Source organism: Arachis hypogaea, chromosome 7 (genome assembly GCF_003086295.3).
Source record: "Arachis hypogaea cultivar Tifrunner chromosome 7, arahy.Tifrunner.gnm2.J5K5, whole genome shotgun sequence".
Lineage (NCBI taxonomy): Eukaryota > Viridiplantae > Streptophyta > Magnoliopsida > Fabales > Fabaceae > Arachis > Arachis hypogaea.
The window spans coordinates 46,300,731-46,372,819 of record NC_092042.1 but is presented as its reverse complement, the minus strand read 5'-3'; the positions used below and the strand labels follow the sequence as shown (position 1 = coordinate 46,372,819).

The 72,089-nt window shown below is 33.3% G+C and overlaps 1 protein-coding gene and 1 non-coding gene across 2 annotated transcripts; one reads left to right on the top strand and one right to left on the bottom strand.

The window, feature by feature from the left end:
• The first annotated feature begins 6,312 nt into the window (after positions 1 to 6,312).
• LOC112704701 (small nucleolar RNA R71) lies at positions 6,313 to 6,416 on the top strand. The gene has a single exon (XR_003155312.1). It is a non-coding gene; the product is annotated as a small nucleolar RNA R71 (small nucleolar RNA).
• A 22,703-nt stretch (positions 6,417 to 29,119) lies between these two features.
• On the bottom strand, positions 29,120 to 33,082 carry LOC112702998 (uncharacterized). The gene is made up of 5 exons (XM_025754270.3): positions 32,107 to 33,082; positions 31,299 to 31,356; positions 31,093 to 31,176; positions 30,396 to 30,531; positions 29,120 to 29,739 (listed from the first exon to the last, which is right to left on the bottom strand). The coding sequence occupies exons 1-5, from the start codon at positions 32,738 to 32,740 to the stop codon at positions 29,455 to 29,457; spliced, it is 1,197 nt and encodes a 398-aa protein (XP_025610055.1). The 5' UTR covers positions 32,741 to 33,082; the 3' UTR covers positions 29,120 to 29,454.
• Between the last annotated feature and the right edge of the window lie 39,007 nt (positions 33,083 to 72,089).

Below are 72,089 nucleotides of genomic sequence, written 5' to 3'. Positions count from 1 at the left end.
TGAACCTTTTCTGATTGTGACTCAGCTTTGCTAGAGTCCCCAGTTAGAGGTGTCCAGAGCTCTTAAGCACACTCTTTTTTTGCTTTGGATCACGACTTTAACCACTCAGTCTCAAGCTTTTCACTTGGACCTTCATGACACAAGCACATGGTTAGGGACAGCTTGATTTAGCCGCTTAGGCCTGGATTTTATTTCCTTGGGCCCTCCTATCCATTGATGCTCAAAGCCTTGGATACTTTTTACCCTTGCCTTTTGGTTTTATGAGCTATTGGCTTTTTCTGCTTGCTTTTTCTTTTTCTTTCTATATATTTTTTTCGCCATTTTCTTTCTTTTTTTTTCACAAGCTTTTTTAACTTTTCACTGCTTTTTCTTGCTTCAAGAATCAATTTCATGATTTTTCAGATCATCAATAACATTTCTCTTTGTTCATCATTCTTTCAAGAGCCAACAATTTTAACATTCATAAACAACAAGATCAAAAATATGCACTGTTCAAGCATTCATTCAGAAAACAAAAAGTATTGTCACCACACCAATATAATTAAACTAAATTCAAGGATAAATTTGAAATTCATGTACTTCTTGTTCTTTTGAATTAAAACATTTTTCATTTAAGAGAGGTGAAGGATTAATGGAATTTATTCATAGCCTTAAGACATAGTTACCAACTACTAATGATCATGAAGTAGAGACACAAAACATAGATAAACACACAACATAAAAACCGAAAAGCAGAAAGAAATAAGAACAAGGAATGAATTCACCTTTAGTTGCGTCTTCTTCTTGAAGCACCAACAATGTCCTTAAGCTCTTCTATGTCCCTTCCTTGCCTTTGTTGCTCCTCCCTCATTGCTCTTTGATCTTCTCTTATTTCATGGAGAATGATGGAGTGCTCATGATGTTCCACCCTTAATTTTTCCACATTGTGGCTCAAATCTTCTAAGGAAGTGTTGAGTTGTTCCCAATAGTTGTTGGGAGGAAAGTGCATCCCTTGAGACATCTCAGGGATTTCTTGATGATGAGCTTCCTCATGCATCTCTTGAGAACCGTGAAGGGTCTCTCTTGCTTGCTCCATCCTCTTCTTGGTGATGGGCTTATCCTCTTCAATGGAGATGTCTCCTTCTATGATAACTGGTGGACGAAATTGTGATAACAGAATTCCAGGCACTGTTAGAGAAGCTCACAACTCCGTTCAACTAACCAGCAAGTGTACTGGGTCGTCCAAGTAATAAACCTTACGCGAGTAAGGGTCGATCCCACAGAGATTGTTGGTATGAAGCAAGCTATGGTCACCTTGTAAATCTCAGTTAGGCAGATTAAATTGGTTTATGGGTTTGCGAAAATTAATGATAATTGGAAAATAAAAGGGATAGAAATACATATGTAAATCAATAGTGAGAATTTCAGATAGGTGTATGGAGATGCTGTGCTCCTCTTGAAACTCTACTTCACTACTCACTCTTCCTTCAATCTTTCTTACTCCTTTCCATGGCAAGCTGTATGTAGGGCATCACCATCATCGGTGGCTACTTTCAATCCTCTCGGGAAAATGATCCTATGCGCTGTCACTGCACGGCTAATCGTCTGGAGGCATCACCCATGGTTGATGGCTACATCCCGTCCTCTCAGTGAAAACGTTCCTATGCTCTGTCACAGCACGGCTAATCATCTGTCGGTTCTCAATCAGTTTGGAATAGAATCCATTGATTCTTTTGCGTCTGTCACTAACGCCCAGCCTTCAGGAGTTTGAAACTCGTCACAGTCATTCAATACCGGAATCCTACTCGGAATACCACAGACAAGGTTAGACCTTCCGGATTCCCAGGATCCTACTTGGAATACCACAGACAAGGTTAGACTTTCCGGATCCTCATGAATGCCGCCATCTATCTAGCTTATACCACGAAGATTCTGTTGGGGAATCTAAGAGATATGCGCCCGGCCTAGAGTAGAACGGAAGTGGTTGTCAATCACGTGCGTTCATAGGTGAGAATGATGATGAGTATCACGGATCATCACATTCATCAAAGTTAAGTGCAACGTATATCTTGGAATAAGAATAAAAGAGAATTGAATAAAAAGTAATAGTGATTGTATTGAAACTTGAGGTACAGCAGAGCTCCACACCCTTAATCTATGGTGTGCAGAAACTCCACTGTTGAAAATACATAAGTGAAAGGTTCAGGCATGGCCGAATGGCCAGCCCCCTTGAGTGTGATCAATAGTCTCCTAAGATGAAGAATGATACAAAACTGAGACCAAAGATGTCTAATACAATAGTAAATTATCCTATTTATACTAGACTAGCTACTAGGGTTTACATGAGTAAGTATTTGATGCATAAATTCACTTCCGGGGCCCACTTGGTGTATGTTTGGACTGAGCTTGATCTATCCACGAGCTGAGGCTTTTCTTGGAGTTGAACTCCAAGTTATAACGTGTTTTGGGCGTTCAACTCCGGATCATGACGTTTTTCTGGGGTTTAACTCCAGACAGCAGCATGTACTTGGAGTTCAACGCCAAGTTACGTCGTCAATTTCCGAATAAAGTATGGACTATTATATATTGCTGGAAAGCTCTGGATGTCTACTTTCCAACGCCGTTGAGAGCGCGCCAATTGAAGTTCTGTAGCTCCAGAAAATCCATTTCGAGTGCAGGGAGGTCAGATTCCAACAGCATCAGCAGTCCTTTTGTCAGCCTTTTTCAGAGTTTTGCTCAAGTCCGTCAATTTCAGCCAGAATTTACCTGAAATTACAGAAAAACACACAAACTCATAGTAAAGTCCAGAAATGTGAATTTAACATAAAAACAAATGAAAACATCCCTAAAAGTAGCTCAAACTTACTAAAAACTACCTAAAAACAATGCCAAAAAGCGTATAAATTATCCGCTCATCAATAACTCCAGCTGAGTAACATAGATGGCAAATAAGGTGAGGAAAAGCTAGCCTTGCCATGGTGGAGGGCTTGTCGGCTATTTTGTAGATTTCATTGGAGATGACCTCATGAACTTCTACTTCCTCTCCAATCATGATGCTATGAATCATGATGGCCCGATCCACAGTAACTTCAGATCGGTTGCTAGTGGGAATGATGGAGCGTTGAATGAACTCCAACCATCCTCTAGCCACAGGCTTGAGGTCTAGTCTTCTTAGTTGAACTGGCTTGCCTTTGGAGTATCTCTTCCATTGAGCTCCTTCCACACATATGTCCATTAGGACTTGGTCCAACCTTTGATTAAAGTTGACCCTTCTAGTGTAGGGGCGTACATCTCCTTGCATCATGGGCAAGTGGAACGCCAACCTCACATTCTTCGGACAAAAATCTAAGTATTTCCCTCGAACCATTGTGAGATAATTCTTTGGATTCGGGTTCATACTTTGATCACGGTTCCTAGTGATCCATGCATTGGCATAGAACTCTTGAACCATTAAGATTCCGACTTGTTGCATGGGATTGGTTAGGACTTCCCAACCTCTTCTTCGGATCTCATGTCGGATCTCCGGATACTCATTTTTCTTGAGCTTGAAAGGGACCTCAGGGATCACCTTCTTCTTTGCCACAACATCATAGAAGTGGTCTTGATGGCTCTTGGAGATGAATCTTTCCATCTCCCATGACTCGGAGGTGGAAGCTTTTGTCTTCCCTTTTTCTTTTCTAGAGGATTCTCCGGCCTTAGGTGCCATTGATGGTAGTGGAAAACAAAAAAGATTGTGCTTTGACCACACCAAACTTAAAATATTGCTCGTCCTCGAGCAAGAGGAGAAAGAAGAGAAGAAGAAGAAGAAGAAATTGGAGGAGAGTGAGGGGAGATGGAGGTTCGGCCAAGGTGAAGAAGAGGGGGTTGTGTTGTGTGAAAATGAAGTAGAAAGGAAGGGTACATGTAGGGAAAGGGGAGAGTGAAGTTTCAGCCATTTAGGGTGGGAATGGGTGGGAAAATGTTTTTGAATTTTTGAAGGTAGGTGGGGTTTATGGAGAAGAGTGGATGGATGTGAGTGGTGAAGGGGGTGATTGGGAAGAGGGATTGAGGTGATTGGTGAAGGATTTTGGGAAGTGTGACATGGGGAAGAGTAAAATAGGATTAGGAGGTAAGGTGGGAATATGTTAGGTGGGGATCCTGTGGGGTCCACAGATCCTGAGGTGTCAAGAAATTCCATTCCTGCACCAAATAGGCATGCAAAATGCCTTTGCACACCATTCTGGCGTTTAAACGCCAAGTGGTGTACATTCTGGGCGTTCAACGCCCACATGTAACATGTTTCTGGCGTTGAACGCCAGCTTCATGCTTGTTACTGGCGTTCAGCGCCAGCTTTTCCTCTAGGCACATTCCTGGCATTCAGCGCCAGAATGTTGCTTGTTTCTGGCGTTCAGCGCCAGATTCATGCTCTGTTCTGGCGTTCACTTACTGGCGTTGAACGCCAGCCTGTGCTTCCTCCAGGGTGTGATTTTTCTTCTGCTATTTTTGATTCTGTTTTTAATTTTTATATTTTTTTCGTGACTCCACATGATCATGTACCTAATAAAACACAAAATAACCATAAAATGAAAATTAGATAAATAAAATTGGGTTGCCTCCTAACAAGCGCTTCTTTAATGTCAATAGCTTGATAGTGGCTTTCATGGAGCCACAAAGGTGATCAGGTCAATGTTGTATAGTCCCAACACCAAACTTAGAGTTTGGATATGGGGTCTTAACACCAAACTTAGAGTTTGGTTGTGGCCTCCCAACACCAAACTTAGAGTTTGACTGTGGGGGCTCTTCTTGACTCTGAACTGAGAGAAGCTCTTCATGCTTACTCTCTTTTGTCACAGAGGGATGGCCATGTGCCTTAAACACAAGGTAGTCCCCATTCAATTGAAGGACTAATTCACCTCTATTGACATCTATCACAGCTTCTGCTGTGGCTAGGAAAGGTCTTCTAAGGATGATACTCTCATCCTCTTCCTTCCTAGTGTCTAGGATTATGAAATCAGTAGGGATGTAAAGGCCTTCAACCTTTACTAACACGTCCTCTACTATTCCATAAGCTTGTCTCAATGACTTGTCTGCCAATTGTAATGAGAACAAGGTAGGTTGTACCTCAATGATTCCCAGCTTCTCCATTACAGAGAGTGGCATAAGATTTATCCCTGACCCCAGATCACACAGAGCTTTTGCAAAGGTCATGGTGCCTATGGTACAAGGTATCAAAAACATGCCAGGATATTGTTTCTTTTGAGGTAAAATTTGCTGAATCCAGGTATCCAGTTCACTAATGAGCAAGGGAGGTTCACTTTCACAAGTCTCATTACCAAACAACTTGGCATTCAGCTTCATGATAGCTCCAGAGCAACTTGCTCTCCAATCACATCTTCATCCTCTTCAGAGGAAGAATAGTCTTCAGAGCTCATGAATGGCAGAAGGAGATTTAATGGAATCTCTATGGTCTCTATATGAGCCTCAGATTCCTGTGGATCCTTAATAGGAAACTCCTTCTTGCTTGAGGGACGTCCCAGGAGGTCTTTCTCACTAGGATTTTCGTCGTCCTCCTCCCTTGTGCATTCGGCCATATTGATTATGTCAATGGCCTTGCACTCTCCTTTTGGATTCTCTTCTGTATTGCTTGGGAGAATACTGGGAGGAGTTTCAATGACTTTCTTACTCAGCTGGCCCACTTGTGCCTCCAGATTTCTAATGGAGGATCTTGTTTCACTCATGAAACTGAAAGTGGCCTTTGATAGATCAGAGACTAGATTGGCTAAATTAGAAGTGTTTTGTTCAGAATTCTCTGTCTGTTGCTGAGAAGATGATGGAAAAGGCTTGCTATTGCTCAGCCTGTCGCGTCCACCATTATTAAAGCCTTGTTGAGGCTTTTTTTTATCCTTCCATGAGAAATTTGGATGATTTCTCCATGATGAGTTATAGGTGTTTCCATAAGGTTCACTCATGTAATTGACCTCTGCCATGGCAGGGTTCTCAGGATCATAAGCTTCTTCAGAAGCTGCCTCTTTAGTACTGTTGGATGCATGTTGCCATCCATTCAGATTTTGAGAGATCATGTTGACTTGCTGAGTCAACACTTTGTTCTGAGCCAATATGGCATTCAGAGCATCAATTTCAAGAACTCCTTTCTTCCGAGGTATCCCATTATTCATGGAATTCCTCTCAGAAGTGTACATGAATTGGTTGTTTGCAACCATGTCAATGAGCTCTTGAGCCTCTTCAGGCGTTTTCTTTAGGTGAATAGATCCACCTGCAGAATGGTCCAATGACATTTTCGAAAATTCAGACAGGCCATAGTAGAATATATCTAATATGGTCCATTTTGAAAACATGTCAGATGGACATCTTTTGGTCAACTGCTTGTATCTTTCCCAAGCTTCATAGAGGGATTCACCATCTTTTTGTTTGAAGGTCTGAACATCCACTCTCAGCTTGCTCAGCTTTTGAGGAGGAAAGAATTTATCCAAGAAGGCAGTGACCAGCTTATCCCAGGAGTCCAGGCTATCCTTGGATTGTGAATCCAACCATATTCTAGCTCTGTCTCTTACAGAAAAAGGGAAAAGCATGAGTCTGTAGACTTCAGGATCAACTCCATTCGTCTTTACAGTCTCACAGATCTGCAAGAACTCAGTTAAAAACTGATAAGGATCTTCAGATGGAAGTCCATAAAACTTGCAGTTTTGTTGCATTAAGGCAACTAGCTGAGGTTTCAGCTCAAAGTTATTGGCTCCAATGGCAGGAATGGAGATGCTTCTTCCATCAAATTTGGACGTTGGCTTTGTGAAGTCACCAAGCATTCTCCTTGCATTATTATTATTTTCGGCTACCATCTCCTTCTCTTGTTCTAATATTTCTGAAAGGTTACCTTTAGATTGTCGTAACTTAGCTTCTCTTAATTTTCTCTTCAGAGTCTTTTCAGGTTCTGGATCAATTTCAACAAGAGTGCCTTTATCCTTGTTCCTGCTCATATGAAAGAGAAGAAAACAAGAAAAGAAAGAGGAATCCTCTATGTCATAGTATAGAGATTCCTTTATGTTAGTAGAAAAAGAAAGGGGAGAAGAATGTAGAAGAGGGGATTCGGATATTTAGATGGAGAGAGGTGAAGAGAAGTGTTAGTAATTAAATAATTAAATAGAATAAGAGAGAAGAGATAAAAAATTCGAAAATAATTTAAGAAAAAAGGGTTAGTAATTTTCGAAAATTAGAAATAAGATAAGATTAAAATTAAAATTTAAAACAAAAAGAATTTTTGAAAAAGAGATGAGATATTTTCGAAAATTAGAAAGGGATGGGTAGTTATTTGGTTTTGAAAAAGATAGGAAACAAACAAAAAGTTAGTTAGTTGATTGAAAAAGATATCAAAATCAAATTTGAAAAAGATAAGAAGATAAGAAGTTAGATAAGATATTTTGAAATCAAATTTTGAAAAAGATAAAATTTTTGAAAAAGATAAGATAAAAGATAAAAATATTTAATTCAAAAATTTGAAATTATTTACTTCACTAACAAGAAACTACAAGATAAGATTCTAGAATTTAAAGATTGAACCTTTCTTAACAAGAAAGTAACAAACTTCAAATTTTTGAATCAATCACATTAATTGTTAGCTAATTTTTGAAAATATGATATAAAGATAAGAAAAAGATTTTGAAAATATTTTGAAAAAGGATTTTGAAATTTTCGAGAAATAGAAAAAAAATGAAAAAGATATAATTTTTGAAAAAGATTTTGAAAAGATAAGATTTTTAAAATTAAAATTTTGACTTGACTTGTAAGAAACAACTAATTTTTAAAAAATTTTGACCAAGTCAACCCAAAATTTCGAAAATTTGGAGGGAAATAAGGAAAAGATATTTTTTGATTTTCGAATTTCGAAAGAAAAACACAAAAATGACCCAAAACATGAAAATTTTGGATCAAAACACAAGATGCATGCAAGAACACTATGAATGTCAAGATGAACACCAAGAACACTTTGAAGATCATGATGAACATCAAGAACATATTTTTGAAAAATTTTTGATGTAAAGAAAACATGCAAGACACCAAACTTATAAATCTTTAATGCATGGACTCTAACAAACGAAAAATGCATATGAAAAACAACATACAACACAAAACAAGAAATTATCAAGATCAAACAAGAAGACTTGTCAAGAACAACTTGAAGATCATGAAGAACACTATGAATGCATGAAATTTTCAAAAAATGCAAGAAAAAAAATTTTTTTTTAAAAAAAAAGCATGCAATTGACACCAAACTTAAAGATTGACTCAAAACTCAAACAAGAAACACAAAATATTTTTGGTTTTTATGATTTTATGATTTTTTTGGATTTTTATTAATTTTTTTTCGAAAATAAAGTTTAGAAAAACGAAAAAGAAAAGAAAAATTTTGAAAAAGATTTTTGAAATATTTTTTGAAAAGATAATTACCTAATATGAGCAACAAGATGAACCGTCAGTTGTCCATACTCGAACAATCCCCGGCAACGGCGCCAAAAACTTGGTGGACGAAATTGTGATAAAAGAGTTCCAGGCACTGTTAGAGAAGCTCACAACTCCGTTCAACTTAACCAGCAAGTGTACTGGGTCATCTAAGTAATACCTTACGTGAGTAAGGGTCGATCCCACAGAGATTGTTGGTATGAAGCAAGCTATGGTCACCTTGTAAATCTCAGTCAGGCGGATTCAAGTATAATTGGATTATTGGTTTAAATTTAATTAATGGAATAAATAGAAAATAAAGATAAATAAACTAAGATAGAAATACTTATGTAAATTAATGGTGGGAATTTCAGATAGGCGTATGGAGATGATGTGCTCCTCTCGAATTTCTACTTTCTTATTGCTCTCATCCAATCCTTCTTACTCCTTTCCATGGCAAGCTGTATGTAGGGCATCACCATCATCAATGGCTACTTTTAATCCTCTCGGGAAAATGGTCCTATGCGCTGTCACTGCACGGCTAATCGTCTGAAGGAATCACCCTTGTTGATAGCTACATCCCATCCTCTCAGTGAAAATGGTCCAAATGCTCTGTCACAGCACGGCTAATCATCTGTCGGTTCTCAATCAGGTTGGAATAGAATCCATTGATTCTTTTGCGTTTGTCATCACGCCCAGCCTTCAGGAGTTTGAAGCTCGTCACAGTCATTCAATACCGGAATCCTACTCGGAATACCACAGACAAGGTTAGACTTTCCGGATTCCCGGGATCCTACTCGGAATACCACAGACAAGGTTAGACTTTCCGGTTCCCCATGAATGCCGCCATCTATCTAGCTTATACCACGAAGATTCTGTTGGGGAATCTAAGAGATATGCGCCCGGCCTAGAGTAGAACGGAAGTGGTTGTCAATCACGCGCGTTCATATGTGAGAATGATGATGAGTGTCACGGATCATCACATTCATCAAAGTGTTGTGCAACGTATATCTTGGAATAAGAATAAAAGAGAATTGAATAGAAAGTAATAGTAATTGTATTGAAACTTGAGGTACAACAGAGCTCCACACCCTTAATCTATGGTGTGCAGAAACTCCACCGTTGAAAGTACATAAGTGAAAGGTTCAGGCATGGCCGAATGGCCAGCCCCCTAAAACGTGCTCAATGGCCTCCTAAGATGAAGAATAAAACAAAACTGAGACCAAAGATGAAACGTGGTCAAAAGATGACTAATACACTAGTAAAAAGTCTTATTTATACTAAACTAGCTACTAGGGTTTACATGAGTAAGTAATTGATGCATAAATCCACTTCCGGGGCCCACTTGGTGTATGTTTGGGCTGAGCTTGATCTATCCACGAGTTGAGGCTTTTCTTGGAGTTGAACGCCAAGTTATAACGTGTTTTGGGCGTTCAACTCCAGATCATGACGTGTTTCTGGCGTTTAACTCCAGACAGCAGCATGTACTTGGTGTTCAACGCCACGTTACGTCGTCAATTTCCGAATAAAGTATGGACTATTATATATTGATGGAAAGCTCTGGATGTCTACTTTCCAACGCCATTGAGAGCGCGCCATTTGGAGTTTGTAGCTCCAGAAATTCCATTTCGAGTGCAGGGAGGTCAGATTCCAACAGCATCAGCAGTCCTTTTTGTCAGCCTTTTTCAGAGTTTTACTCAAGTCCCTCAATTTCAGCCAGAAATTACCTGAAATCACAGAAAAACACACAAACTCATAGTAAAGTCCAAAAATGTGAATTTAACATAAAAACTAATGAAAACATCCCTAAAAGTAGCTTGAACTTACTAAAAACTACCTAAAAACAATGCCAAAAAGCGTATAAATTATCCGCTCATCAATAGTCTAAACTAACAAACTATAACACATCAAACAAAGAAAGTGTGTGTCCACAATTCAAATCAATAACTGAGAGTATTAGTCCCGAGTCGTTCTCCCTAAGAGTTGCCCTAGGATGCACATCATTGGTTAGGAGTTCTCTTGGTGTTTGAGATTGAATACGAGAAATGTAAACAAGCTTGCCTAAAAGCAATGAACAAATAACAAGTAGGCTAAGGGACACAAGAATTTGAACTAAACAAAGGTGAGTGACAATCACTCAATGTAAAAGCCTTGGCTAGGGTTGGAAATTGGAATTCCTATCCTCATTGTCTCCAACAATTGTGATAAGAACTGGTTATTGCTCTACTTAGTTAACCTCTAACTATGAAGGAAAGTCAAGTGGAAATAATCAAATTGAGTTCACAAGCCCTAGTCAAATCCTAAGGAGAGACAAGAGTTAGTGTCATTCAGGTCAATTAGCAATGTCCAATTATCAGTCAACAAAAGCTTTGACAATTCAAGTGTCTCCAATTATCCAACCCCTAAGCCAAGAGTGAAAATCTGTAAATCATGTTGCTTGTATGTGAAGTTTGTATTCGTAGGTTTTGATGAATGACAAACCAACAAACGACATGAAAGACAAACCAACAAACAACTTGAATGAACAAGCATGTTGAAAGATCAACCAACATTCAACGTTGAGGAATGAAGAGTTGAAAGCAACACAACAACAACAAGAAACTCAAGTCCACAACATTTGAAGACAAGTATAGTGTCTTAGGACTTAGGTAACTTCTTGTTAAGAACCAATTGCTAAATCTCTCAACACACACTCACAAAATGTTTTGATGCACATCTTGCAATTCGATGCTAGCCAAATGGTTTAAAACTTGTTTTCAAAGGTACAAAAAGCATAGGAATTGACTCCAACAAGTTTGAGATCAATCCTAAGCATTTTGAAGTGATTTTAAGCCATTCTTTAAGGTTTGCATCGATGCACACTCATCTTGCATCGATGCAAAGCATGCAACGACTTGTTGCATCGATGCAAAGATGTTTGCATCGATGCAACCTAGCTGAAAATTCAAATTTCAGCGTCAAAGACACATTTGCATCGATGCAAAGTGTTATGCATCGATGCAAATAATTCAAAAACATAAAAAACGGCTAGTTTTGACATAAAGGCTCCATCCCATTAATTCCCCAATGTTTCTAAGGTTTGGGGAATCTATAAATAGATGGATTGAAGCCTTATTTCACTGACTTGAATTTTTGAAAACTATCTTGTTCATATTCTTTCATTCTACATTTTTTTAAGGTGTTATAATACACAATTTGAGAGAGCAATATCAATTGGTTCAATAGTGCTAAACTTGTAATCATACACTCTTCTAGAGAGTACTCATTTCATCTCAACAATTCTCTGAGAATTGTTTTCTTGTACACCTTGTAAATTGGAGTGTGATCTCCAAGGTTGAGTCAAGAGTTATAAACACTATAGTCGGTGAGGATACCAAAGAGGTATACTAAGTACTCAAGGCAAATCTTAGAGAAGGTATCTCTAAGTGGAGTGGGTTTGTATACGAGTGGTGATCATATACCGTGAGGTGTTAGAAACTAAGGACTCGGATTGTAAAAGGTTTTGCGCGAGCACCTTGAAGCTTGGCAATAGTGGAACTTGTCAATTGCGATTGAGAAAGAAAGTGGACGTAGGACAAGGATTGTGCCGAACCACTCTAAATAGCGTTTGCATCTCTCCAAACTCATCTCTTCAATATTATTATCTTTTACCTTTGAGCAAATAAATTGTGATCGAAAAGTAGCTTCGTAAGTACTTAAGGAGTAGCTTAAGTCCGATTGGTGAAAAGCTTGATCAATTTATTTGTGTTGGTGTCTATTGGAAAGTAAAAGCTCCTTATAAATGCTTAGTAATTGAATTAAGCTCTTGGAAAAATACTAGTACAATAACACTTTTGTATATTGTCTTTAACTTTCGCAAAAAGATTCATTGTTGTTGCAATACTCAATTCACCCCCCCTCTTGAGTAATTGTGCATAGGTTCTACAAAATCTACTCCATAGCTATAGTTGACATTTTCTCAAACATTTGGTGAACAAGAATGAAAGGCATTGTGAAATTGAGAAGAGAAGTTAAATGTAAGCTTTCTATTACAAACAATTAACAACAATCAAACAACTAACAACAATGAACATGAAATTTCTCAATGCATTAATAAAAATCAAAGTAACAAGATCCAAATCCAATATCTACAATGCTAGAGTAACAAAAGCACTAAATTGAGAGTAGAAGAAGATGATCTACAATCTAAAGCAATGTAAAATTGAATCAAATTCAGATCTCACCAAAGGATCCAAGTGCAATTGGAATTGAGAAAGTCAAAAACCTAGACAGAAGTTAGAGTTTCTCTCTCTAGAAACCTCCAAAAATACACTACCAAAAATATCTAAAAGTGTCTAACGTGTGAAAAGTGTGAATCTCCTTCAATCCTTGGTCCTTTATGTCCTTTCCCGCCAAAATTCTGCTCAAAACTGGGCCTCAAGCTCCCTTGAAATCGCCAGCCATGTTTTCACTAAAGAGGTCACGTGCCGAGCGTCACGCGAACGCGTGGGTCATGCGCACGCGTCGATGGGATTTTTCAATCCACGTGTACGCGTCAGGCGTGCGTACGTGTCGATAAGAATTCTGGCCAGCCACGCATATGCGTCCCTTTCTGCGCGCCATTCCAAGATCCAGCTCCCACGCGTGCGCGTCGACTGCGCGTGCACGTCAGTGCCAATGCTCCAAAGCTCCACTTTTATGCTCCTTCCACTTATGCATGCTTCCTTTCCCTCTTCTAGACCATTCTTGTCGCTATAAACTCTGAAATCACTTAACAAACAGATTACGGCATTGAACGGTAATAAAGGGAGATAAAAATATAACTTATTTAGAGCTTAAAAAGCATGTTTTCAACCATTAAGCAAAATTTGGAAGGAAACGCAAAACCATGCATTTTATACGGATAAGTGTGAAGGAAGTTTGATGAAATTCTCTAAATTATGCACAAAATGTACCATGAAATAGTGGTGCATCAAAAGAACCAAGAAAATTCGAAACTTTAACAAGAACAACAACAAAAGACTCAAACAAAAGACAAAGATTGATAAAGAAAAGATTTTTGAAAAAAAAATTGAAAAGAAAACAAAAGACTCAAACAAAAGTACCTAATCTAAGCAATAAGATAATCCAGTAGTTTATCAAACTCGAACAATCATCGGCAACGGCGCCAAAAACTTGGTGCACAAAATTGACTCTGTAATATTCACACAGATAGACCGGCAAGTGCACCGGGTCGTCTAAGTAATACCTCAGGTGAGTGAGGGTCAATCCCACGAGGATTGTTGGTTTGAACAAGCAATGGTTATCTTGTAGATCTTAGTCAGGCGGATAGAAAAGATTATTGTTGTTGTTAAAAATGCATAAAATAGAATAAATAAATAAAGCATTACTAGATAGATGTGAAATCAATCGTATGAGAACGGTGGAGGCTTCGGAGATGCTTCTTTCTTCTAGCTCAACTTTTCTCACCATCTACTCCAACTTCTGATTGATTCATTCCATGGCAGGCTATAAATGATTAACACCGGGTCAACGGTCATTAATCTCCTCTGCTTCAGATCAAACGCCGGGTCAGCGTTCATCCAATCTGAACGGGGGTGAAGCTCTAGCAGTCCATTCCCCTGATGATCCTACTTAAAATGCCACAGACAAGGTCGGATCTTCCGGATCAGAGAACATTGCTTCTTGGTTCTAGCCTATACCACAAAGGCCCAAATTGCCCCGTACCTTGGCTGCACTGATGTCTCCAAGTACCCAACAAAGATACATCTTAGAATGGATTCAAGCATAGCTTGAAATAGAATAGTGATATTATTAATTCATGAGAATCAGTAGAGCTTCTATCCTTAACCTGAGGAGGTTAGTGACTCATGGCTTACAAAAAAGTAATAAAAAACGTGTAGAGTATCCAAGAGCTCCTAACAAAGGTGAACTCTTGTCTATATATACTAATATAATAACTAAAGATTATAGAAATATGATAAACTAGACATAGGGGTGCGAAAATCCACTTCTGTGGCCCACTTGGTGAGTGTTTGGGTTGAGCAAAAGGTGTGCCACGAGCTAGTACTCCCTTTTGGGTGTTGAAAGTTGGCTTGAGACTCCCTTTTGGGCATTGGACGCCAGCTGCACCCTTTTGGGCGTCCAATGCCAGGAATAGGGTTGGTAGCTGGTGTTGAATGCCAGTTTTGGACCTTCATTTCCCGAGAAAAGTATGAACTATTATATATTTCTGAAAAGCCCTGGATGTTAGATTTCCATAGCCATTGAGAGTGAGCTATTTAGACTTCTGTAGCTCCCGAAATGATCCTTCGAGTACACGTAGGTCAGATCCTGACAGCATCGGTAGACCTTTCTCTGTCTTTGAATCAGACTTTTTCCAAAACTCCTCAATTTCAGCCAGAATTTACCTGAAATCACATGAAGACACACAAACTCAAAGTAGAATCAAAAAATGTTAATTTAGCACTAAAACCTATGAAAATATAATAAAACTTAAACAAAACACAATAAAAACTATATGAAAATGATGCCAAAAGGTGTATAAAATATCTGCTCATCAATGTGCGCACGCACACACTCTGTTTCTCAGCACATGTATTTTTGTATTCAAACATGGTTTTGAACTTCTAAACTTCTATTTTCATTCTTTTAACCCTAGATCATAGTAGTAAGCTTAGTAATAAGACAAAACTAGGAAATTGAGGTTACTTGGGGGTGAAGCAAGTTGAAGAATTGTTGAATTATATATGGAAATGTAAATACTTAGGGTTCATGTGGTGCTATGACTTTAATGGTATGATTATGTACTGATTACAAATGATTATGAATGCTTATTGGCTTATGCACTCAATTATCTGATATACGAGTTTTCCTGGGGAAAGTACCGTAGCTTGCCACCACGCGTTCCAGGTTGAGACTCGATACTCTGTTGACCCTATGACGTAAGGGTGACCGGACACTTATGAATTCCCGGGAAGGTTGACCCCATTGAGCAATTTTATATATATGACAAAAAGCTGTGCATAAACTCTTGGAGATGCGCGTCGGGGGACAATCCAGGGTTTAGCAGCCGGACTTGTCGGGTTGGCTTGATAACCGACAAATGAGCCTCATCAACCATAGGACAAGCATACATCATGTGCATATTATTTGCTTTTCTTGTTGTGCATTAATTGAGAATGCCTAATTGATTATATTATGCTAACTGTTATATTTGCTATTTGTACTACTTGTTTCCTACCTGTGCATGCCTTTGTCTGCTTGTTTGTCTATGCAAATTCACCAGAGATAGAGGAGCGGAGGAAAGGTGGAAAGATTTAGTGTTAAGGTTAAGTTTTAAGCTAAGCTTAGATATCCTTAGAAGACCACCCGTTTAAGGTTTCTGTTTTAGTACTTTAAGCTTTAATATCTGAGAATCGGCATTCTAGGATTGCCTCTAGCATTCCCAGGACCTTATATCTTATATGCGTGTCACCTTTACTATACTGAGAACCTCCGATTCTAATCCCATACTATATTATTATTTTTCAGATGCACGTCGAGAGGCATCTCGGTAGACGTCTAGAGCTTTTGCAGCGAAGTGGTTTCATTTTGGGGCTTACTTTTGATATATATATATATATATATATATATATGTATGTATGTATGTATGTATGTATGTATGTATGTATGTATGTATAGACTCTCCTCATGTATCTATATTTACTTTACTTTTATACCTCTTAAAGGTTTATGGTGGACTAGGGTTTTATCTATGTATTTTAAGACCTCGGGCTATGTATATATGTATGTAAATTTTCTTCGGCTAGCCTTAGCTTCGCAAGCTGAGTTAGGAGCTTTTTATTATGTACCCTTGACCCTCTATTCCTATTTTTTGTTTAGTTATGCTTATGAACCTTAGTTCTCTTCGCACGCAAGTAATCTTGTTTCCTGAGCGTTGCGATTTTTATTTTGTGATTTTGCTTTATCCGTTTTTCAAGGCTCCTCATATACTGTATCATTTCAAACATTATTATGTATATATTTTATTTTAAAGGTTGTAATACCACACCACCTCTGTTTTACGGCTTAACCGTAAAGCTCTATGTGGTTGGGTGTTACATTACTCATGTTCTCTTTGCAAAATTTCATAAATGTCGTTTCGCTTGTAGCCCTTTAGGACTAGGAGTATTCAAATCCAAACCAATTCAAATTAAACCACTCATCCAATTCAGTCCAAATCGAAGACTGATTAGAATGACACTAGTTTAGATTTGATCGATTCTATTTTTGTCAAATCGTATGAATTAGATCAGATTTTGGATATAATTTTCAAAGCGGATTCAATCAAACTCAAACGCATAATATTATATAATATTATTATTGTATTATTATGTTTAAAATTTTACTTATAATACATTTAAGTTTTTATATATTTTTATTTTATTCATGTATGATTATTAAGTGAATATTTTATGAATTCAAAATTAAGATTTATTTATTTATTTATTTATTTTAACTAATCTATAATTTTATTTCTATTATTATGCTATTATTAGTTTTTCAAGATATTAATGAGACCTGTTAGGATTAAGTATTTTTTTCGTTCCTAAAGTTTGGGGTAAATATCAAAATCGTCTGTGAGATATTTTTGTGTTTAAAATTGTCTTTAACATTAAATTTTGTATTAAAATAATTATTGTCATAATTTCAGACAAAAATATCCTTCATCATCACCTCTCTCCCTCGCCCTCCTCACTCCAACTATCTGCACCACCACCACCATCCTCCACCATGCACCCACTGTCATATCTCTCATCTCACTGTCGTTACTACACACCTACATTGCCATAAGATTAATTTCTTAAATTCACACCCAACACACAAACACACACACATAAAATACACAAAGAAATTAAGAGATATAGAGAGAAGAGAAGGAAAATTAGAGAAAGAAAGGTTAGAAAGGGAAGAGAAAATGGGGGGTGACAGTGGGGAGGGGTGGTATTACTGCTATCTGTCGTCGTCACATTTGAAGGAGTTAGCGTGAGTTTGGATAAGAGAGAAGTAGAGATAGAGAAAGAAAGAGTGAGAAATAGAGGATGTGGGAAAAGAAGAAGAATAGAAGAGGAGGGAGAAGTGACAACACGGGAAGCCATTACTGTCGTCATTGTCGCAGCTGTGCCTGAGGAGAAGAACAATTGAACAAATCGCAGAAAGAGAGGGAGAAGAGCATAGCCTCTCACCACTAGGAGCTCGACGATGGTGATGGAGCTCGATGCCGACAGGAGCAGCTCCCACCTCAGTTACAACGCGATGGCGCCGACTGCAGTCTTACCCACTGTCTCCTCCCTCCTCTTCCTTTTCTTTCCTTTCTTCTCGCTCTCTGTTTCTCTCTTATCTCATTCTCTCTCTCATCTCCTCATCCTATCTCTCTCTCACAGTAACGATGTGATGATGGCAGCCACACTCTTGCTCGTTATACCTCCCTTTTCTTCTTTTCCTTTTCTTTCTTCTTCCTCCTCTCTGTTTCTCTCTTTTGTTGCCTGTTTCTTTTATTTTTGTTTCAAGTGGAAGGGTAGTGGGTGGGTAGTAGTAGTGATAATAGAAAAATGGTATTTGTGTCATCTAAAAAATTATGTTTGATAGGATGATTTGATACTAAATTTAACATTGAGGATCATTTTGAATAAAAAAAAGTTAGGGACGATTTTGATTTTCACCCAAATCTTAAGGAAAAGAAAAGTACTTAACACAGGCTTGTTATGTCAATATTCATTATTTAAAATTTGATGTTAAATCCTGTTTTATATATATATATATATATATATATATATATATATATATATATATATATATATATATATATATATATATATATATATATATATATCAAATTCGTCCCAGAAAGATCACCCATTATTCAAACTAGTCATATTAGTCCTTGAAAGATAAAACGTAAGTCAAATTGGTCCTTCCGTTAGTTAGATAATGACGTGTTACATTAAGTGTCATATGGCATGATGACGTGGTAGGTTAATGCCACGTGTCACGAGATGATTGGTTGACGTGTTACTTGACATGTAAAAAAGTTATTTATAATCAAAATAGTCCCTAAAAGTCTAGAAGTAAGTCATTTTCATCCCTAAAATTTTAAAAACTAATCAAATTAGTCTTTATATAAATTTTTTTATTTTTCATTCATAATATTAAATTTGAAATATTTTTTGATTGTACTACTTTTAATATTGTTTTCTAGACGTTAATAAACAAAATTCTCTTTACATAAAATAATTAAATTATTATCAAGTTGTTTTGTCATTTCTATTTTAAAATTTTATATTTTCAAATTGTAATTTTTTATAGTTAAATTTTTTTATTTAAACGAGTTTATAAAATTATTATTGATTATATATTTAAAAATTTAATATTTTAAATCTCACTAAATAATATAGTAGTTATTTTAAAATTTAAATCTTTTAAATTTTTAAAATTATAATTTTTAGTATTATTTAATTTATATGGTAGAATTCAATAATTAAAAAACTATTTATGGGATCACTTGTTGAATCTTAATATTTTAATATAATTTTTTTAAAATAACTACTATATTTATTTAGTAAAATCTAAAAGATTAAAACATTTAAGATAACTACCATATTTATTTAGTAAAGGCCAAAATATTAAAACTAGTTATATACTAGTTATATACTAAAAGTTTTAATATTTTGGATTTTACTAAATAAATATAGTAGTTATTTAAAAAAATATATATTAAAATATTCACATTCAACAAGTGATCCCAACAATCGATTTTTCAATTATTAAGTTCTACCATATAAATTAAACAATAATAAAAATTATAATTTTAAAAAATTCAAAAGATTTAAATTTAAAAATAACTACTATATTATTTAGTGAGATTTAAAATATTAAATTTTTAAATATATAATCAACAGTAATTTGATAAAATCCTTTAAATAAAAAGTTTTTACTATAAAAATTATAATTTAAAATGCAAAATTTTAAAATACAAATGACAAAATAACTTTATAATAATTTAATTATATTTATTATTTTATGTAAATAAAATTTTGTTTATTAAGGTCTAAAAAATAATATTAAAAATTAGTACTATCAAAAAATATTTTAAATTTAATATTATGAAGAAAAATAAAAAATATATATAAAGACTAATTTGATTAATTTTTAACATTTTAGGGATGAAAATGACTTATGTCTGGACTTTTAGGGACTATTTTGATTATAAATAACCTTTTTACATGTCAAGTGACACATGCATGCTAGGTGTCACTGACCTGACATGTAAACCAATCATCTTGTGACACATGGCATTAACCTGCCACGACATCATTTAATTAACGGAAAGACCAATTCAACTTACGTTTTATCTTTCAAGGACTAATATGACTAAAAAAATCATTTGAGGACTAATTTAAAGAATGAGTGATCTTTCAAAGACGAATTTGACTATTAACCCTTAATATATATATATATATATATATATATATATATATATATATATATATATATATATATATATATATATATATATATATATATATATATATATATATATATCAAGAATTTTATAGTTACAACTTTGAAATAGCAGTGAGAACTGTTAATACGTTGGTCAGCCCTGGTTGTAGTCCCGGTTGTAAGTCTTAAGTGAGGTAGTAAATCCGTTGGTTAATGAGAGTGGTCCCGTAACTCACAAAGTTCTAATCATAAAATGGCTAGTTTATTGATAACGATGAGTAGTTTAAATCTAGGAAAAAATAATTCTTTAGGATGAAGTATATAAAAAGATAAATTTATGGGAAGGTAGAAATTATAAAATTCATATGTTAGAATACTGTAAACCATTTTAGAAGAGGATAAGCTAAAAGCACATAGTGACAAAGGATACAATTTCATCCATATAGGATTAATACAAGTAGCAATAAAACCTAATTTTAGAATAGGGATAAATCTTCCTATATTATTGACCTTAAGAGACACCAGATTTACAGATTTTAAGGATTCATTAATAGAATTATTAGAAAGTAACTGTCATGTTGGACCAGTTTTCTTTAATTGTTATCTGAATTATGCTATGAATCTAAAAAATGAATACACTTGGCAAGCCCTAAAATTGCAAGTTTGATATGATGAGAAAATTATAAATGAAAATAATGATCCATTTGAAATAATCTATAGAATATATTATAAAATTACTAAGGTTAATTATAACTTCAAAGCATTAAAATAATCCTCGAAATATGAAACGATAATTATGCATGCGAATATGAAAAGATCTAATATACAAACTCCTAAAAAATTAAGACATGAAGAATTAATAATAAAATGTCTGAGGAATGGGTAATACCTGACGTTATTGAAGAGAACCAAATAGAAAATACTAGATTAAGAGAAATAATAAGAGAAGGACCAGATATTAGAATTAGGATGAATAGATCTCAATCACTAAGAGTTTCTGACGGCGTTGAAATTATTAGTCATAGAAATCTATAGATAATTCATCAATAGAAAATATGGATAGTATTATAGGAATTAATAACACAAGACCTCATATAGCCACTCTTGTATATAAAACACCTTCAGAATTTGATCCAAGAAAATCACAAGTTTTATCAGTAATTATTAGGGAAGAACCTTTTGAGATTGATAAAGAGTGGATGAGACAAGACTTTAATGCTGATTATAATAAATCATTAAGAAATTAGTATTTTACTAATCATTCTGAAAATGAAGTTATTAGATTAAGAGAATTATTTTATGATTTTATAAAAAAAGTTAGAATTAATTTATGTTTCTTTGATTGGTACGTTAATTATTACTCTGAAAATAATAAGAAATTATGTCCTCTAACAAAATCAACTGTTGTATGAAAAACAAGTTCAGGATTAGTAATAGAATCTAAATATCCCCCGAAAAAAACTATTAAAATACCAGTTGAAAAAGATTTAGAAGTTGAAGCCACACCTTATAAAGATAGCAATGCAGAAGAAAATATAGAAAAAAGAGATATTAAGAAATTACATCAACAACTAAACTTTGCTAATACCATGTTAGACATAATGAAAAATTTCAATTAGGAAGAATGGAAAATATGGAAAAAAAACCATTAAGATAGAAAAACCTATATACAAGTTATAGAGTTTAGATAATATTAATTTAAAATCTAAAGTAGAGGCAGAAGTTGAAGAACTAAAAGAAAAATTTAGAAGTATTAGTCTAGAAAAAATGACGATTAATACCTTACAAAAGAAAGAAGAATTAAAAATAAATAAAATATCTCATAAAAAAAGATTTTCCTAAAACAAAAATTATTATCCTAGGCCATCACCAGTAGATATAGGCAGAAGAAAGAACACAATTAGTACAAAACAGTTTCTCTGAATCAGATTTAGTAGAATGGAATATAGATGGATTAAGTGAACAAGTCATTCTAGATCAAATGTGTAATATGACTATGGCTGCCACTGCCTATAAGATGAGAAAAGCTTCCGATAAAGAAGCGGCAATTATGATAACCCAAAGATTTACAGAACAATTAAAAAGTTGGTGGGATAATTTTCTCAGCATCCAAGAGAAAAAATTAATTATTAATAGCATTAAACAAGAAGATCAGTCACCCGATGCTACATCCACATTAATATATACCATTATTAAAAATTTTGTAGGAGATCCCAGTACTTTTAAAGATAGGATAGGAACTCAATTAATGAATTTAAGATGTTCAACCATGTCTGATTATAGATGGTATAAAGATGTCTTTATGTCAAAAGTTATGATAAGAGATGATGCACATGCACCTTTTTGGAAAGAGAGATTCGTAGCAGCTTTACCAAAGTTATTCTCCGAAAAAGTATTACAAAAATTACAAACACAGTTTGGGACCCAGATTTCCTATAACTCATTAACTTTTAGACAATTGCATAATATAATAGTACAAACTGGAATAGAAGTATGCACAGATACCAAGATACAACAGAAAATAAAATAAGAAAGTATCACGGAAAAAAAAGAACTTGGTACGTTCTGCTATCAATATGGAATAACTCCCGAAAAAGCACCCAGTGGTCAGCATAAAATTAAAAAAAATTCTATAAAAAAAACCTAAATATAATATAGACAAACCCCTTTATTATGAACAGAAACATTATAGAAAAGCCTATAAAAATCCTAAAAGAAAACCCAAATCTTCTAATAAGAAACAACAAGTAACATGTTGGAAATGTAAAAAGCAATGACATTACGCTAATAAATGTATAACAGAACAAAAGATAAATAAAATAGAAAATAAAGAAATTAAACACGCTTTAACAGCCATATTAATCAACTCAGAATCAGAAGAAGAATCAATTTATGAGGATTCTTTTGAAACTGAAGGTTATTTTATACAACAATTAGACCTTATGTCAGAAGAAGAAAGCTCAGAAGGAAATAGTGAAAAAGAGGAACAGAATAATTATTTAGGAATAGGATTATATAACTGTAAAAATTGTGAAAAAACTGTAAATGTTTTGACTAGAGAACAAACTTTCACATTAGTCAAAATAATAGACAAATTAGAAGATACTCCATTAAGAGATGAGTTCATAAAACAATTAGCTGAATTAGTTAAAAAAGAAGAAGAAAGTAAGCAGGAAATAAGACCAATAGAAATAAAAGAAATTTATAATCGTTTTAAAAACCCACAAGAAGAGGTCTCTCTTAATTCTCTTAAAGAGGAGATAAAAAAATTAAAAAGAGAAGTTTAAGAATTAAAACAACAAAATATCAATATGGACTATAGGTTACTAAAAATAGAAGGAGAAAATATAATAAAAATCCAAGAACAAATTTTGCAAAATAGTACTAGTAAAACAGAAGAAATTAGTAACATAATAATTCCCGAAAATTATATTAACATGGGACCCGAAAATTACATAAATATACTAACTTTATTAGTAAGCCAAAAGTGGTTTACTACGATAACTCTAATTGCAGGAGAAGAAAAATTTGATTTCATAGCTATGGTAGATTTAGGAGCTGATGTCAATTATATACAAGAAGGGTTAATACCTATAAAATACTATGAAAAATTTACAGAAAATGTTCTAAAAACATAAAACGACAGAATGACTATAGACTATAAATTATCTAAAACAAAAATTTGTAAAAATCAAGTATGTTTTACTACTACATTTTTTTTGGCAAGAAACATATCTCATCAAGTCATATTAGGAAATCCTTTTACTTTATTATTATATCCCTTTAATGTCGACATCGATGGGATAACTTGTGTACGCATACCTAATTATCTTGTTCATTTTGAATTCCTTACTAGGACAAAATAACATGAGCTCAATATGTTACAACATCTATCTACCCAAGTTAATATTATAGAAAAGAAAACAAAACAAATTAACTATTTAAACCAGAAAAAAAAATTTACAACACTTACCACCCCAGATCAATATTATAGAAAGAAAAACAAGACAAATTAATTATTTAAATCAAGAATTTATATACAAAAGAATAGAGGAACAACTACAAACTCCTGAAATACAAAATAAAATAAAAGCAATTGAAGAAAAAATTAAGAAAGAATTATGTAGCCTAAATCCCAAAGCTTTTCAGCATAGAAAATTACATGAAATATCTTTACCATATGAAGATGGGTTCAATGAAAAAATATACCAACAAGGGCAAAACCAATACATATGAATAAAGAGTATCTAGAATATTATAAAAAAGAAATACAAGAATACTTGGATAAAGGACTAATAAGGCCTTCGAAATCACCCTGGAGCTGTACAGGCTTCTACGTGATGAAAGCATCTGAAATAGAAAGACGTACTCCAAGATTAGTTATCAATCATAAATCTCTAAACAAGGTATTAAAATGGATTAGGTATTTCTTACCAAATAAATGTGATCTAATTAAAAGATTAAATAAAGCAAATATTTTTTCAAAATTTGATTTGAAATCAGGATATTATCAGATTGCAGTAAAAGAGGAGGATAGATATAAAACAGCTTTTATAGTACCCTTTGGACATTACGAATGGAATGTAATGCCCCAAGGATTAAAAAATGTTCCAAGCGAATTCCAAGAAATAATGAATAATATATTTTACCCGCATATAGAGTTTACTATAGTATATCTTGATGACATGTTAGTATATTCAAAAAGAATAAAGCAACATATATATCATCTAGAAAAATTTATGGATATTATAAAAGAGTAAGGATTAGTTTTATCAGAAAAGAAAATGAAAATTTTTATAACTAAAGTAAGGTTTTTAGGATATGAAATTTATCAAAGAACTATAGTACCTATTAAAAGAGCTATTGAATTTGCAGATAAATTTTCAAATGAAATAACTGACAAAAAATAACTACAAAGATTTTTGGGATGTTTAAATTATGTAGCAGAATTCTTACCGAGAATCAGAGTTACATGCGAACCTCTTTATAAGAGATTAAGAAAAAATCCTCCTCCATGGACAAAAGAAATGACTTCTATAATAATAAAGATAAAGAATGCAATAAAGGAAATACCTTGTATAAGTATACTAGATCTATTGGCTAAATTAATTGTAGAAACAGATGCATCAGAATTAGGATATGGATGAATTCTTAAACAAATACCTCTTAAGAGCTCCAAGGAACAAATAGTAAAATATCATTAAGGGATTTGAAACCATGCTCAAAAGAATTATTCAACAGTCAAAAAAAATACTTGCCATAGTATTATGTGTCTTAAAATTTCAAGAAGATTTATTTAATAAAACATTTTTAATAAGAACTGATTGTAAGGCAGCCCTAAGTATTTTAGAAAACGATGTCAAAAATCTGATTTCAAAACAAATATTTGTAAGATGGCAAACTATTTTATCATGTTTTGATTTTACTATTGAACATATAAAAGGAGAATTAAATTCACTCCCTGACTTTCTTACTAGAGAATTTTTGCAGAGAAAGAATGGAATAAAAACCAGCCTTCAGTGAAGATTACGGTCAATCTTTTGACCAAATAAAAGAAAGAAAATTACCTATTACTGCTGTACTAGCAAAACAATTATCATTAAGACCTATGACGATATCACAGGTTGTAAAAGCAACATCATCGTCATCACCCTCTAAGAGCTCTTTAATTACTACTAATAATAAATTCACATTATTACAACCATCTTACCTCTATAACACTCAACCCTTGAAAGAACAATTTTCTTACTATGAAAAATCCAATCTTATAAAAATATTAACCATCGAAAAAGAGTGGTTCAAAAAAAATAGAAAAAATCCTATACAAAACTATTTTCTCAAATACTTTCCATTATATTCCTATTAACCCACAAAAAATCCAAAAATTCTATGAATTCATATTAGTAGACACAGAATCCATTAAATTGACACATTATAAGGATCCCAATACCATGCAGCCTATTTATTCAAAAATAAAAATTATGAAAATATTATCTTTACAAGAGTGGGAAATACCTCCATACCAGTCTAAAAACTTCTCGTTAAAATTTGAACCTCAGAACTATACCTATTATGATTACTAAGAAGCTTAGAATCCTATCTTATTTCTATCACCAAGTCCTCATTCTTAGTTCATTTGATTCAGAAAGGAGATATCATTACAGTTTTTCAAATGGTTCCAATCATGGTTCCAGAATTTTGGACCAATGGAAGCCTTCTTCCCAAAGGAAGCCAGCCTGGCGTATGAATATTTTAAAAGCAAATCATCATTCTTACAAGAGTACAAATTCATTTCATTCATAGCAGCCATGGGAATAAGCTGGATTATGACTTGGGAATATGATTCAGCCGCATATGAAGAATGTCCCAGCATACAATATTTGGTAAGAGTAATAAAAATAAAATGGTGGAACAAATATGATATAAATTTACTAAGAAGAGCAGCTATTGATCAATGGTTAACAACATCACAAAAGCGTCCAGCAATAACAGCCTCAAGCACCATCAATGAACAAATAGCTTATAAAAAAGAGACCCAATTCTTAGCGTAGAAGCGACAAATTATGGCAGCCCTAGCGGCAACAACCTCAGAGGAAGATATCCAAAGCTCTCTACAAGCAATATAAACAGTACCTCTTGGAGAAGACGAAGAGGTCCAGTCCAGCCCAACTCATTACTATCAAGACTCTCAAGATCCATTTGAAATGTAGTAAGAACTGTATATGAAATCAATGTAAAAGCCCAATCATACTGTAAAATCCCACTCATAAAGAAAAATGATCTCAATAAAAAAAAGTGAACAGTAAATGTCGACAAACAGTAAAAGTAAACAGTAAATATTGGCAAAATAGTAAATGTCGGCAAACAGTAAAAGCAAACAGTACGGTCAGCAAATAGTACCCAAATAGTAATCATTTGAGGTCTATAAATACCAAAGGCCTCACTCATTCAAGATCATCAAAAACTTGAAAGTTCAAGAACTCTCTCTACTTCTATACTCTCTTATTTCATAAATTCTCTAAATATTTGTAATCATCTTCAAGATTGTATCAGCTTTATTAATAATAAGAGTACAAGTTCATCTTTGTAAGTTTACTATCTTATACTTTCTTTCTTATAATCCTTTTATTCTCTTAATTATTATTACTATTCGTATAATATGAAAGTGTTTCAAAAAAGACTTACTTCTTTAAAGCTTATTAGAAGAAAAATAAAAATAAGAGTGATGGCAATAAAAAGGAAAATAAGAGAATTAATAACTGAATCTTTAGAACTAACAGTAGAAATAAAGAAGATAAATAAGAAAATAATCAGAACCAAAAAGTTGCTACAACAGATTAAAACTATAAAATCAGTAAAACCTTTAAAGAAAGCATTAAGAATAAACGTATTCATCATGTTAGAAGAATGCATTATCTTCATGTACAAAATATAATACCTTTTTATGATATATACAATCAAAAATACAAGCTCTTAGGTCTTTACAAATGTACAAGGTGATTCTCAACCTTTACAAGATCCTTCTTTACAAGTACAACCCCAACCTATACAAGTGATATATATACCCCAACCTATACAAGTGATATATATAATATATATATATATCGCAAATTCAATCCAATCAAATTGCTTGAAAGTGGATCAGATTATCAAAAAAAATTAATCCAATTAAAACTGCATCACAAGTAAAATTAATATTTTGATCGAATAGATTTTTAACATAAAACTGATCCAAGCCACATCGCAGACACCTAAATTTGAGACCATCTTATTTTATTTCTAATGAAATAAAATCTATCTTTGAGAAAAAAAATAATAGTTATTTCTGTGTAGTAATTTTGGCTGTAGTTATAACTCATTTTTTTTAAGGATTGAGTTCTCTTTCGCCTGAAGTAAAAGAGGTATACGTTAGCTCTCAAAGATCTGACAGCAATAAACACCTACAAAAATATTCTGACATTCAAGTAAAAAAAAAAGCGTAAAATGAGTATAATGTATTTTCAGAGAGAATCACATACTTTTTCTATAATTAGGATTTTATCTTTTATAAAGTGTTGTTGCTTGAACATGGTATGTTACAGTTACTCGTTTGAGCTTCTCTTTCGGTATAATTATGTTTTTTAGTTTTTTTTTCTGATCTTTTGCTAACAAGATAATAAACACTTTTATTTCCAAAATAATCGATTTATAGAGAAAGTATAACCGTATTATATCTAACAAATCACTAATAGTTTTAATTATCGTTTTTCTATTTTACATTTTTTAATTATTATTAAAATAATTAAATATAATAAATATAGAATTATAAATATTATATATATAAAATTACTTATATTCGGTTAAATATAACAAATATAAATTATTTTCTCTCTAATATTACCACGGGGTGAATTGGTGGTGATAGATGGCAAATGATTTATTCAAAATCTTATAGTTTTAGTGATTGAACTACCAATTAGAAGAGGATGATAGCAAGAAACTAATAATAATTAAAAAAGAAAATAATGTTTCTTTCACACAAAAAAGTTGGGCACATGGTGGTTGGGAGATATACTTATCTTGTTAACATTCTTGAAAAAGGTATGCATATTAGCATTCAAACTAGTACAGGAGCACATGACAAATGACAAATGAATTGAAGGCCACTCAAAATCATCCACACCAAATAAATAAAAAGAAAAAATATCTTCGGTATTTAAATTTTATATAATAGAACATACGAGTGTCTTGCAGAAAATGCCTATCATCTCAGAGAATTGATTTTTCAAAAAATAGTCCGGACGATATTTTTCTCTCATGTTCTTGCAAATTATCCGTAATACCTATTTTTAAGTATTATACATAAAAATAAGCCAAATTTTTTAGCCTATCCCCAAAAACAAAAGTTAGAAGAGAATAAATACATGATAGAGTTGAAGTAACATAGACAGTACATAAACAAATCTAAGAGAAGGAATAAGGAAGAAGGGTAATGTGTGGTCCCTACACAAGACACACACACTCTCTAGTCTCTACAAAACAGGCTGTTAAAGGAACCAAATAATGCAAAGTCTCTGATGGGTCACATGGATTAAAAAGCAAACTGACACCACACATGCCCTTGCCACTTCCCAACTGCACATGCACATGGTCATTGTTCCCTAAGCCTAAAGCCTCCCATCGCTTAAAATTTAAATAACACCATCCTAACCCTTGCGTTCCTTCTCTTTGTTCTATTAAATCCATTTATCAAATAAGATTAATACAGTTAACAAAGACTCGTAATATATTTGAAAGTTAGTAAATTAATCAGTATTGAACTAACTTAAATTTATAAAAAAAAAAAAACAAAAAGCATTGCAAAAACAAAAGTACACCCAAACTATTAAAAACTTCTGGTCACAATCACAAACACTCACAAATCAGAAAACCTTTTTTTTTCCTTCAATCCTAATCCTAATATTATACACAAACAATTAATAACTCAGAATACAAACTATAGTTAGCACAATTACATATGCTCCAATTCAGCATGTACTTTCTCATCTTCTTGGTCAATAAATCAATCTTTTATTTTGTTGTAGCAAATTGAGGCATTCTATTCTATGGAGTACCACAGTAAGGCCTTGCTGCTGCAAGCAAAGTGCATTGCAAGTGCCTATGGCATGTGATTAAGTGGTCATTAGTTAGACCAGATGCCTGCATGAATGAGTGAACCACTGTTGGACCAACGAACCTGAACCCTCTCCTAACCATGTCTTTGCTTATGCTCTCTGATTTTGAGGTCTTTACTGGGATCTTGTGTCCGAATTTGTATTGGGTGCTGATTGGTTTGTTATTCACAAACCCCCATATGTATTTCTCAAATGATCCAAAGTCTTTTTTGACCTGTGAAGAATAATAATTTGCGAAAGCAAAATATATTAGCAAATCCCTTAATTAAGTGGATCATGTTTAATTTTTAATTATAACTGCTTTAAAAAAAAACATCTGTATCTTAAATTTTAAAAAATATTGAAATTTTTTCATTTACTTAACAAAAAATTTATTCATATCATATTAAGAAGTCATATAAAATTATTTTTCAAACATAAATTAGGTACTAATCATTTGTAATTCTGAAAAAAAGTAACTACAAGTCTACAACTGTGTTGGCATATCATGTGACATTGATATTGATATTGATATAGTTTAAAGTTCAGAAGAGATGGATGAGCTCAAGTGGGGCCCAAGAATTAAGACTTAGCTTACACTCCAGCCTATTGGAACTAGTTGCTGGTCTGCAACTTTATAGTTAATGGTTGAATTAAAAGAGAAAATAATAGGAAAATGCAGCTAAAAGCAAATCATCATTAATTAATACTCGAAGATTTATTTCTTAATAGAATATTCACTTAAATAAATTAAACCAGCTCAAATCAAATATTTATGGAGCGCACATGATATGAAAAGAAGAGAGAGACCAAATAAGAAACATTGATGATGGCACATTTTCCTAAGGTTTGATGCTTTGCTTATTAGTGGTTATTATTAGTTACTAGTACCTCTAAAATTCGGTTAGCATTATCAACAACTCCTCGAACTTTGCTGATATCAATGCCATATTCCGAACTTATAGACATCATTTGCTTATCAGTCAAGTTTGCCAAGATTTCTGCATCAAATTCTGAAAATGCAGCCCTGCACATACAACTTCAAATCATTAGTTTCCTTCATTCACGGACAAAACCATTTATGCATAACGGTGGTTCAAGATTTTAAAATATGTATATTAAAAGTTTTTTAATATTGGATTATTTTAATATTTTTATTGTGACGTAATATTATAAGTTGACATAGAGATTATTAAAATAAACACAGAATTGAAAAAAAAAATAACCAGTACAATATTGAAACTCTAATATAATAGATACTGGAGTAAATAATCAAAAATACATATAAAAGAATTTAAAATGTGCAAAAATATACACACACAAAATTATAAATATTAAAGTACATCTCATAGATTGTTTAATAAACAAAAGTACCATAAAATTTGATATTTATAAATTTTTTATATATTTTTATCCATTATAAATAAATTTTAAGTATACTTAGATATTTATTATTTTTGCCTATCCCAAACTTTTTCAGGTGAATATTATGGTTATGGGATAAAAATTTTAGCATTAGAAATGGGCTGAGTTATTTATCAATGAAAAAACAAGTATATTATTTAATATAAATTGCTTTAAGGCAAACCTGAAATCTTGACGTTTCTTCAAGGTTGAGGTCCAATCAGATCCAACTTGAGCACCGCTTAAAACTAGAAGTTCAAACAGCATCCTGATGAATTATTGCAACAATGGAAAGGAGTTATTGTCAGTCACAATCATTTGTGTTTGGTGTGATTTGTGTGTGTTTTTATTGATCTAAAAAGAAAAGGAGAGAACGTGTAGAAGGCTTACTTGTCATCATGAACTGGAACTCCCCACTCTTCATCATGATAGGCAATATAGATTGGATCTATTCATCAAAAACAGAAATTTGTATCAGCACATTTTGTTCTATTCCTGATAAAAGCTAGTATTTCAGTCTGATAACCAACCAAGCACTTTACAACAACGAAAATAAGTGTAAATAAAATTTGAATAAGTATAGAAATTAATTTTTAATTAGTTAATATTAATTAATTTTTTATTATAAAATGATTTCCGAATTCTTATTTTTTAAAATATTTAGAATTTAAAATTAGAAATTAAGACTAAAATTTAAAATTTAAAATTTATGATAAATTAATAATTTCAAATATTTACTGCAAAAAAATTCACTTTTTAATTAAATTTATAAAATTTTACTCTGTTTTTATTTAGTTTGCTTTGGTTTCAAATATAAATCACTTATTTTACTGAATTTTATAAAATTAATTATATGAATTAAATAATATCACTATATTCTAATATTCAGTTATAAGTGTTTTTTTTAAATATAATAAAAATTGATATATCTTGATGAAAAAAGAAATTTTATGAACTAATATCTTTTTAGTCAATATGCACTTAATTTTATTGTTGCTCTTCTTTAAAAAAATTAATTAGTTTTTTTAACAAAGATAGGAAGACGAACTTTTTTGACGAATATAAATAACCTATATAATTTGAATTATAACTCATTCAAAAAAATTAGTTAAACCTTTTATTCTTTTGAATTGTTACAAAAATATTGGTTCTATAATATTGTAATTATAACATATAAATAAATAAATAAAATAACTACCTGAATTGGGTGTGATAAAGCTGCACCTCTTCTCCTCGTCAATAATTTTAGAAGGAAGAGTGGTTGAAGAGGGATCAGGAAGAGGAACAACAACTCTTTCAAACTTTGCAGACTTTGATCTTCCGTAATGAGCGATCCTCATCTTCCTCTGAGCCTGCTGAAGCGCCATCTGCTCCCTCCTAACCGCCGCAATGCTCCCCGGCGAGTCAGTTATCAACGACGAAGAGTAACTCAGCGACGCCTCAACAACACAAGATCCTTCCTTGAAGCTCTTCGACTTCTTCCTCTCCAAGCTCGGAGCCTTTGTAACCGAGCTTCTCGGGATCACAATCTTCTCGGAGCTCGAGTTGAGGCCGTTGTTGCCGTCACTGCCTCCGGACGATCTCTTCACCGCCGGTGGCCTTGGTGACTTTGATTTCGGAGAAACCGGCGGCGTCGTCAACGAGCCTACTTTTCCTGGAAGAAGCGGCGGAGACAACACTTTCTTGATGGAGTTCCGCCTCTCGACGAGGCTTGGAACGCGGTTGCATGTTGGTTGAAGAACCGGCCTGCCGTTGATTCTGGCCATGGTTGCGGCGGTGTTGATGTTGGTGGCTTCTATGCCTACGGTTACCTTGGCCTTGGAGCTGCACATTTTTAATTATTAGTTCTATGTGTAAAGGGGGAATTAAAAAGTGTTTGCAGTAATGGCACAAAGCAGCTGTATTGGGAGGGGAAGGAAAGGGAAGATTTGTGAAGATGAGAGGGGATTGAAGGAAAAGGGAAGGGAGGGGCGAGGGGTTTTATAATTGCGGAGAAGGTAGGGACAGGTAAAGGGGAAGGGAGGGGAAGTTGTAACATGGGGAGGTGGGGATCTGCCATACAACCTCTTGTGAGGGGCATTGCCTTTTCCAAACTAAACCACGAGGCCTCAATGTCGTACTTCCCCTCTTTCTTTTGCCAAGTGGCAATAACATGTTTGGAAATAAATTTTTGTAACACTATTTATTGTTTAGGCAATTTACTTAAATAAAATGTTTTGGTTCTAATTACCTAATATTTACCTAAATAACACGTATGGAGACAAATGTAAACTGTGTGCAATTAGGAGAATTATGTAATACTATCATTAAATTTTTTATTTAAATAAATTAATTTATTTTTATAAGTTTAATTTTAATATATTAATTTTACAAAATATTATATAATTATTTAATTATATTCTTTTTATCTTAGTTAATTATTCACGTAATTTATGTAAAAAATACTCTTATCATTTTATATTAACTATCTCTTTTTATTTTTATTTTTGTTGCAAATTAAGTGCTGCTTTTTAATTTTAATAAGTCATTAATTAATTTTTATTTATTATGCCTTCTACTATTTAATAAAAAGAAAAAGTAAAAAAAATTAAAGAATTAATAGAGAGAAAAAATAATATTAAAAATGTTTGTTTTTTTTCTAATTACTTATATTTTCAGCCAAACTTAATGATTATTTTAATACTTGTGCACAATTAAAAAATACATTTAATTTGAAATAGAAAAAGAAGTTATTTTTGTGATATTATATAATTATTTTATACTGATATCAAAATTTCTTTTTATTTAGGCTGTGTCTCTCTTTTTATTTTCAAATGTATACTAAAAAGTTTATATTTTTGTGCTTATGTATTTAGTTTATATGTTTCTATAATCCTAATTAACCACAATCTTATTTAAGACTCATCGTTTTATTTTATAGAATAGAATGTGCTATAAAATCCAAATGAGTCATTTGTTAAAAATTCTAAAAGCTAATGACTTTTTTAATTTTTTGCTGACTAAAGCTAACGATTTGATATATATGTTTACTGAGAAATATTAGTATAATAAAAGGATTCATTTAACACAAAGAATCAAAGGAAGCTTGTCAGAGGATTCGTTGGCTTGGGATATGGGGCTGTGCTGGCATAGTTAACCTACGAAGATTGAGTTTAGCTTGCCAAATCAGAGTGTGAAATTAATTAACCAATAATGCTATGTATTTAAGTGATTTTATTGACTAAGTCTAACCAAATTGTTATAACATCTTCTATATTTATGCGTTATTTATATATTATCAAGCATAGATACTTTGTTGAATTGTCTTATCCATGTTTTGGACACGATATTTATCGACATTCCTACAATACGTGTGTCTGCTGTATCCAACTGTCTTAATAAAAAGTAAAAAAATTCTTTTTCAAATACACTTGAACACACCTTAATATCATCACATGTCAGCGTGTCCAGTATTATTCTTAACATATATTTTTAAAATAAATTTAGATATAATATATATTATTATTCATTAAAATAAAAATATTTTAAATACTTGATATAATTAAAATAAGGTATTAAAAATAATTAAAAAAATTAATTTATATTTTCATATCAATAAAATATCAAAATATCATTACGATTTTTCTAAAAAATATTTTATGTTTTATATGTATGCGTATTCCCGTGTTTTATAAGATTTTAAAATTTGTGTGTCGGCGTGTTCCGTATCTTGTCGTATCCGGTGTCCATGTGTCAGTATCCGTGTATCATAGTTTATACGTAATTGACTTTTAAATGTAAACAACTTCCCACTTTTAATATAAACGGCAAATTTCTTCTTCTTTTTCTTTTTCTTCTTTTTCATTATCTTTGTCGTTATCGTTATCATCGTTATTGTTATTGTTATTGTTGAATTTTTGCCATGGTAATGATGTTGTCTAATCTAAAATTAATTTTGGATGTGTTTTTGTTCACTATTGAGTTTTTTTTGTGTACTTAATTTCGAACTGAGTTTATAGGTCGCAATCATTATGTAATTTCGGTTCATTTCTGAGTTAATTATGTCACAGTTGTTATGTAATTTTGGTTTATTTCTGAGTTAATTGTATCGCAATCCACTATGTAATTTCGGTTCATTTCTGAGTGAATTAAGGTGTATTTGGACTCGTTGTTCTGCACAATTCAAAACTCTTTCTCCTCTTCCTTATCATCTTCTGCTGCTGCTTCTTCCTTTTTTTAACTTTTTCTTCTTCATCTTCTCCTTCCTTTTCATTTTTTTATAGTTCTTATTTCACTCTTTTAAGAGGAATAAAACAAAAAAAAGAGAAGAAAATATCAAACAAAAAAGAAAAGGAAACATATTGATGACGTTGTCTGATACAAAATTAATTTTGGATGTCTTTTTGTTCATAATTCAGTCTTGTTTGTGTGCTTGTTTTCGAACTAAGTTTATGTATTGCAATCATTACGTAATTTCGGTTCATTTATGAGTTAATTGTGTCATAAATGTTATGTAATTTTGGTTCATTTCTGAGTTAATTGTGTCGCAATCCATTATGTAATTTTGATTCATTTCTGAATGAATTAAGATGCATTTGGACTCGTTGTCCTGCACAATTCAAAATCCTTTCTCCTCATCTTCTACTACTTCTTCTTCTTCTTTTACATATTTTTCTACATCTTCACCTTCTTAATTCATTTTTTCAAAATTCTTTTTGATTTACTCTCTTGAGAGAAATAAAACCAAGAAAAAAAGAAGAAAATATCAAACAAAAAAGAAGAAGAATCATATTAATAATGTTGTCTGATCCAAAATTGATTTTGGATATGTTTTTGTTCATGATTCAGTCTTATTTGTGTGCTTGTTTTCAAACCGAGTTTATGTGTCGTAATCATTATGATAAATTTCGGTTCATTTCTCAATTAATTGTGTCACAATTGTTATGTAATTTTGGTTCATTTATGAGTTAATTATGTCGCAATCTATTATGTAATTTCGGTTCATTTTTGAGTTAATTGTGTCGTAATCATTATATAATTTCGATTCATTTTTGAATGAATAAAGGTGCATTTGGACTCGTTGTTCTAAACAATTCAAAACTCTTTCTCCTCACCGTTTACTACAATAATAACAATAATAGCAGCAACAAAAAATGACGATGAAGAGAAAACACGCGAAGAAAAAGAATGAGAAGAAGAAGAGTGAGAAGGAGAAGGAGAAGGAGGAAGAGGAAAAGAAACGCTAAGAAGAAGAAGATGACGATGACAATGATAACGCAAAGCTCTGTGCATGAACGTAAATAACTTGGTTGAAAGAATGATGTGACGCGTGTAATCACGCTCTTTTTAATGAGTGATTTTTGTTAATGTTAAATCTACTTAATTAAACTTGGAAAACAATATTATTTAGATGCATGTGTAGCAAATATGTTAATTAACAGATAAAAGATATGCCCTGCATTTAGTGTTTTAGTTTTACACCAAACACCATAATTTTCTATTTTTACATAATACTGATTGATTACGAGTCTATTTAATTTTTACTTTATTTTTTTAATCAATTTTTACATATAAGTAAAATAAATATTTCATTTATTAATATATGTAATTTTAAGATAATTTATGCATTTAAATACGAAAACAAATATCGAGTATAATGAGTACATAAAAAATACATATGAATTATTCAAACGCTGCATCTATATACAGTATGTTAAAAAAAAGGTTAAATTACACAGTTAATTTTTACATTTTTAGTATTGCGAATTGATCTCTACATTTTAAAAGTTTATAATTGGTCTCTAAAAAAAATTAAAATTTGTAATTTAGTCAACGCCGTTCAAATAATGTTTGATTTAATATAATATTTTCAGCATATTCGCTGTTTTAAACATGTGAGCTACGCATGCTTAACAATAGGGACCAATTTATAGTTTTAGTGAAAGTATAGAGACTAAATGAGTAATTTAACAATTTGAAAATGACAAAAAACTCTCTAAATTATCTGACGACCCCTCTCTAGTTCTTTCACTCCCACTTTCTCACTTTTCAAAACGACACCCCAACCTTAGCGCTCTCTGTCTCTCACCTCGGTTCACCGTCGCTGCACTAGATCCATTGCATTTGTGCTCACGAGTCGGGTCTCGTCTCCTTCCTCCTCCATCTCAACTCTCTCATCCAATGACTTTTTCTTCTCTTCCAATCTCAATACTGAACACCGGTAAGTGGAAGAGAACAATTCCAGTCCCAAACATGCTCAAATCGAACAATTCAATGTCTAAGAAGAAAATAGCAACAAATCAACGTAAAAATAGCAACTCAATTTATCAATGGATCTGACGCGATGACGGAGGCGAGAGGCACGGTGATGGTGAGTCGAGGTAAGAGATAGAGAGCGCTGGGGTTGTGGTGTCATTTTGAAAAATGAGAAAGTGAGAGTGAGAGAGTTGGGGAGGGGCGGGGTGGGTTCAGATAGCCTAAAAATTTTTTAATCATTTTTAAATGGTTAAATTATACGGTTAGTCTCCATACTTTCACTAAAATTGTAAATTGGTCTCTATTGTCAAATATGTGCAGCTCACATGTTTAAAATAGAGAATATGTTGAGAATATTCTGTTAAATCAAACACTTTTTGAACGGTAAAAAAAATTTTAATTATCTTTAAAGACTCAATTACAAATTTTTAAAATATAAGAACTAATTTGTAATTTTATTAAAAATATAGAGATCAATTGTGTAATTTAACCATAAATTTTTTTTTTTTTTTATATCAGATGCATTCGAGATGTACTACGCTAGCGAAATGTATATATCTCGATGGCACAACATTGGAGATATGTGTTTAAAGATCTTGAGAGCACAAAATCTGACATATGAAAAATTTATTTTGAATTTTGTATATCCAGAATAGTTACGTCTAAAATTTATTTGCATTAATCATATATTAATCGATCTAATTACAATGATATGAACACCTAGCTGCGTTTAAGAAATTTTGATTGCAACAATGTTTCACTAAAAAGATATTTTATATAAATTTTATATTTTTGATGATATTTCATTTATATGTGTGCTAAAATTTAGTTATTCTTATAAAATATATGTTGAGTTATAAAATATATATTTAAAATTAATTAAATAACACATATATTTATATAAATTTAAAATAAATAATTTAGTAATTGATTTTATATAATTAATCTTGTTAAAGAAAGTAGATTTAATAGGTTTTAAAATTTAGAGGGAAAAGGTAAAAACAAAAAGCAAACCCTCCTAATTGTGTTTTTTCGTGCATATAACTTTGACAAATACAGTCGATTTGTGCCTTCTTCACCAAAAGGATTTTTTTTATTTATTATTTCTCCATTGTGACCTTGTCTGTGTTGGAGTGAGAGTGATAGATAAGAAAGGTTAAATTTGTAAGAAATAGACCAATCATTGGGTCCATTGATTTTGATATGTATGGAATCTCATTCTCTTTTCGTTCTGCCTTTTGTATGTGTGTGTATGATAGATGAGAGGAGTGTAAAGCAAATAAAACGGTTTGGGATAGTATAAAAAAAGCGCACATGAGACCCTTTGTCAGGGACGGACCCAAGCATACAAATGAGGGGCACTTGCCCCCATGATTTTTTAATTTTTGTTTTAAAAAATATAGTTATATATAATATGTCCTCACTTCAAATTTTAAATGACTCTACTACAAATGAAATAAATTCAATTAGCTAAAATTTTAAATTTATTTTTTTATTTTTTTATCATTTTTACTATTATTTAACCTAATCAAATTTAGTTATTGTACCGTCAGTTCTTTATTTTCTTAAACCATCTTCTTATTTTTATATTTTTAACCTTCTTTTTCTATTCCTTGTCTAATGGTCATCTTCTCTTCATCAAAAAGTAAATTTTAAATTCTCCAATTTTTTATATAGCTCTCCATGACTCTATGTATCTTTCAATTTCATTATTTTTCTTTTTGATATTTTCAATTGCATTTTTTAATTCAAACAATTATAGTTTAGTTATCAATCTAATATTTTATTTTTTTCGTGACTTTATATATTTTATTTTATTCTCGATTTATTCATCCTTATTACTTATTTTTTATCTTTTGTTCTAATATATGTACCTATGTTGCATATAAAATTTTAAAATGAACTGATTAATTTACTAATTTAGAATATATTTTTTATTTTTAAAAATAATGATAAAAAATATTTTAATTATAATATATAATTAAACATATACATAAAATATTTTATCTAATATTATATCAAAATTAAATTAAAAAATATATAACAAATTTAATTATTTTAAAAAATAAAAAAATTATAAAAATTATGTTTTTATTATTTTATATAAACATACTTTTCATATAAAGATTTAATTTTTCTAGTATTTATATATAGTTCTAATTTCAAATTATAAATACTAATGTATTATTATGCGCTAATATGCCAGTTAATTCAGTCTTTTATTATTAAATGTGTATAAAAAGATTAATTAGGATAATAAGTTATCTATAATTTAATTAAAAAATTTTAATTTTAAATTTTATAAATAAAAAAATATTTTTTATAAATTATATATAATAAATAATATTTTAAGAATAAAAGTGTTCGCTAACTCTTTTTAATTTTTATATCTCCATATAATTAATAATATTTAACAAAATTTATTTAATATATATATATATATATTTTTTTTTTTTTGCCCCCACTCCTAAAATTTTCTGGGTCCGTCACTGCCCTTTGTAATCACTACCGTCTACAGCATAGTTGGCACTAACAAAAAAGAGACAGTCTTGGAATTCAGTTGAATTATGGTAAAAATAAAAGCATCTGCCCCATCAAATGTCAAAAATATTTTTTCCACAAAAATTTTTTAATAACCTTTTATAATATTATATTAAAATAGTAACGTTTAAAAATAAATATAATAATTTTATAAAATTTTACAATTTACTATCTAATAATTAAAAAAAATGAATTCTATAATGTAGAAAAATAAATTCTTCTACATATGTATGTTCGTGTTGTCAAAAGAGTAGTGTGACAAGTGTTTAGAAAGAGAATAATTGAAGAGACAAGATTTGACATGTTGCAAGTAAAATGTAGTGTATTTTGTCTTATGTAACATGAAAATGATGTATTGATTTTTTTTGTGACTAAATGATGTATTAATTAAATAGACTAATTATATTTATGTTAATTAATTATTAAAGATAATATTAGACCTTATATGATTTTTTTTATTTTTAGATTTTTTGAATGTATGCTCTCTCTCTAAAAATATTAACTTTATACACAAAAATTTATTAATATTTATTTATTTTAATATATACCTTTTTTTCTTTTTGATGACTTAGATATATTCAGTTTCACAAAAATAATTAATTAAATCTTTTTTTTCATTAATTTTTTTATCTAAGTTAATAATTTTTCTTCCAACTCATGTTACTTGAAAAAGAGAATTCAATTAATTATTTTTATTTATATAATAAATATCATCTGAAAAATTAATTTTTACACACAAAAATTTATAAATATTTATTTTAAATTTAATTAATGAATGTATAATATATATTAAAAAAATTATCATCTTTCTTCAATACACTTATATGCCTTCAAAGAGAAACTAATCATATAATTTTGTTAAATCTGTTCAGATATACTTTTTTCGTTTAATAAAATAATAAATATTAAATATTCACCCAATAATATAGTTTATTCATTGTAAAAAATTAATAATTTAATTATAAATAATAAGTTGCATCTAAAATATTCCAATAATAACTTAAAATATTTAATTTTTTTTAGAGAATTTTTTTTGATATATTAATTATTAAAAGATTTTTTTTTAGATTTGAAATTTTTTTTAATTATTTTTTAGAAATAACTGTAAATAGATATTTTAATGCAAACAAAATAACAAGATATCGTTTATATAATACCAAAAAATAACTATATTTTTTTATATTTTTTTTGGTGTCTACCATATTTTTCTATATGTCTGGTGTTATATAAATTCTGGGTACATATATTTTTAGTGAGTTTTATTTTGATGTATTGACCGTGTAAAATGTGTTTTACAGTCGTATAATTACATTTGGTCTTTTGAATGACAATTCACACCGTTTGTAAAAAGTAATTATTTTTGTTAATGTAGTGTTACATCATCAGATGTAAATATAAAATTATTTTATACTAACACTACATTAAAATTAAATTTATTTTTAATTTCTCTTTATAACAAAAAGTAAAATTTCTTATTACAATTTTCATTTGAAAAAGTCTAGGGGCCAGCAGTTTTATTGAATTTTGGCCAGCATGTAACCAGCAGAGGAAGGTGAGCCATTGGATGAAATTTCACACCAATCTCACACCATCAAATCATCATTGATGGCTAGTTGATGGCATTATTACAAATGCTATTTGCTATCAATATTTTTTAAACAATTAAATATAAATTTTTTTATTAATTAAAAAATTTAAATATAAAAATAATTAATAACAAACTATTTTTATAAGATGTCAAGAATATGTGGTGTTTGAATAATATTTTTTTATAAATATCTATATGGATCCAGAATAATATTGACAGATATATTGATATAATATTTAAATTAAATATATATAAATATTACCGTTAATTTAAATGTATGTAAATACGTAAAGTTATATGTTTTTTGTTGGTTAAAATATGTAAATACATTTTTATATTTGTGAAACTGAATATATCTAAGTCATCGAAAAAAAAGAATATATTAAAATAAATAAATATTAATAAATTTTTGTGTGTAAAGTTAATATTTTTGGAAAGAGAACGTACATTTAAAAAGTCCAAAAATAAAAAAATCATACAAGGTCCAATATTATTTTTAATAATTAATTAACATAAATATAATTAGTCTATTTAATTAATACATTATTTACATGTTACATAAGACAAGATACATTATACTTTACTTGCAACATATCAAATCTAGTTTCTTCAATTACTCTCTTTCTAAACACTTGCCACACTATCCTTTTGACAACACAAACATATACATATAAATTTTTTTTTCTACATTATAAAATTCACCTCAAAAAAAACATCTTACCAAAAATAAAATAACATAAGAGGGACTTAGAGAATGAGGCCGTTGAGTGATAAGACTTGTATGTGAGATTCCAACCACTCCCCCTCCCCCAAAAACAAAACAAACTTAAACCCACGTTATTTTCAAGTCTTTGATAAGCACTAATGTAATGTGTTTCTTTTTTCTCTGCTAATAAGGTTATTTTAGAAGATGATTTGTAAATATTTTTATCACATAAATATTTTATCAATATCAAAAATTAATTATCAAATTAATTATATATATTTGTATATATTTATATATTATTTTATACTTTTTTTTAATAATCTCAGATACTAAAATAATTAAATTTATCATATAACAATAGTCAAAAAATTTTTCTATCGCAGTAGTATAATATAACTTTTCTATGAACACTACATATATGCATATTCTTATATAATTGTTGATTGGTAGTTGATATTTTGTGTTTATATAATATGAATAAAAATATACCATGACTAAGGAAACTGATTACTGTTGATATTTGTGTATTGTATTTAACAGAGGTCCTGATATTCAGTAACTTGCTGGCTCACTATATCATGAGACTAATGGAAGATGCCATGGAGATTTGAACAGTTAAAGAGATTTTATTAGGTCTTAATTCGTTGGGTTTAAACTTTAAATACACATATACACTTGAATTATATATATATAGCTTGATGATAACAATGTGGGCCGTCTTTTACTTTATCCTATCTATACAACCTAATAAAATTATGATAATAAATTCTATATATGCATGCTCTCAATTTAGGCTTTTAAAAAAAAAAAATCATATTTACGTTTTTAATTAAAATTTAAATTCTTTTATCATTTTAGATATTATTTTTTTATTTCACAATCAAGTACTATAACACAGTTAAAAGACGTACAATTGAGGAAGAGCACTATAATGCATTTGTTGTCAGCGTTATAATAGCGAAATAGATCTCAAACTATAGCACCGTATAATCACTGCATGTATTTTTAGATCTTTTTTTACCGTATGTTATTTGTCCACTTTTCATCTCATTCACCTTTTTAATCAGGTGCTCTACTATTTTTCTTTCTACATATATATTCAAACTATCTGAGACGAGATTTTATCATCTTTTCTATAATAGGTGATACTCTAACTTTCTTTTTTATATTTTTGTTCTTTATTTTATCAATACATGTATAACCGCTCTCCGATACGTGCTTCAAATGTTAGTGATATGAAGAGTTTCAGTGTTATTTAAAAGATATTAGTTTATATTTTTAAAATATTTTAATTTAATTTGATGTATTTTGATTTTGTTTATTTAATTACTAGATTGGTCCTTATGTTTTTGGTTTTAGAGTTTTCTATATTTTTGAAGAGGAGGAGAATGATATGAAAAAGAAGATAAACAAAATGACATGAATTGAAATTGAATAAGAAAGATACATTAAAAATGAAATAAAAATAAAAAAATAAGTTGAAATTGAATACAAAAAGAATCACTCTACTTTCTATCCAATTTCTTGATGCAACAAGAAAGGGACTCCTCAACATAACTTGTCAACGTCATAGTTTGGGAATTGAATTGAAGGGATTCCTAAACCTCTACCAAATTTCTCGATACAATAAAAGAGGGACTCCTTAACCTCAATTGTCTAAATAATGGTTTCATTACGAAACCAAAAATAAAGGAGTTTTCAAACATCTAAATCATTCTATACTACGATTATACTAGTTTATGAGGTATTTAATTATAACCTCTTATTAGGTTAAAATATAAAATTCTAAGCCTACAAACATAAAGCACAATCTAATAATTAAATAAATAAAATCAAAATACATCAAATTAAATTAAAACATTCTAAAAATGTAAACTAATATCTTCTAAATAACACTTGAACTCTTCATATTACGAACATTTGAAGCACGCATCATTCTCCTCCTCTTCAAAGAAGATTCATCCTCGAATCTTATAGGAGAAAAAATAGTATATAAAAAGGACAATAATTAGAAAGAAGATATTTTTTTCTTTATCTGTTTCATATTTTACTTTTTTTTTCTCTTTTTTTTGCCCTATATGCTTTTTTTTTAAAATAATAAAATTAAGGGATAAGTATTGTTTTGGTCCCTAACGTTTAAAGTCAGAATCGAAATCATCCTCAATGTAATTTTTGATTTATAATCAACCTTAACGTTTTTTTTGTATTAAAATCGTTCTTTTTAATAAATTTTTTTATTTTATTACTAAATTACCCCCTAATAAAAAAATTATAAAATTAAAAAAAGAAAAGGACCCAAGGGGGAGGGGAGGGGAGAAAGGAAAAGGGAAAGGATGCTGGGGAAAAGGGAGACGGGGAAGGGGGGAAGGGGAAGGGGGAGCCCCGGCATTCCAGTGCCGTCGTCGTGAATTCCAGTGCCGTCGTTGCCACCTTTGAGTCCTTCACCACCGAGCACGAGCCAGCGAGAGAGGAGATTCGAGAAAGAGATTGAGACCGCTGGTGGAGGGGAGGAGGCTGCTGCCATAGCCGCCGCCACCATCGCGACACCTGCATCGTTGCCAATCTGCCCGCGAGCCGCCGCCACAACCGCGAACAGAGAAAGACGTCGTCGCCGTTTATGCATGCTTCTGCCGTCGTAGAGTGCGTCACTGAGAAGGGGAGCCCAACATGAGGAGGACGGTGCACGAAGGAGAGAGAGAGAGAGAGGACTCCGAGGCTGAGTTGGGTTCCTACCACCACCGATTTGCCCAGCCATCGTCGTACGCTTCGTCGCTGCCATTGGTGATTGATAAACCACTATTTTATGGTTTATCTTGTGCTAAACAGAGTGGATTTTATCAATCTTTTATACACTTATTCATATGAAATGCATGGTTGGTGCACGAATTTGTAATCCGCACAACTAACCAGCAAGTGCACTGGGTCGTCCAAGTAATACCTTACGTGAGTAAGGGTCGATCCCATGGAGATTATTGGTTTGAAGCAATCAATGTTTATTTTATGAATCTTAGTCAGGATGCCAATAAGATTATTTGGATTTAATTGTAAGAAGTCAAAGTATTTAAAATTATTGGAAAAATAAAAGAGAATCAAATCGATACTTGGTGTGCAGTAATGAGAAATATGTTGGAGTTTTGGAGATGCTTTGTCCTTTGAATTTCTACTTTTCCTTGAAGTCCTCTTCCCACACGCATTGTTCCTTCCATGGCAAGCTCTATGTAGGGTGTCACCGTTGTCAATGGCTACTTCCCATCCTCTCAGTGAAAACGTTCCTATGCTCTGTCACAGCACGGCTAATCATCTGTCGATTCTCAATCAGGTTGGAATAGAATCCATTAATTCTTTTGCGTCTGTCACTAACGCCCAGCCTTCAAAAGTTTGAAGCTCGTCACAGCCATTCAATCCCAGAATCCTACTCGGAATACCAGAGACAAGGTTTAGACTTTCCGGATCCTCATGAATGCCGCCATCAATCCAGCTTATACCACGAAGATTCTGATTAGGGAATCTAAGAGATACTCATTCAATCTGATGTAGAACGGAGGTGGTTGTCAGGCACACGTTCATGGATTGAGGAAGGTGATGAGCGTCACGGATCATCACCTTCTCCATAATTAAGCGCGAATAAACATCTTAGATAAGAACAAGCGTGTTTGAATGGAAAACAAAGGAATTGTATTAAATCATCGAGACGCCGCAGAGCTCCTCACCCCCAACAATGGAGTTTAGAGACTCATGCCGTCAAAAAGTATGTAATTCAGATCTGAAAATGTCATGAGGTACAAGAATAGTTTCTAAAAGTTGTTTAAATAGTAAACTAGTAACCTAGGTTTACAGAAAATGAGTAAACTAAGATAATTGGTGCAGAAATCCACTTCTGGGGCCCACTTGGTGTGTGCTGGGGCTGAGACTAAAGCTATCCACGAGCTGAGGCCTTTCTTGGAGTTGAACTCCAAGTTATAACGTGTTTTGGGCGTTCAACTCCGGATCATGACGTGTTTCTGGCGTTTAACTCCAGACAGCAGCATGTACTTGGCGTTCAACGCCAAGTTACGTCGTCTTTCTTCGCGCAAAATATGGACTATTATATATTGCCGGAAAGCCCTGGATGTCTACTTTCCAACGCCGTTGAGAGCGCGCCAATTGGACTCCTATAGCTCCAGAAAATCCATTTCGAGTACAGGGAGGTCAGGATCCAACAGCATCAGCAGTCCTTTTTCAGCCTAACTCAGATTTTTGCTCAGCTCCCTCAATTTCAGCTAGAAAATACCTGAAATCACAGAAAAACACACAAACTCATAGTAAAGTCCAGAAATATAATTTTTGCCTAAAAACTAATATTATTCTACTAAAAACTAATTAAAACATGCTAAAATCTACATGAAATTACCCCCAAAAAGCGTATAAAATATCCGCTCATCACAACACCAAACTTAAACTGTTGCTTGTCCTCAAGCAACTAGATAAATAAAATAGGTTTTAACAGAAATTAAGAAGTAATAATATTTTAGAGTTTTAAATGAAGCTCAGATTCTTATTAGATGAGCGGGGTTTGTAGCTTTTTGTTTCTGAACAGTTTTGGCATCTCCCTTTATCCTTTGAATTTCAGAATGATTGGCATCCATGGGAACTCAGAATTTAGATAGTATTATTGATTCTCCTAGTGTAGTATGTTGATTCTTGAACACAGTTATTTTATGAGTCTTGGCCGTGGCCCTAAGCACTTTGTTTTCCAGTATTACCACCAGATACATAAATGCCACAGACACATGACTAGGTGAACCTTTTCAGATTGTGACTTAGCTTTGCTAGAGTCCCCAGTCAGAGGTGTCCAGAGCTCTTGAGCACACTCTTTTTGCCTTGGATCACGACTTTAACCACTCAGTCTCAAGTTTGTAACTTGGACCTGCATGCCACAAGCACATGGTTGGGGATAGCTTGGTTTAGCCGCTTAGGCCTGGAACTATTTCCTTGGGCCCTCCTATCCACTGATGCTCAAAGCCTTGGATCCTTTTTACCCTTGCCTTTTGGTTTTAAGGGCTATTGGCTTTTTCTACTGCTCTTTTTTTTTTTTTTGAATGGACTGCTTTTTCTTGCTTCAAGAATCAATTTCATGATTTTTCAGATCATCAATAATATTTTTTGTGTTCCTCATTCTTTCAGGAGCCAATATTCATCAAATTCAAAGTACAAGTTATGCACTGTTCAAGCATTCATTCAGAGAACAAAAAGTATTGCCACCACACATAATTAATTATATTTTTTATTATTAAGAACTCGAAAAATATAGATTACTTCTTTATTCTAAAAAAAAAATCTACTACTTTTATTCATGCCTGATGATGATGAGAAAAATAAATTATAGCTTAATTGGAAATAAAATCAAAATAGATATACTAATTAATACTACTACTACCACTATATATCTCCTAAGGTAAATTTCCATAATAACACTATCACAAAGTAAAAAAAAAAATTTGGAACTCAACAACCTGTTGTTTTGAGAAGTAGATGTTCCTCTAATCTGTGGGGTGTTGTTCAAGGATTAATTTTTGGCGCTTTAGCTCCCTTAGATCACGCCCTTGCTCTTCCTGTTCCTTAAGTAGTTTGCAAAGCATGCTACTTTGATTGTTCTGTTCTTCCTTTAATTGATCCATAGCTTCTTGCAATTTGGAAATAAAAGCCTCAAGATGTTCCCAATATTCGAATTGAGGCAGTTCTGGGAGGGCTTCCTGTGCTCTCCTCTTGGTTGAATCATCTTGTTGCTGTTGTCTGACGATTGATATTCCGGTGATTGGCCTCTCAACTGGGATATATTCTGTTATTCCCATCTTCACTCCAGCATCTTTGCAGAGCATAGAAATTAAGCTTGGATAGGCCAATCTGGCGTCCTTGGAATTCCTGTTTGCTATTTTGTATAGCTCACATGAGATCAGTTGATGGACTTCTACTTCTTTTCCCAACATGATGCAGTGAATCATTACTGCTCTTTTAACAGTAACTTCAGAACAGTTGCTGGTAGGCAATATGGAACGCCCTATGAAGTCTAGCCAGCCTCTGGCTACTGGTTTTAGATCTTCTCTTTTGAGTTGATTTGGGATGCCAGTCGTGCTGGTGGTCCACCTGGCTTCAGGGATGCATATATCCTCTAGAATCTTGTCCAGACCTTTATTTATCCTCATCATTCTCCTATTAAAGGAGTCTGGGTCATCTTTCAGTTGGGGAAGCTTAAATATCTCCCTGATCTTGTCAGGATGGGTATGAACGATCTTTCCTCTGACTAAGGTCCGATGGTCATAGAGAGCAGCTCCAATTATTCTTTGCCGGTCTGTCTGCCATAGATTAGCATAGAACTCCTGAACCATGTTCTTTCCCACTTTCGTTTCAGGATTGGCCAGAATTTCTCAGTTCCTGTTTCGAATTTGCTCTTGGATCTCCGGATATTCATCTTCTTTCAGATCAAATTTGACTTCCGGGATCACTGATCTGTGACTCATTATCTTGTAGTAATGGTCTGAATGTTCTTTAGTTAAGAACTTCCCTTGATTCCAAAGTGGCTTTGGAGTGTTCTCTTTCTTGCCTCTTGGGTTGGGTTGTTTTCCTTTAGGAGCCATGATCTTTAGTGGGTATGTTTTTGTGATCACGGATAAACACACCAAACTTAGAGCTTTGCTTGTCCTCAAGCAAAAGAGGAGAAAGAAGAGGGATAGGAGGAGAGCAAGTGTTTGATGGTGATGAGGAGAGGGGCGCCGAATTCAATATATAGGGAGGGGGGTGGGTAATTTTCGAAAATAGGAAAAAGATAAGATATAAGATATGATTTGTAAAAGATAGATATGATAAGAAAAAGATATAGTTTAAAAAGAGAAAGATTTAACTAATAATTAAAAGATAGATCTGAATTTTTAATTTTGAAAAAGATTTTAAAAAGATAATTGAGTTTTGAAAACAAACTTAAAAGAGTTGGATTGGATTGGAAAACAATTTGTCTTTATGGATTAAGATATATTTGAAATTTTTGAAACATGGATTTTTAGAAATCAGGGTTTTTAGAAAACTAATTTGATATGAGGGATGACAATTTGAAGCATGTTTATGTAAGAAATCATGAATTGAAACATAAAAAATTTAGAAAAAATATAAAGAAAAATGAATTTTTACCTCCTCCTACCATCCTGGCGTTAAACGCCCAAACGATGCATGTTTTGGGCGTTTAACGCCCAAATGCTGCTTCTCCTGGGCGTTCAACGCCCAGCTGATGCTTCTTTCTGGCGTTGAACGCCAGGAGGTCCTTTGTCACTGGGCGTTTTTCTAAACGCCCAGGACGCTAATAATCTGGCGTTGAACGCCCAGAAGGTGCTTCTTTCTGGCGTTCAACGCCCAGAAGATGTTCCTTTCTGGCGTTCAACGCCCAGATGGCTACCCTTACTAGCGTTGAACGCCCAGTTGGTGCTTCTTTTGGGCGTTCAACGCCCAAAATGTTTCTTACTGGCTTTTTCACGCCAGTGAGCTTCCAAATTTCCCTGTAACTCTGTGAATTCAATCAATTGCTATTTTTACCCTTTGAAGATACTTGGACTCATACCAGTAAAAAAGGAAATTTATTCAATTAGTAAATAAACTTTGTAAATGGCTGGGTTGCCTCCCAGCAAGCGCTTCTTTATTGTCTTTAGCTGGACTACCACTGAGCTCTAATCAAGTCTCAGTTTTGAGCATTCTTGCTCGAAGTTATTTTCAAGATAATGTTTAATTCTCTGTCCATTAACAATGAACTTTTTGTTAGAGTCATTATCCTGAAGCTCTACGTATCCATATGGTGATACACTTGTAATTACATATGGACCTCTCCACCGGGATTTTAATTTCCCAGGGAATAATTTAAGCCTAGAATTAAATAGCAGAACTTTCTGCCCCGGCTCAAAGACTCTGGATGACAATTTCTTATCATGCCATCTTTTCGCTTTCTCTTTGTATATTTTTGCATTCTCGAAAGCATTGAGTCTAAATTCCTCTAGCTCATTTAACTGGAGCAATCGTTTTTCTCCAGCTAACTTGGCATCAAGGTTTAGGAATCTGGTTGCCTAGTAGGCCTTGTGTTCCAGTTCCACTGGCAAGTGACATGCCTTTCCATACACAAGTTGAGGTCCCTATAGGGGTCTTGAATGCTGTTCTGTATGCCCACAGAGCATCATCCAAGCTCCTTGCCCAATCCCTTCTACGGTTAATTACAGTCCGTTCCAGGATTCTTTTGAGTTCTCTATTTGAGACTTCAGCTTGCCCATTAGTCTGTGGATGATATGGAGTGGCCACCCTGTGGCTAACTCCATAACGAACCAAAGCAGAGTAAAGCTGTTTATTGCAGAAATGAGTGCCCCCATCACTGATTAATACTCTAGGGGTACCAAATCTGCTGAAGATGTGTTTCTGGAGGAATTTTAACACTGTTTTAGTGTCATTAGTGGGTGTTGCAATAGCCTCCACCCATTTGGATACATAATCCACTGCTACCAGAATATAAGTGTTTGAGTATGATGGTGGGAAAGGTCCCATGAAGTCAATGCCCCATACATCAAACAACTCAATCTCCAAGATCCCTTGTTGAGGCATGGCATAACTGTGAGGCAGATTGCCAGATCTTTGGCAACTATCACAATTAAGCACAAACGCTCGGGAATCTTTATAGAGAGTAGGCCAGTAGAAGCCACTTTGGAGGACTCTTGTGGCTGTTCGCTCACTTCCAAAATGTCCTCCATACTGTGATCCATGGCAGTGCCATAAAATCTTTTGCGCTTCTTCCTTAGGCACACACCTATGGATTACTCCGTCTGCACATCTCTTGAAGAGATATGGTTCATCCCAAAGATAGTACTTTGCATCTGTGATCAATTTCTTTGATTGCACCCTACTGTACTCTTTGGGTATGAATCTCACTGCCTTGTAGTTTGCAATGTCTGCAAACCATGGCACTTCCTGGATGGCAAAGAGTTGCTCATCTGGAAAAGTTTCAGAGATCTCAGTGAGAGGGAGGGACGCCCCTTCTACTGGTTCTATTCGGGACAGGTGATCTGCTACTTGATTCTCTGTCCCTTTTCTGTCTCTTATTTCTATATCAAACTCTTGCAGAAGCAACACCCATCTGATGAGTCTGGGTTTTGAATCCTGCTTTGTGAGTAGATATTTAAGAGCAGCATGATCAGTGTACACAATCACTTTTGATCCTACTAAATAGGATCTGAATTTGTCAATGGCGTAAACCACTGCAAGTAGCTCTTTTTCTGTGGTTGTGTAATTCTTCTGTGCATCATTTAGAACACGGCTGGCATAGTAAATGACGTGCAGAAGCTTGTCATGCCTTTGTCCCAACACTGCACCAATGGCATGGTCACTGGCATCACACATCAATTCAAATGGTAATGTCCAGTCTGGTGCAGAGATGATTGGTGCTGTAACCAATTTAGCTTTCAGAGTCTCAAATGCCTGCAGACACTCTTTATCAAAGATAAATGGCGTGTCAGCAGCTAGCAGGTTGCTCAGAGGTTTGGCGATTTTTGAAAAATCCTTTATAAACCTCCTATAGAATCCTGCATGCCCCAGAAAGCTTCTGATTGCCTTAACATTGGCAGGTGGTGGTAATTTTTCAATTACCTCTACTTTAGCTTGATCCACCTCTATTCCTTTGTTCGAGATTTTGTGCCCAAGGACAATTCCTTCAGTTACCATAAAGTGACATTTTTCCCAGTTTAAAACCAGGTTAGTCTCTTGGCATCTCTTTAGAACAAGTGCTAGATGGTCAAGACAGGAGCTGAATGAGTCTCCAAATACTGAAAAGTCATCCATGAAGACTTCCAGGAATTTTTCCACCATATCAGAGAAAATTGAGAGCATGCACCTCTGAAAAGTTGCAGGTGTATTGCACAGGCCAAATGGCATCCTTCTGTATGCAAATACTCCAGATGGGCAGGTGAATGCCGTTTTCTCTTGATCCTGGGGATCTACTGCAATTTGATTATAACCTGAATATCCATCCAGGAAGCAGTAGTATTCATGACCTGCTAGTCTTTCTAGCATCTGGTCTATGAATGGTAAAGGAAAATGATCCTTTCTAGTGGCTGTATTGAGCCTTCTATAATCAATACACATATGCCACCTTGTAACTGTTCTTGTAGGAACCAGTTCATTTTTTTCATTATGAACCACTGTCATGCCTCCCTTCTTAGGGACGACTTGGACAGGGCTTACCCAGGGGCTGTCAGAAATAGGATAAATAATCCCAGCCTCTAGTAATTTAGTGACCTCCTTCTGCACCACTTCTTTCATGGCTGGATTCAGCCGCCTTTGTGGTTGAACCACTGGCTTGGCGTCATCCTCCAGTAAGATCTTGTGCATGCATCTGGCTGGTCTAATGCCCTTAAGATCACTGATGGACCACCCAAGAGCTGTCTTGTGTGTCCTTAGCACTTGAATTAGTGCTTCCTCTTCCTGTGGCTCTAAGGTAGAGCTTATAATTACAGGATAGGTATCACCTTCTCCCAGGAATGCATATTTTAGGGATGGTGGTAATGGTTTGAGCTCGGGTTTAGGAGGTTTCTCCTCTTCCTGAGGGATTTTCAGAGGTTCTACTATTCTCTCTGATTCCTCCAGGTCAGGCTGAACATCTTTAAAGATGTCCTCTAGCTCTGATTCGAGACTCTCAGCAATATTGACCTCTCTTACCAGAGAGTCAATAATATCAACACTCATGCAGTCATTTGGGGTGTCTGGATGTTGCATGGCTTTGACAACATTCAACTTGAACTCCTCCTCATTGACTCTCAAGGTTACCTCCCCTTTTTGGACATCAATGAGGGTTCGGCCAGTTGCTAGGAAAGGTCTTCCTAGAATGAGAGTTGCACTCTTGTGCTCCTCCATTTCCAGCACCACAAAGTCAGTAGGAAAGGCAAATGGCCCAACCTTGACAATCATGTCTTCAATCACGCCTGATGGGTGTTTAATGGAGCCATCAGCAAGTTGAAGACATATCCTGGTTGGTTTGATTTCTTCAGTCAAACCAAGCTTTCTGATAGTAGATGCAGGTATTAGGTTGATACTTGCCCCAAGATCACATAAAGCTTGCTTGGTACAAGTACCCTCTAATGTGCATGGTATCATAAAGCTCCCAGGATCTTTAAGCTTCTCAGGTAAGCTTTTCAGAATGACTGCACTGCATTCTTCAGTGAGGTAAACTTTTTTAGTTTCCCTCCAATCCTTCTTATGACTTAAGATCTCTTTCATGAACTTAGCATAAGAGGGTATTTGCTCAAGTGCTTCTGCAAACGGAATCTTTATTTCAAGTGTCCTGAGATAGTCTGCAAAGCGGGCAAATTGCTTATCCTGTTCCGCTTGGCGGAGTTTTTGAGGATAAGGCATTTTGGCTTTGTATTCCTCAACCTTAGTTGCTGTAGGTTTATTACCTACAGAAGTGGGTTGGGAAGCCTTTTTAGAAGGGTTGTCATCAGCACTTGTATGTGACTGATCCCCTACTGGCATTTGGATGCCAGGGGTGGAAGCTGGAGTGGCGTTAGACGCCATTTCCCCATTTGTTACTGGCGTCTGAACGCCAGAACCATGCTCCCTTTGGGCGTTCAACACCGGATCCATGCTTGTTTCTGGCGTTGAACGCCAGGAATGAGCATAGGCTGGGCGTTCAGCGCCAGTATTATTCCTCTCTGGGCTCTGATTGTCCTCAGAGGGATTTTGAGTAGCCATTTGTTCATTTCTTGGCTTCCTGCTGCTTTGAAGTGAGGTATTTAATGTTTTCCCACTTCTTAGTTGAACTGCTTGGCATTCTTCTGCTATTTGTTTTGACAGTTGCTTTTCTGTTTGCCTTAACTGTACTTCCATATTCCTGTTAGCCATTCTTGTTTCCTGTAGTATTTCCTTGAATTCGGCTAGCTACTGAGTTAAAAAGTCTAATTGCTGATTGAATTCATTAGCCTGATCTACAGGTGAGTTCAGCAGTTACTGTTTTAGCTTCTTCTTTCATGGAAGATTCACTGCTTAGGTACATATGCTGATTTCTGGCAACTGTATCAATGAGCTCTTGAGCTTCTTCAATTGTTTTTCTCATATGTATAGATCCACCAGTTGAGTGGTCTAGAGAGGTCTGAGCTTTTTCTGTAAGCCCATAGTAGAAGATGTCTAATTGCACCCACTCTGAAAACATTTCAGAGGGGCATTTTCTTAGCATCTCTCTGTATCTCTCCCAGGCATCATAAAGGGATTCATTATCTCCTTGTTTGAAGCCTTGGATGCTTAGCCTTAGCTGTGTCATCCGTTTTGGAGGGAAATAGTGATTCAGGAATTTTTCTGACAGCTGTTTCCATGTTTTTATGCTGTTCTTAGGCTGGTTATTTAACCACCTCTTAGCTTGATCTTTTACAGCAAATGGAAACAGTAATAATCTGTAGACATCCTGATCCACTTCTTTATCATGTACTGTGTCAGCAAATTGTAAAAATTGTGCCAGAAACTCTGTAGGTTCTTCATGTGGAAGACCAGAATACTGGCAGTTTTGCTGCACCATGATAATGAGCTGAGGATTCAACTCAAAGCTACTAACTCCAATGGAGGGTATACAGATACTACCCCCATATGAAGCAGTAGTGGGGTTAGCATATGACCCCAGAGTCCTCCTGGACTGATCATTCCCACTTAATTCCATAATGGAATAAAAGAGATGATATGTATGTTGCTATTGTTTATTTTATAAAAAAAATTAATTTTTATAAAATAAAATAAAAACGAAACAAATAAAAGAAATTGAAAAATATTTTGAAATTGAAATCTGAATTTTTTTATATAAAATTTTCGAAAAAAAATTGTTTAAAATTAGTTAGGAAGAATATTTTTTTTGAATTTTGAATTTTATGATGGAAGAGAAAAATTTGCAAAAGACACAAGATTTAAAATTTTTAGATCCAATGTTCCTTATTTTCGAAAATTTTGGAGGGAAAACACCAAGGAACACCAAACTTAAAAATTTTAAGATCAAAGCACAAGAAAGACTTAAGAACACTTTGAAAATTCACAAGAACACCAAGAACAAAAGGAAGAACACCAAACTTAAAATTTTTAGAAAACCAAGACAAATTTTCGAAAATTAAAGAAAACTTAGCAAGAAAACACCAAACTTAAAGTTTGGCACAAGATTCAATAAAAGAAAAATTATTTTTGAAAAAGATTCCAAAGAGGATACCCAATTATGAAGAACAACTACTAAAGCTCCAGCAAAATGGGCAGCAACTTCAGAGTTAATTTTAAAAATGGATATAAGTAAAAATTTTTGAAAGTTACTGTTTGAAAAAGCACAAGAGAAACAAGAAAAGACACAAAACAAGAAAAACTAAAGATCAATCAAGAAAAATGGACAAGAACAACTTGAAGATCAAGGAAGAACCAAGAACACTAACACGAAAATTTTAAGGAAAATATAAAATATGCAATTAACACCAAACTTAAAATAAGACACTAAACTCACGAAAAATTAACAACTAATTAAGAAAAATAATATTTTTGAAAAGAAATTTTTTGAAAAGAGACTATCCTATCAAAATTTAATGACTCTATAACAACAAAAATAAATTATTCCTAATCTAAGAAATAAAATAAGCCTTCAATTGTTCAAACTCAACAATCCCCGGCAACGGCGCCAAAAACTTGGTGCACGAATTTGTAATCCGCACAACTAACCAGCAAGTGCACTGGGTCGTCCAAGTAATACCTTACGTGAGTAAGGGTCGATCCCACGGAGATTATTGGTTTGAAGCTATCAATGTTTATTTTATGAATCTTAGTTAGGATGCCAATAAGATTATTTGGATTTAATTGTAAGAAGTCAAAGTATTTAAAATTATTGGAAAAATAAAAGAGAATCAAATCGATACTTGGTGTGCAGTAATGAGAAATATGTTGGAGTTTTGGAGATGCTTTGTCCTTTGAATTTCTACTTTTCCTTGAAGTCCTCTTCCCACACGCATTGTTCCTTCCATGGCAAGCTCTATGTAGGGTGTCACCGTTGTCAATGGCTACTTCCCATCCTCTCAGTGAAAACGTTCCTATGCTCTGTCACAGCACGGCTAATCATCTGTCGGTTCTCAATCAGGTTGGAATAGAATCCATTAATTCTTTTGCGTTTGTCACTAACGCCCAGCCTTCAGGAGTTTGAAGCTCGTCATAGCCATTCAATCCCAGAATCCTACTCGGAATACCACAGACAAGGTTTAGACTTTCCGGATCCTCATGAATGCCGCCATCAATCCAGCTTATACCACGAAGATTCTGATTAGGGAATCTAAGAGATACTCATTCAATCTGATGTAGAACGGAGGTGGTTGTCAGGCACACGTTCATGGATTGAGGAAGGTGATGAGTGTCACGGATCATCACCTTCTCCATAATTAAGCGCGAATAAACATCTTAGATAAGAACAAGCGTGTTTGAATGGAAAACAAAGGAATTGTATTAAATCATCGAGACGCCGCAGAGCTCCTCACCCCCAACAATGGAGTTTAGAGACTCATGCCGTCAAAAAGTATGTAATTCAGATCTGAAAATGTCATGAGGTACAAGAATAGTTTCTAAAAGTTGTTTAAATAGTAAACTAGTAACCTAGGTTTACAGAAAATGAGTAAACTAAGATAATTGGTGCAGAAATCCACTTCTGGGGCCCACTTGGTGTGTGCTGGGGCTGAGACTAAAGCTATCCACGAGCTGAGGCCTTTCTTGGAGTTGAACTCCAAGTTATAACGTGTTTTGAGCGTTCAACTCCGGATCATGACGTGTTTCTGGCGTTTAACTCCAGACAGCAGCATGTACTTGGCGTTCAACGCCAAGTTACGTCGTCTTTCTTCGCGCAAAATATGGACTATTATATATTGCTGGAAAGCCCTGGATGTCTACTTTCCAACGCCATTGAGAGCGCGTCAATTGGACTCCTGTAACTCTAGAAAATCCATTTCGAGTGCAGGGAGGTCAGGATCCAACAGCATCAGCAGTCCTTTTTCAGCTTAACTCAGATTTTTGCTCAGCTCCCTCAATTTCAGCCAGAAAATACCTGAAATCACAGAAAAATACACAAACTCATAGTAAAGTCCAGAAATATGATTTTTGCCTAAAAACTAATATTCTACTAAAAACTAATTAAAACATGCTAAAATCTACATAAAATTACCCCCAAAAAGCGTATAAAATATCCGCTCATAAATGGTTTTACACTTTTCTTCCTAAATTGATGCTATGACTGAAAACATGCTCCTTTGGCCCTAAATTCGCTATTTTTAATCCTCTCTTATTTCCATTCGATGCTGTGATATGTGCGTTAAGTGTTTTCAGAGATTACAGGGCAGGAATGGCTTAGAAGATGGAAAAGAAGCATGCAAAAGAGAAAGGAACACAAGGAATTAAAGATTTCATGGGCGAGCAGCGACGCGCACGCGTGGAGCGACGCGTATGCATGGCCAGGAGAAACTGCATCGACACGCACGCGTGGAGCGACGCGTATGCGTGAGTAGAAGAATGCACATCGACGCGTACGCGTGATAGGCTGTCACGTGCTGCAGATATTAGAATTCGCTGGGGGCGATTTTTGGGCCCCTTTTCCACCCAGTTTCAGGCCCGAAAGTCTAGATTAGAGGCAGGGGTGTAGCTGAGACTTGGACACTTTTCATTCTCACTTAGTTTTAGTTTTTAGTGGGGAATCTTTGAGAAAAACACTACTTCTCCTAGGGTTCTTAGATTTTAGTTTTATGTTTTTGCATTGGGTATTGAGAGAGCTATTCTACCTTTGATTGAAGTCTTCATCATTCTAGTTTGCTTTTCCATTACCTTACTCTTTTGTTTTCCATTTAATTTGCTCATGGTCATATATGGATATTGTTAATTTTAGGATTTATTAATATAATGAACAACTTTTACATTTAATTCTATTTCTTGTTTGAATTCCTTCAATTAATTATCAGCTTTAAAATTTTCTTTTATTAATTTATTTTATTTACCATGTCTCTTAATTGTTCTTATTCCATGTTGTTGAAAAATGGCATCCATGTTATGATTTAAAACTCTCAACTTGGCTTGGGAGTTGATTAATTGGAACTCCTTGAATTGGAATACTCAAGAGTTAATTTGTAATTGGGGGTTGCTAGCTAACTCACTTTTCACTAACTCTAATCCTTCCTTAGGAAGGGATTAGGACTTGTGAACCAGAGTTAGTATTACCCACTTAACCTTCCTTTGCAAAGGATAACTGAGTGGAAGCGACAACTTTATAGTCAACAAGGACAGAAACTCCAATTAATCTTCTCTCAGTCAAGGCCTTTTAATTCAAATACGTAACATCCATTGCTATGATTCACTGCTTTTATTTTTAGTTATTTATTTTTCCGTTCTCAAACCTTAAAATTTCTCAGAAAATTCCTTATCAATAATTTGTACTCTTTTGTTCACTCTTTGAGAAACGACCTAGGAATTCTACTCGCAGTTAATTGATTCTAAATTGTCACAACTCTTTTTAAATTGATAAGTGAAATTTTAGTCAGTTAGGAACTATACTAACAACGTTAATTTACTAGAAATTCTTAACTGGCAATTTTCTGCCCGTCAGTGATGGGTAGCCAAGCTGCCGCTTGAGATGGCTGCCAGATGCATCTGCTTCTTCTTCTGTGTCTGCGTCTGTGTCTATTTTTGCTTCTGCTTTGCTTCTGCTTCTGACTCTGCTTCCGATTTTGATTTTGATTTATTATTTTTTTGATTGTTTTATTGTTGAATTTGATGTTGTTGTTTCTAAATTTGAATAATGTGTTATTGTTTGTGTTCTTGAATCTAATTATTAGTATTTAATGGGAGTAAGGAAGGTGATGGTGGTGAAGTAAGGGAGGTGGTGGTGGTAAAAGTGTTGGTGGTGGTGGAGGATATTTTTGTCCGTAAAAAGTTAAAAGGATGATTTTAATACAAAAAAACATTAAGGATGATTCTAAATAAAATATTACGTTGGAGACGGTTTCAATTATGACCTTAAACGTTATGGACCAAAACAATAGTAACCCCTAAAATTAACAATAATGACAAAATAATAATGAAATACAAACGGAAAATAAAAAAGCAAGAACATAAAGAAAGACGCGACTAACATTAGACTCTTTTTTTTAATAAAAGGAGAACAAATATAGATTAAAAAGAATTAATCTAATACTTAAAATCCGATACCAAATGATAAAAAATAAAAGGATAAACAAGACAAGAATTGTGATGAGTTTGGAAAACTCTAATTTAATTTGATGATGAACAAACATTATTAAAAACAATTAACTACAAAATTATTAATTTGATCTTAATTTATATTTGCCTAATTAATAATTTTGTTGTGCAGATTTTATATTGGACCGAAAAATGAATTTCTGGCTAAAGCCCAATAACCAGCCTTGTTACATGTTTTATACTAAGTGGCTGAAATTTTATATTGATGGGCCAAGCTCAATGTTGATTACAACCAAGCCCATGGTTAATTTTTTATGAGAGCTTCCTATGCTTGATCCGAAACAAAAAAATTCATCAGGAAAGCATATGTTATTACTTGGGCCAGATTTAATAATTGATGAAACTAAGCCCAATTATATGCAATGCTAATTCCTCATACATTACCCGAAAACAATGAAGAGGGAGCCAAATTATTTTCAACAGATCCAAAAATTCAAACATGTGTTGGATTTCAAATTACACTCAACTATCATTTATTACATGGGAACTATGAGAGAGAAATTGACAAAGTGATTTGATTGCAAGCACCAAGGCTACACGTTTGTCAGTAAAAAGAAAGGGAAATTGATTCACTTTTATCTTTTGTTTCATTAACTACTATTTCTCTTTCCTCTCTCTCATTCATCTCTTTCTTGTTTCTCTTCTTCGGTTATTACACAGAAAATATTGGTAGCTATGGAAGCAAATGTAAGCTACCGAAAGGAAGGGAGAACAAGCTACAAGACCATCATGATGATGGCACGAAAAAGAAAAAGAAAAATAAGTTGTGGCTAAGATTTGCATCACTTATGGTAAGATTTTGTGATGAGATCTTGGCTTCTTCATACTCAAAAAGGAAGATGAAGATTCGGCCAGCTTGAGGGAGATTCTTGAAGCATGGCTTGTCTTTGATTCTGCTCAACCACCACAGGGAGTAGCTAGAGTGGCGAAGTGATGGTTGAAGGCAGAGATTGAAGCAGATGAAGTCATCATCATCATGAAGCATCAAGAGCCAGAAATCCATCTTGGAGAGCAAGCCAAGGATGGAGAGCTCGGATTGATGAAGGGTGATGATCAAGAAAGGACTAGAGGTAATTGCATGTTGGGTTTTACATGGTTATCTCTTCTCTCTCTAAGTGGCCGAACCGGTTCTGTGTTGTTGAAGGAGGAAGAAGTTGGTTCGGTTTTGGCTTCAAGTGTGGAGGCTTTCCTCTTCTTTAAAAAGGGGGAACAACCACTGTTTGAAGTAAGGAGAAAATTTGAGAGTGCAAGGCATAGAGTTCTCAGAGCTACCTGAGCTAACAGTTTTCTCTTCTCATTCAATGTTTTCTGTTTTATAATTTTTCTGTTTAATTTTGTCATGTCTTGAGTCTCATGGAAAAAGGCAAACAAGTGAGGTTTGTATGAAAAAGCCATAGAGCGGAAAAAGGCAGAGAGTGCAAAATTAAAAGAAAAAGCCATAGATGTCTTAGAGGTCCTTTGTTCATCTATGTTGTGTATCATGATTCTGTGGGAATCCCCTTGTAAGTTGGGTTAGCACTTTACAAGTTGTAATCAGATTGATTATAGTGAAATTCCATCATATTTGTGATGGAGACTGGATGTAGGCTGCACTGCACTTAGCAGCCGAACCAGGATATATCTGGGTGCAATCTTATTCTCCTTTCTACTCCATTTCTGTTTTCTACTACACACGAGCAAAAACTGATATTATCTCGTGCTAAGTGACGAGACAAAAAGAAAAGTCTCGTGGCAAGGGACGAGACAAAACAAAGTTGCTCGTGTCCAGTGACAAGCAAAAATAGAAAAGTCTTCTTTGAAGGTCAGCAAGTATTAGCATCGAAAAAAGGGGGCTAAGATTCAACCCCCCTTCTCTTAGCCACTGAAACCATCAAATTGAAATTGAATAGAAAAGATAAATTGTAATTGAAATAGAAACAAAAAGGATAGATTGAAATTGAATACAAAGAGAATCACTCTACTTTCTACTCAATTTCTTGACGCAACAAGAAAGAGACTCCTCAACTAACTTGTCAATGCCATAGTTTGGGAATTAAATCGAAGGGACTCCTCAACCTCAATTGTCCACACCATGGTTTCATCATGAAACCAAAAATAAAGGGATTTTTAAACCTCTAGATCATTCTATACAATGACTACCCTAGTTTATGAGGTATTTATAACTTCTTATTAGGTTAAAATATAGAAAACTTTAAGCCCACAAACATAAGGCTCAATCTAGTAATTAAATAAACAAAATCAAAATACATCAAATTAAATTAAAATATTCTAAAAATGTAAACTAATATCTTTTGAATAACACTTAAACTTTTCATATCACGAACATTTGAAGCATGTATCACGCTCATCCATATCAGCATCCTCATCTATGCCACACTTAACTTATGTTTATACTCACCTTTTGCTGTCCAACACTCTTTTTTCACATAACATAGCTGGTCTAATGGTAGTGTGATAACCTTTTTTTAAAGTTTTAAAGGTACCTTTTTGACGCATATAAAACCTGACGCTATTCGCCACTTTTTACAGTCTGCTTGTATTCGATGTTTTACATCCTCCTTAATTTTTTTATTATCATGTATGGTACATACAAGATACTTAAAACACTTTACTTGCGGTAAGATGGCCTATCCAATTTTCACTTCAATGTCATTGTTTTTCCTTGCAAATAAACTTACACTTCATATATACTATTTTACTACAGTTTATGCTCAAAATGTATTTCTATAAAAATTATCTCTACAACTTTAACTTTTGATTTAAATCTTGCTTTGTTTCTTCCATAAAGACGATGTTATCAGAAAAAGTATGCACCATGTAAGAATTGTGACTAATTAATTGTCTAATTAGTTAATTAATATTGCCCATATTAGATTCTGAAAAATTAGAATGAGAATTTAAGGATTTAAATATGATTTTTGGACTCAGCAGATTTTTCTAAGTCAGAAAATGTATTTTCTGCGAAAAATCGAGAAAAATCGCAAACCAGTAGCTGAACCGGTCGAACCGGTTTAAGTCTGCCCGGTACTATGTGAGAAAAATTTAAAACAGTCAAAAACCTTAGAAAAACATTAGAAATGAAAAACCGGGCGTTAATTTTAAAGGTTTGGCCCAAAGTTAGGCCAAACAGGCTAAAAACGCTAACGGGTTGGACCAGGCCTAAGTTTAGCCCAGGCCCAACATATATAAATACCCAATTTGACCCATTTCAGCATCATAAAACACATGAACACAACCCTAGCAGCTGCATTAAGGAAGAGAGAATACACTATTCATCCTCTTCTTCAATTGATTGTATCTTGAGCTATGGAGCTCCGATCGCCGCACCGTTTGCGGCCACGCGTTCTTCGTGAAGAGCTCTACAAAACCCACCCAAGAAACTGGTAATCACAAAATCCTTCTCACTTCTTCTCTCCAAAATTTCGAAATTTTTGGGTTTTCTGTTAAGTGAATTTTTGTGATTTTGAGTGTTTAGGTGCACTTTAGCCTTTGATTGACATTGGAATTAGCTTCTAAAACTATTGGGCAAGGTAAGAGGTCTTGAACTCTTGTGAAATTTTATTTATGATGAGCCCTAAGTTGATTAGTGATGATTTATGTGTATTATAGCTTGAAGTTGTGATTATTGGCAATTATTGGAGCTTGTTGGTGCTTGTTGGAGTTAAATCAGTGGCTTGCTTGTGATTGGTAGCTCGTTTTGCACTCAATTTGAGTTTTGGTACATATTGGAAATCGGCCAAGGTATGGTTTCGATTTCCTCTATGTAGTATATAATATTTCTAGACACTTAGGCTAGTGACCCATAGGGTAGGTTTGAAATGATATGGTTGTTGATGTTGGTTAGTTGATGAGGTATGATGAATTAATATTGTTAATCTTGGTAATTAATGATGTTGAGATATGATGTATGATGAATTTGGATGAATGAATATTGTTGATCATTAATATGGAGTATGAATGAGTTTGATGATGAAGATTGATAGTGATAGAATGATGATTGGTGAATATGTTGGTGGAAAATTGTTTGTAATGTTATATATTTGATAATTGAGATTGAGAATGATGAAGTGTTATGGAAAAATTGGTATGAATGGTGAATTATGACCAAAGAGGGTAGATTGTGATGTAAATTGGAGTTTGGTATTGTTTTGGTTTGATGTTGGTTGAGAATTTGGAAAATTGAGTACTTGTGAAATTTTGGTAGAAAGGATATTTTTGATGAACTTCCAAGAATCATATCTTGAGCTACATTGCTTGCAATTCAATGCTTTTTATACCAAATGAAAGATGATTGAACAAGCTTTAAAATGGTTTAAGTTTTGTGGAAATCCAATTTCGGTAGAGGAAGATATGATTGTGGAAAGTTTGGTGTCCAAATCTGAAATTCTACAATGTTGCAGAATTTTTGTGATTTTTGGTTTGTGTGCACACGCACAGCCTTGTGAGCACGCACACCCCTATCATTTTTTGAACCTGTGCGCACGCACACCCCTATCACACAGGGGAAGGCTTTCTGTTTAGAGGGCTAGCACAACCTGTGCGCGCACATAACCAATGGAGTTTTACAACCTGTGCGCACGCACACGTTGGGAAGTGCAATCTGTTGAGGGCGCTAGCACACCTTGTGCGAGCGAATAGAATTGTGAAATTTTGTACTTGTGCGTAAGCACAGCTCTATGTGTACGCACACATTTTAAAAATCTCTTTGGGCATGCGCACAGACACCCCTGTGCTAACGCACATGCCCTGTTTTACAACTTAAACTTTGTTTTCAAACTATTTCACCTTTCTAACAAGTTTGTATACTTCTTGACACCTAATTAAGACTCTTGGGCTTAATATCAGACATTAAAACATGGGAAAGATCCTAGGAGTTTGAAATTGGTATTAATTTGAAAAGTTAGAGGACGGAGGCTTAGCCTTCTGGTGTACTGAGGATGGGTATGGTGGAATAAGAAGAGAGAAAGATTCCTAAATCGAGAAACTGACAAACTAATGAGTTCCGAAAAGAAATGTGAATTGACAGTAGTTGAGATGAGTCAAGGACTCGAAATAAAATGCTGAATCCATGATAGACTGAAAATATTTTCTGAAAACTACTGAACTAATATTTTATACTGAGATTGTTGAGACGCTATGTGCCTGGCAGGGATGGTGGTTAATCCCGCCTATCGAGGTAGTGGCGGCGGCATAAGGACGGTGGTGAATCCCGCTTACGTTGAGATGTGAGGTCTGTGGTAAGAGTATCCCACTCGCATCCCTTCAGATCAATAGAGTATGCAGGTACAAAATCTTGGACGGTGTTCCGAGCACCATATCTCGGGGGTTCCCAATGATGATTACGAAGGGTGACATCTCCATGGAGATGTGTCGGGTTGGCAGTTGAACCGACATTGTGATATCACAACCAATAGGACATGTATTCATTATGTGTATCTTCTATCTGTTTGTTTGCTTTGTCGACTTGTAATTGCTTGCCTAATTGTATAACATACCTAATTGCCTACTTGAATTATTTGCTATATATGCCTATGCTTGTGTTTTACTTGAATTGAAATTATTGTGTTTTCTGCTGGGATTGAGGAGGTTCGGAAGGTGGTGGCGATGAGATCGCATGGAGGATATGTTGGTGAAGGCTGTGGGATAGCGGAGATCTGTTAGACTAGAAAATCCCTTAAGCTAGATTGCCCTTTAAGTTAGGTTAAGCTTTTAAGTTATGTTATGGTTTTAGTTATGCTTTAACGGTTTTAATTATGTTCTAAGATGAATCTTGTGATGGATATGAAGTTCTAGGATTGCCTTTGGCGTCCCGGGGTCTTATATCTTATATCACTTGGCACTGTTACCATACTGAGAACCTCCGGTTCTCATACCATATTTTGTTGTTGTTTTTTAGATGCAGGTCGCAACCACCTCGGTGAGTTGCTTGGTGGTGACAGAGTGGAGGATTTTCTTTCTGTTTTGGAAGTCTTTTGATCTCTTTTGTTTATTCTCTCATCTTTTGTATTTTGTTTTTGCCTAGAGGCTTATTCTGAGAGAAAAACTTGTATAAGCTGTTTTTACTATCAGATTTCTGTATGTCTGTATATAGCTAGCCGACTTAAACTCCGCGAGCCGTGGCTAGACCTTTACACTATTATACTCTAATATTTTGTTATATTATATCTATATCTTGTGCTTTAAGTTAGTAGGTTCGTGAGTATATTTTGCGCTTTTTAAATCCTCTTTTTGAGCTATATCCTTCATCGGGCTTCTAGACTATATATATTACTTCTTTTATATATTATATGTATAAGTTTTAGAACTGTCATAACCTTTGATTAACCTTTGCTTTACGACGCGAGGTAAAGTTTAGGCTAATTAGGGTGTTACACACCATAATACTAATTTTTTGGATATGCTTGGTAAGCACCCACAAATTCGAAGCGAAGAGATATAGACTTAGAGATGATCCTTGGTGTAATCTGCACCAATAGAAAACTCCTCAGTTATGTCACTTTAAATTTTCATAGTAGTTGTAATCTTGTTGTATATATCCTTAATTGCACAAATATATACAATTCTTACTCTCTTCTTTTTCAAGACTTTTCTCTCTTAGTTTTTTGTCATATATTTTTTCCAAATCAATAAACACCATGTGAAGATCATTTTTGTTACTCTAGCTAATATCTCTTCATCATTTTGCTTAACAAATATATAGTTTCAATGGCAGATTTATCCTGCATAAAATCAAACTAATTTTTTAATATTTATGTCTCTTTTCTCAATTTCTGTTCTATCACTCTCACCCATAACTTTATAGTATGACTTAAAAATATCCTAAGAAAATTTTAATTATCTCCCAAAAATATGTTTCAGATTACACTTTCTAGCTCCTCCCAAATTCATATCTTATGTTATTTTTTCAAAGCTATTTTTGGTGCATGCATAAGCACTAATCACATTAAAGCATTCGTTCTACTCTAAGTTTTATAACGATGATCCAATTGCCAAGGATCTTTACCACATTATAATAAAGACTAAAATATGAACTTTTTAAAAGGACTAAATTTCTATTTCTAAAAGTTTACAAAAATAATATTTTAGGATTCATTTTTAGAAGATTAGTTTTTTTTTAGTTTAAGGTTGTTCAATTATATATTAGGAATTAAAATTTGATTTCAATTTTAAAATGAGTAAAATACACATATAATTCATTTTAAGAGACTAAAACTCTTTTAGAATTAGTTTTAAAAAGACTAAAAGTTTGATTAAGATGGTTTGATTATCAGAAAAATATCTTTATAGTTTGAATTAAATATTAAGAAGACTAAAATATTTTTATAGTTAATTTTAAAAGTTTGAAATAACCTTTTTAAGATTGATCTTAAAATGACTAAAATATCTTTCTAGAATTAAAGTTGTTTCACTGTACTAGAAATTATAAATTTGAACTTCTAAAAAGACTAGAATACACATACAGTTTATTTTTTAAGAGACTAAAATATGTTTTTAATATTAATTTTAAAAATACTAAAATATCCTTACAAGATTAATTAAGATAATTTAGTTAAATTAAAAATTAGATATTTGAATTTGATTTTAAAAGACTAAAATAACCTTTCAAAATTAATTTTAAAAGACTAAAATACCAACAATTTAAGATCATGGTTATTTAATTGTATTAGAAACTAAAAATTTGAATTTGAATTTTCAAAAGACTAAAATACTTATAGAATTCATTTTAAAAGTAAAATAATTTTGACACTAAGTTTAACAAAAATTAAAATACCCTACGATTAGAATTTTGACCCTTTTCATCTTACTTGGTTTACTTCAACTCGAGATGTGAAAAACACCTCTAATCCAATTTTCATAATCAAACGCTGTGGATATATTATTAAAATATCACTAATGACTTAAATAAAGGGATCAATTATCGTGAAGGTCAAAGTTTGGGATTACGTAGTACGTACTCTTTAATAGATTTATTTTAATTTCTTTTTTAATCGTTGTCCAGTTTGTACAGATTTCAAATGCAAATCTATAGTTTCATTTATTTATTTACCACCATAGACTTCTAGCCTCCATTGTGAAGCTTAGAATGTAGCAACGCATGTGACAAAGCATAATGTTTTAATGGATGAATTGTCAAAATAGAAGCGACATAATGAAAAAGGAAGTGAGCGAAAGATATTATCAAAAAAAATGTTGGAGTAAAATCTACGCTTTTTGTTTTCTACATGATACTAATAGCTAGTAGTCATTAGCAGATAATTATATATGGAACAGGAACTAGGCGTGTAGTAGGATTGAGTTGGGATAAGTTTGGAAGAAATTGAGAATGAAGTAATCTAATTTGATCGAGTTAGATTAGATTGGATTAGTGTATTTTTTGTGACTGTATTCAAATTAATTCAAACCTATCAAATTTGAATTGAATTGATTCGGATAATCAAGTATCCTATCATAATTAAATTTGTGAACCAAATTGAAAAAATAAAAAATATTTTATAACAATGAAAAAAAAAGGCACAATACAATACATATTTAAAGTTTGATACCTAACCGTGAAAGAGAAAATTTGATACCTAACCGTGAAAGAGAGCATACTTATAAATCACATTTCAAAAAAAAAAAAAAAAACATACTAGATACATAGAACAAAAAAGATAAAAATTAGAAGAGATCAAACATATTTAGGAAAAAAATGAAAGGAACAAACAGAAGAAAGTTAAAAGCAAGTAAAAATGATGAAGTATAGAAATAGATGTTGAAGGAAACACTGTCACGTCGAAAAACACTACAAGACACATGGAAAATTATGGCGGTTTTTTTGAAAAAAAACCGTTGCAAAATGGCATACTAGTAGTTTGATAACCATTGCTGTTTAGGGTGTGAAGATTTGATTTTGTGGCACAGAACCGTTGGCAGAAACGCCGCAAAATAGGATTAGATTATTTGCGACGGTTTAAAACCGCTGCAATTTGGCTAATAAGTTTTTTTAAAAATTATAGCGGTTTGTAAACTGCTGCAATTTTGAAATCAATTTAAAAAATATGTATATTGCGGATGTTTATAACCCCCACATTTTTCACAATTATATTAAAAAAAATTGGCTTCATCAAGCTACTCAATCATATTGTTTCTACATCTAGACAAACACAAAAATAAGAGCAAGCTAAAAATGATTAAAATATCACAAGTAAAGTAATAACAAATCAGTTGTAACCTACCGTCTGGCACTCATTGATCTTTCATTTTCTGTCACAATTATGATCAAATCTGGCTTCATGATTTCATTATAAAATTTGTTATTAAAATAAATAAAAACATTTAATGATAATTCTTACAGCAGGCATGTTTACATTTAAACAAATACAAAAATAAGAGCAACATAAAGATAGCTAAAATATCACAAGAGTAAAATTATAACAAATCAAGAGAATGATATCTCCAAAACAAAATGCCAGAAGCAAAATGCACATTTTGATAATGGTCCCTAGTGGATAGGCAGTAGAGATTGAGTGCAAAAAATAGGGGCCTAAGGAGATATTTCATTCTGATATTGATCTGCCAAAAAAAAGGAGAAGATGAAAAATACCAAATTGGTCTTAGAATGAAATTAAGTAGGTAAAAGAAAACGTTTGCTACCTTTGATTCTAAATTGCACAAAGAAATGTGTAATGCTCACTGAACACAGTTGCAAGACAAAAAAAAGTCATTCGAACTTTATAAATATGATCACGAATATATGTAAAAATATTGGATTACATATTGATAGGGGACATATTAACTGCGATTAGCTATGAGTATAAATGAAACATAGAAGAAAACAAAATCTTGATTTAGATAAAATTGTGTTGGTTTTTCATCTGAGAGATTGTTTTTTGTATTAGTTGAGTCTTTGAATGATTATGCACAATAATTAATCACATCATTAATAAACTTGACTCAAAATGAATATAGTATTCAAAAATTGAATTGAGTTGCGATATCCTGGCCAAATGTGTATCCATCACTACATGGAGATATTCTTCAACCACCACGATTATCTGGATCAGACCACAAGAGGTCACACATTGGTCCTTCATGCGAAACCTATAATGCATGAAGATAGCTGTCAGTGAATTAATGAAGCAATCTAAGAGCCTAACCATACGATGTTGAAGTAAATACTTAATTTGTAACCAAAATGAAGTTAAACATTTCCATTACAATACAAGAACATTATAAATCACAACTTAACAGTTACAAAATCATATAATCTATAATTTATACCACATTACTTTTCACAAAAGAATAACTCTAAAGCTCAGAACAAACTTAATTTAAAATGTTGTCATACCAAATAAAACACGAGAGCTTGCAGTTGCAATAGCAATTTAATAACACACAAACATCCTGTATGTGGTCCAAGGTGTTGGGTTTTTGGGCTCCCTTCCTATGTGGAGAAAAAGTCCAAATGCTAGTATCCAAGCCCATGATTAGTTGAAGTGGCTGAGGTGAGTTAGGGTTGAGAGAGAGAGAGAGGTCATTTGCAAGGAGAACACCAAACACTAGAGAGAAAAGAGGAGAGAAAGTCATTTTCGCACATACACAAAGCTGTCTCTGTAAATTGGTCACTGCAGATTTGTTAACCGTTGGATCGAGCTCAAATTTGGACAGTATATTCTACACATCTAGTTCTTTGATTTCACCGTTCGGATCTTCAATTCGACATCTGTAGCTGGAGATATTGGCCACGCACAGTAGCTCTGTTTTTGTGGTATTTTCATCTTGTTCTTGTTTTGAAAGCTTTGAAGTTTGGGTTGTTTGGCTTGTTGTATGCACGTTTTGTGCAGTAATTTGTGACTCTCTTGTACCCTATTTTTTTTATCATAGTGAAGCTATATCCTGGTCTTGGTGACTCGTAGTTTTTACTTCTCTCATTGAGGAGGTTTTCCACGTTAAAAATCTTGGTGTGATAACTTGCTTATAATTTTTGGTTTATGTGATTTTTCCGCTGCTATTGGGTATTATTGTGCTGGTGTTAATACTTGTTGTGAGTGGATATTGTTGCTCCTCTGATTCTTGCAAGTAGGGAATTGTGTTTTATTCCTATCAATTGGCATCAGAGCTCAGTTTTGGGTATTTGGTTATAACTTACTTGAAAGATGGAGGCAAATAATTCTACTAGGATGATAAGTTTGAATGGCACTAATTACCATCTATGGAAGGGCAAAATGAAAGATTTGTTGTTTGTCAAAAATCTACATTTACCCGTATTTTCTACACAAAAACCAGAATCTAAAACAGATGAAGAATGGGAGTTTGAACACCAACAAGTTTGTGGTTTTATTAGGCAATGGGTGGATGATAATGTTTATAATCACATTGCTAATGAGACTCATGCTAGGGCTTTGTGGAATCAAATTGAATCCTTGTATGCTTCCAAGTCTGGCAACAATAAATTGTACTTGTTAAATATGTTGATGAATTTGAGATACAAAGAGGGATCACAAGTATTAGATCACTTGAATGAATTTCAAGGAGTTCTGGATCAGTTGTCAAGCATGGGAATCATGTTTGAAGATGAGGTTCAAGGATTGTGGTTGCTAAATACTCTACCAGATTCTTGGGAGACATTTCGTATCTCTCTTACTAATTCTGCTCCGAATGGTAAAGTGAGCATGCAACTTGTTAAAGGTGGCATTTTAAATGAAGAGATGAGAAGGAAGACGCAGAATTCTTCGTCACACTCTGAAATGTTAGTCACTGAAACCAGGGGGAGAAATCAGAATAGAGTTCAAAAGGGTAGAGGTAAAAGCAAGAGCAAATCCAAAGGAAGATACAAGAATGTTGAGTGTCGCTACTATCACAAAATGGGTCACGTTCAAAAATATTGCTATCTTTGGAAAAAGGAGAACAAAGGTAAGCAAGAAAAGAAGGATGATGGTGGTAATGATCGTGTATCTTCTATTTCAGATGATCTTCTTACTGTTGATATTGCTGATTATGAGTACAAGGTCAATCTTGTTTCTGATGATGAGTTCAGCTGGGTAATTGATAGTGGCGCCTCAATACATGTTACACCAAAGAAGGAGTTCTTCACTTCTTATACTCCAGGTAATTTTGGAGTGCTTAAGATGGGTAATGATGGTTTGGCCAAGGTTATTGGTGTAGGAGATGTTTGTCTTGAGACCAATATGGGAATGAAGCTACTACTTAAAGATGTTAGACACGCTCCAGATGTTCGCTTGAATTTGGTTTCAGTTAAAAGGCTTGATAATGAAGGCTTTGTAAACACTTTCGGCTTTGGACAATGGAAGCTTACTAAAGGCAACTTAGTGGTGGCTCGAGAAAAAGGTACTTCAAGTTTGTATGTGATGCATGCCATGATTGCAAAAGGTAGTGTGAATGCGATTGAAAGTAAAGAAGTTTGTAGCTTGTGGCACAGACGACTTGGTCATATTAGTGAAAAAGGACTTAGCTATTTGGCTAGAAAGGATGCTCTTTCAGGTTTGAAGAATGCAGAGTTGGAGAAATGTTCTCATTGCATGGCTGGCAAACAAAGAAGATTATCCTTCAAGAAGCATCAACCTTCAAGAAAATCAGAATTCTTGGAATTGGTGCACTCCGATATTTGTGGTCCTTTGAAGGTACGGTCTTTTAGTGGAGCTATTTACTTTATTACTTTTATTGATGATCATTCAAGAAAGCTTTGGACTTATGCTTTAAAAACAAAGAACCAAGCTTTGGAAAAATTCAAACAATTCCAAGCTTTGGTTGAGAGGGAAACAGGTAAAAAGCTTAAATGTATTCGCACTGATAATAGTGGTGAGTATTGTGGACCATTTGATGT

Coding starts and splice junctions, on each gene's coding strand:
- LOC112702998 (XM_025754270.3), bottom strand. CDS start 32,740: ATGTGCAGCTCCAAGGCCAAGGTAACCGTAGGCATAGAAGCCACCAAC. Junction 31,177..31,298: donor GTTCCAGTTCATGATGACAA/GTAAGCCTTCTA, acceptor ATAATTCATCAG/GATGCTGTTTGAACTTCTAG. Junction 29,740..30,395: donor ATGCTAACCGAATTTTAGAG/GTACTAGTAACT, acceptor TATTCTTCACAG/GTCAAAAAAGACTTTGGATC.